This window comes from Hordeum vulgare, chromosome 2H (genome assembly GCF_904849725.1).
Source record: "Hordeum vulgare subsp. vulgare chromosome 2H, MorexV3_pseudomolecules_assembly, whole genome shotgun sequence".
NCBI lineage: Eukaryota > Viridiplantae > Streptophyta > Magnoliopsida > Poales > Poaceae > Hordeum > Hordeum vulgare.
Genome location: NC_058519.1, coordinates 68,832,609 through 68,904,697, shown reverse-complemented (window position 1 = coordinate 68,904,697; position 72,089 = coordinate 68,832,609). Strand labels below are relative to the sequence as shown.

Sequence of the window (72,089 nt, the reverse complement as noted above, 5' to 3'; positions counted from 1 at the left end):
TTCTCGTCGGATCTATTTTTGTCTACTTGTTTTACCATGTGCCTTCTATTTGCTTGCATCTTTGCTTGCTAAAATTCCATTGATATGGATCCTCATCCACTTGCTAATCTTTTCAAGAGATCCAATTATGATGAACCAATTGCTAGTGAGTTGAGTGTACTTGATTATCACCATGAAGCTTTGCTTGAGATTCGTGAATCTGAAAATTGTGATGAAGTGATTCACGATGTTTCCTTGAAAGAAAAGCATGATTGCAATGATATTGTTATAAATTCTATTAATATCAATTGTGCTAATGATATGCAATCCCACAAGCTTGGGGGTGCTATATTTGATGAGTTTGCCATGACCACTACTTATTGCAATGATCATGATTGGGGTGATAATGCTTCTTATGATCTTGATAATTAATTTAATACTCTTGATGAATATGATATCGTAACTGGGTTTGGAAGAGTGTAAACTTTAGGTAAAAAGAATCCCACATATTTGGAGAGTGTTCAATATTATGATTTTGTTTATAAAAGTGGGTTTGGAGAGGTCATGACTTTAGTTAATGTTAATCCCACTACCTTGGAAGATTGTAAGACTTTTATGCATGTGGATCATGAAAATAATGCTTTATGTGATACTATACTGTTGAATTTATTCATGATGCTACTGAAAATTACTATGAGAGAGAAACATATGCTTTTACATATTGCAATAATATCAAGTTTCTTCTCTATGTGTTGGAAATTTTGAAGTTATACTTGTTTTCCCTTCCTATGCTAATTGATTCATGTTCCCATAATTTTTTTGCTCACAAAATACCTATGAATAGGAAGTGGGTTAGATTTAAATATGTTTTCCATGTGATTCATGATGCTCTGTTTATGTTTCAGTTCTTTATCTTTATGCGAGTATCATTGAAATCGTTATGCCTAGCTAGGGGCGTTAAATAATAGCGCTTGTTGGGAGGCAACCCAATTTATTTTTATTATTTTTGCTTCTGTTTGTGAGTGCTACACACATTATTACCTCTATAATAATTGTGTTTTCTTGTATTAATTAGTGTTTGAGTCAAGTAAGACCTTTGGGATGGTCTACAGTGTTTGCAAGTTGATTTTGCTGAAAATTGGAAACTTTTGCTCTGAGTCCAGGAATTTTGTAAATTCACTGGAACGAGATTTTGATCTGAATTTTTTACACAAGCATGATTTACAAATTTCGAAGATTTTTCTAATTTTTTAGAAGTTTTGGAGTTACATAAGTACTCTAAGTAAACAGATTGCTACAGATTGTTCTGTTTTTGACATATTCTGTTTTCTTTGTGTTGTTTGCTTATTTTGATGAATCTATGGGTTGTATCGGGGGTATAAACCATGGATAAGTTGGAATACAGTTAATATTACATCATTATAAATAAATAATGAGTTCACAACAGTACCTAAAGTGGTGATTGCTACTGCAACAAAAGACCTTCCAACGGCGCGAGAAACACGTGCTGACGGGAGACTGTTCTTGTCTTGATTCTCCTCAGCAACGGCACCAGGAATCCTTCTGCTACAGCTACGCATTTAGGGACTTCCTAGGAAAATATGCAAAGGATTTCCCCGTGGCCTTGGAGCCTTGCGTTGGTGTTCCCTCGAAGCGGAAAGGGTGATGTAGCGCAGCGGTTGTAAGTATTTCCCTCAGTTTTGAGAACCAAGGTATCGATCCAGTGAAGGAGTATCACAAGTGCCTGCACAAACACAAAGAACCTGCTCCCAACACTATGAAGGGGTTGTCAATCCCTTATAGATTGTTTGCCAAGTGAGAACTGAAAGCAACAAAGTAACAAAGCAAAGTAAAAGCGGAGGTGTAAACGATGGATGTGAATAGACCCGGGGGGCGTAGTGTTTACTAGTGGCTTCTCTCATGAAAGCAAGTAGACGGTGGGTGAACAAATTACTGTCGAGCAATTGATAGAACCGCGCAAAGTCGTGACATCATCTATGGCAATGATTATATCTATATGCATCACGTCCAAAACAAGTAGACCGATACTTTCTGCATCTACTACTATTACTCCACACGTCGACCGCTATCCAGCATGCATCTAGTGTATTAAGTCCAAAAGAACAGAGTAACGTCTTAAGCAAGATGGCATGATGTAGATGGACAATCTCATATCAACGACAAGGACCATCTTGTTACCCTTGATGGCAACTACACAATGTGTGCCTTGCTGCCCCTGCTGTCACTAGGAAAGGTCACCACACGGTAAGAACCCAAAACCAAGCACTTCTCCCATTGCAAGAATCAAAGATCTAGTTGGCCAGACAAAACCCAAGACTCGGAGAGACTTACAAGGATATCAAATCATGCATACAAGAAATCAACAAAGACTCAAATATATATCATAGATAATCTGATCAGGAATCCACAATTCATCGGATCTCGACAAACACACCGCCAAAGAGGATTACATCGGATAGATCTCCATGAAGATCATGGAGAACTTTGTATTGAAGATCCAAGAGAGAGAAGAAGTCATCTAGCTACTAACTATGGACCCGTAGGTCTGAAGTGAACTACTCACAAGTCATTGGAGGGGCGATGATGATGATGAAGAAGCCCTCCAACTCCAAAGTACCCTCCGGCAGGGCACCGGGAAGGGTCTCCAGATGAGATCTCGCCGAAATGGAAGCTTGCGGCGGCTGAAAAGTATTTTCGTGGATCCCTTGATTTTTTTCTATATTTTAGGGAATATATAGGCGAAGGAGTTAGGTCATGGGGGCGCCAGGGAGGCCACAAGCCTGCTGGCCGCCGCCCCCCTGGTGGCGGATAGGGGGCTTGTGGGCCCCCTGTAGCCCTCCTCGCTTGGCCCTCAAGCCCCCTAATCTTCTTCCGTTCGGGAAAAATCATTTCGGGGATTTTATTCCGTTTGGACTCCGTTACAAAATCAGATGTGAAAAGAGCCAAAACATAGAAAAAACAGGAACTGGCACTTGGCACTGAATTAATAAGTTAGTCCCAAAAAAGATATAAAAGGTACATAAAACATCCAAAGATGACAAGATAACAACATGAAACCATCAAAAATTATAGATACGTTTGAGACGTATCAGTGATTTATTTTTCTTATACTAACGGATCTCTTGAGTTTTGTGTTGTGAAGTTTTCAAGTTTTGGATAAAGATTTGATGGACTATGGAATAAGGAGTGACAAGATCCTAAGATTGGGGATGCCCAAGGCGCCCCAAGCCATATTAAAGGATACCAAAGAGCCTAAGTTTGGGGATGCCCCGGAAGGCATCCCCTCTTTCCTCTTCAATCCATCGGTAAATTTACTTGAGGCTATATTTTTATTCACCACATGATATGTGTTTTGCATGGAGCGTCTTGTATGATATGAGTCTTTACTTTTTAGTTTGCCACAATCATCCTTGCTGCACACATCTTTTGAGAGAGATATGATGATTCGTGAATTTATTAGAATACTCTTTGTGCTTCACTTATATCTTTTGAGCTAGGCAATGTTGCTCTAGTGTTTCACTTATATCTTTTAGGTTATGAATTTAGTCCTAATATAATGGGCATCCAAGAGGGATATAATAAAAACTTTCATATTAAGTGCATTGAATATGAGGAGAAGTTTGATTCCTTGCATATAGTTTTCAGATATGAAGATGGTAATATGAGAGTCATGCTAGTAAGTAATTGTGAATTAGAAGAAATACTTGTGTTAAAGCTTGTGATTCCCGTAGCATGCACGTATGGTGAACCGTTATGTGATGAAGTTAGAGCATGATTTGTTTAAGGATTGTCAACCTTTGTGTGGAGGTCGGGATCACGTGATGGTTAACTCCTACCAACCCTTCCCCTAGGAGCATGCGTCTAATACTTTGATTCGATAACTAATAGGCTTTTTCAATAAGTATGTGAGTTCTTTATGACTAATGTTGAGTTCATGGATTATAGGCACTCTCACCCTTCCAACTTTGCTTGTTCCTCCTACTGGATTGATACCTTGGTTCTCAACAAACTGAGGGAAATACTTATCTACTTTGTTGCATCACCCTTTCCTTTTCAAGGAAAAACTAACGCCCAAGCTCAAGAAGTGGCAACTGTACTTGTGTAACTGCACGGTCCGTCATGGTATTAAAATTACTAGCAAATGTGTTTGTGTGTTGCAATGAGAGACAAACCCTCACACACCTTTTTGATTAAAAAAGATGTTTCAGCTCATTATCTCATTAATCTCTATTGTCCAATGTCCCACATGTAACTTGCTACTCTATCTATTGCACAAGAATGAAGCTCTCTGTAGATATCACCCATCATCTCTTTCCTAGTCCATGATCAATGGTCGATCCAATGACCCTGCAAACCGCGAGCTCATATGCATGTTGTGCATAAACCCTCTCAAATGCACTCTCATGCCCATCTATTGCTCTAGTGAGAAAACCGGTATGTTGTCGGGAGTTGCTCGGATGCCGACTCCTCGCTGATTGTGTTGGTTTCTCTTCAAGCTTAAAAGGTGATGTAGCACAGCGACGACAAGTATTTCCCTCAGTTATGAAACCAAGGTATCAATCCAGTAGGAAGATCCACAAGACTATGTAAGCGATACCCGCACACAAATAACAAATCCTCGCAACCCAACGCGTGTAGGGGTTGTCAATCCCTCATGGGTAAAGTAAAAGGATAGATTGATATATGCAAGTAAAGTGTTAGTAAATAAAACGCAGCAAGGTATTTTTGGTGTTAGTAAATAAAATGTAGCAAGGTATTTTTGGTTTTTTGATAATATAGATCTGAAAATAAAAGAGCAAATAAAATGGAAATGCGAATAGCAAAGTAGAGATTGCAAATAGATGATGTGAAATAGACCCGGTGGACGTAGGTTTCACAAGTGGCTTCTCTCGAGAAAATAGAAAACAGTGGGTAGACAAATTATTGTTGGGAAACTCATGGAAAAGCAAATAATTATGAAAATATCCAAGACAATGACCATGTATATAGGCCACGTCCAAGACAAATAGACCAACTTCTGCCTGCATCTATTTCTTACTCCACGCATCGACCGCTATCCAGCATGCATCTAGTGCATTGAGTTCATGGAGAAACGGAGTAATGCTTTAAGAATGATGACATGATGTAGACAAGATCTATTCATGTACGAATAGACCCCATCGTTTTATCCTTAACAACAACGATACGTGCGTGTCATGTCTCCTTCTGTCACTAAGATTGAGCACCGCAAGATGGAACCCATCGCAAAGCACCTCTTTGATACATCCATTTTGCATCATGTTTTCCTACTATTATTTATGTTTTCCATTGTATGACAATGCATTTTGGAGTAATTCTAATGTCTGTTCTATCATAATATGCAAGGTATACACAAAGGGGGAGAATTCTGGCGGCTGGAAATTTGGACCTGAAAAAGCTACGCAAGCTACCTATTCTTCACAACTCCAAATGAGCTGAAACTTTACAAGGATTTTTTATGGAATATTTGAGGAATATTGAAGCAAATAAGTACCAGAGGGGGCCCACCAGGTGGGCACAACCCACCTGGTGAGCCAGGGAGCCCAAGCGCGCCCCGGTGGATTGTGCTCACCCAGGCCCACCTCCAGTGCCCCTCTTCTGGTATATAAGTCATTTTGACCCGAAAAAACCAGGAGAGGACTTTCGGGACGAAACGCCACCGTCTCGAGGCGGAACTTGGGCAGGAGTGATACGTCTCCAACGTATCTATAACTTTTGTTGGTTCCATGCTATTATCTTGTCAAACTTTGGATGTTTTGTATGCCTTTTATATCTTTTTTGGGACTAACTTATTAACTTAGTGCCAAGTGCGAGTTCCTGTTTTTTCCGTGTTTTTAACCCTTTTCAGAGGAGGATTTTAAAAGGTGTCCAAACGGAATAAAACATCTGAAAAGATTTTTTTTCCGGAACAGAAGATACGCACGAGACTTGAGAACCAAGGCAGGAGCCACCAGGGGACCCCACAAGCCTCCTAGGCGCGGCCAAGGGGGCCCGTGCCTAGTAGGCTTGTGGGCCCCCCTGTGGCTCATCTGCCCTACTTCTTCCACCCATAAATTCAGAAAAATTCCAAAACTGACGAGGAGATCCACGAAAACACTTTTCCGCCGCCGCAAGCTTATGTCTCCGCAAGATCCCATGTGGGGCATGTTCTGATGCCCTACCGGAGCGGGGATTCGAATACGGAGGGCTTATTCATCAACACCATGACCTCTCCGATGATGCGTGAGTAGTTCACCATAGACCTTCGGGTCCATAGCTAGTAGCTAGATGGCTTCTTCTCTCTCTTGGATCTTCAATACAAAGTTCTCCATGATCTTCATGGAGATCTATCCGATGTAATCTTCTTTTGCGGTGTGTTTGTCGAGATCCGATGAATTGTGGATTTACGATCAGATTATCTATGAATATTATTTGAGTTTCTTCTGATCTCTTATATGCATGATTTCATATCCTTGTAATTCTCTTCGAGTTGTGGGTTTTGTTTGGCCAACTTGATCTATGATTCTTGCAATGGGAGAAGTTCTTGGTTTTGGGTTCATACCGTGCGGTGACCTCACCCAGTGACAGAAGAGGTAGCGAGGCACGCATCGTGTTGTTGCCATCAAGGGTACAAAGATGGGGTTTTAATCATTGGTTTGAGTTTATCCCTCTACATCATGTCATCTTGCTTAAAGCGTTACTTAGTTCGTCATGAACTCAATACACTAGATGCATGCTGGATAGCGGTCGATGTGTGGAGTAATAGTACTAGATGCAGAAAGTATCGGTCTACTTGTCTCGGACGTGATGCCTATATGTATGATCATTGCCTTAGATATCATCATGACTTTGCGCAGTTCTATCAATTGCTCGACAATAATTTGTTCGCCCACTGTATTATTTGCTATTTAGAGAGAAGCCTCTAGTGAACACTATGCCCCCGGGTCTACTTCACACCATATTTTCAGCCTTATAATTTTACTTCGTTGCACTTTCCACCTTCAGATCTCACTTTGCAATCAATCTTGCAGGGATTGACAACCCCTTTATAGCGTTGGGTGCAAGCTCTTTTGTGTTTGCACAGGTACTCTGGACTTGGCGCGATTCTCCTACTAGATTGATACCTTGGTTCTCAAACTGAGGGAAATACTTACTGCTCCTGTGCTGCATCGCCCTTTCCTCTTCATGGGAAAAACCAACGCAAGCTCAAGAGGGAGTAGAAGGATTTCTGTTGTCGTAGCAGAAGAATTTCTGGTGTCGTTGCCGGGGAGGAGGATCAAGTCAAGAATAGTCTCCCGTCAACGTGCCAATTTTTGCCGCCGTTGCCGGGGAGGATGAAGTCAAGAACTCATCCAATTAAGTGTCGCAAACTCATCTCTTGCATTTATTTTTTATGCCTCTCATTTTTCTCTCCCCCACTTCTGAAAAACAAAAATTTACAAAAATATTTGCCCTTTTCTTCGTTTGCTTTTTTCGTTCGCCCTTTTCTCTCGCTTGCTTTCTATTCGCTTGTGTGCTTGCTTGCTTGTTGAAGTCACCATGACTGAAAACACCAAACTTTGTGACTTCTCGAATACTAATAATAATGATTTTGTTAGTACTCCGATTGCTCCCGCCACTAGTGCGAATCATACGAAATCAATGCTGCTTTGTTGAATCATGTTATGAAAGAGCAATTCTCCGACCTTCCTAGTGAAGATGACGCATCCCATCTTAATACCTTCATTGAGCTTTGCGATATGCAAAGGAAGAAAGGTGTGGATAATGATGTGATTAAATTGAAGCTTTTTCCGTTCTCGTTGCGAGATCGAGCAAAAACTTGGTTTTCGTCTTTGCCCAAAAATAGTATTGATTCTTGGAACAAGTGCAAAGATGCTTATATATCCAAGTATTTTCCGCCGTCTAAGATAATCTCTCTCCGTAATGATATCATGAATTTTAAGCAACTTGATCATGAACATGTTGCACAATCTTGGGAGAGAATGAAGTTGATGATTAGAAATTGTCCTACTCATCGCTTGAGTCTTTGGATGATTACACAAATCTTCTAAGCTGGCTTGAATTTCGCTTCTAGAAATATCTTGGACTCCTCCTCAGGTGGAACGTTCATGGAAATCATGTTAGGAGAAGCCACAAAACTCCTAGACAATATCATGACGAACTACTCTTAGTGGCACACTGAAAGGTCACCTACTAGTAAGAAGGTACACGCTATAGAAGAAATTAACTTGTTGAGTGCTAAGATGGATGAGTTAATGAATTTGGTTGCTAGTAGAAGTGTTCCTTTCGATGCTAATGACATGCCCTTGTCTTCCTTGATTGAGAGTAGCAAAGCTAGCTTGGACGTTAATTTTGTTGGTAGGAATAATTTTGGCAACAACAATGCTTTTAGAGAAAACTATGTTCCTAGGCCTTTTCCTAGTAACCCCTCTAATAACTTTGGCAACTCCTACAACAATACTCATGGAAATTACAATAGATTACCCTCTGATCTAGAGAGTAATATCAAAGAGTTTATCAACTCACAAAAGATTTTCAATGCGTCCATAGAGGAAAAGCTACTCAAAATTAACGATTTGGCTAGGAGCGTTGATAGAATGTCTAGTGATATTGATGCTTTGAAAATTAGATGTGCTCCTCCCAAGATCAATATGGATGAAACTTTGAAAGCTATGCGTGTTTCCATGAGTGAGAGCAAAGAAAGAACCGCCCAAATTCGTGCTAGACATGAATGGCTTAAAAAGGCGTGTTCTCGTGATAAGAATCATGAAGATATTAAAGTGCTTGGTGTGACACCCATTGAATCTTTTTTTTCTTGTGTCAAATCTAATGATGACGGGGCTGGATATGAATCCACTTTGGTTGAAACCCCCCCCCCCCAATGATTCGGAGTCCATCTATCTTGATGCTAAAAGCATTGAAAGTGAAGTACAAGATATTAAAACCTTGAGTACTAATGAAACTACTACTTTGGATTTCAAGGAATTCAATTATGATAGTTGCTCCTTGATTGAATGCATTTCCTTGATGCAATCCATGCTAAACTCTCCACACGCTTATAGCCAAAAGAAGGCCTTTACCGATCATATCGTCGATGCTATGATAAAATCTCTTGAAGAGAAACTTGAATTGGAAGTTTCTATCCCTAGAAAGCTTCATGATGAGTGGGAACCTACTATCAAAATCAAAATAAAAAACTATGAATGCAATGCTTTTTGTGATTTGTGTGCTAGTGTTTCCGCAATTCCAAAGTCTTTATGTGATGTTCTGGGTTTTAATGAGATTGAGGAGTGTTCTCTTAATTTGCATCTTGCGGATTCTACTGTCAAGAAACCCATGGGAAGAATCAGTGATGTACTTATTATTGAAAATAGGAACTACGTACCCGTGGATTTCATTGTGCTTGACATTGATTGCAATCCTACATGCCCTATCATTCTTGGTAGACCTTTCCTAAGGACTATCGGTTCTATCATCGATATGAAGGAAGGGAATATTAGATTTCAATTTCCTTTAAAGAAGGGCATGGAGCATTTTCCTAAAAAGAAAATAAGATTGCCTTATGAATCTATGATGAGGGCTACTTATGGTTTGAGCACCAAAGACGACGATACGTGATTCTATCGCCTTATGCCTAGCTACGGGCATTAAACAATAGCGCTTGTTGGGAGGCAACCCAATGAATTTATCTTTTTCTTTCTATTTTGTTGCGTCGACACCATCATAATTCTGCTATGATTGTGTCTTTTGTGTTTCTTTTTGTGTTTGAGCCAAGCAAAACCTTTATGACTAGTCTTGGTGATGGTTGTTTGATCCTGCTGGAAAAAGACAGAAACTTTCTGCTCACGAGATTATTTTTCATTTTTATTCAGAATGAGATTTTGAGTTGATTATTTTTTGTGCTGGTTGATATGCCTTTTTCCCAGGCATTCGTAATTTTTCAGAATTTTTCAGGTAACAGAAGTATATGAAGTATACAGATTGCTACAGACTGGTCTGTTTTTGACAGATTCTGTTTTTGTTGAGTTGGTTGCTTGTTCTGATGAAACTATGGATAGTATCGGGGGTACTAGCCATGGAAAAGTGAGAATACAGTAATCTAACACCAATATGAATAGAAATCAAGATTGCTAGAGTACCTAAAGAGGTGGTAGTTTGTTTTCTTGTGCTAATGATATCACGAGTTTCTGTTTAAGTTTTGTGTTGTGAAGTTTTCAAGTTTTGGGTGATGTTCTCATGGACAAAGGGATAAAGAGTGGAAAGATCTCAAGCTTGGGGATGCCCAAGGCATCCCAAGCCAAATTCAAGGACACCAAAAAGCCTAAGCTTGGGATGCCCCGGGAAGGCATCCCCTCTTTCGTCTTCAATCCATCGGTAACATTACTTGGAGCTATATTTTTATTAACCACATGATATGTGTTTTTCTTGGAACGTCTTGTATCGTAGGAGTATTTTCTTTTTGTTGTGTCACAATCATCCTTGCTGAACAACTATTGAGAGAGACATGCACTCATCGTGAATTTGCTAGAATGCTCATTGTGCTCCACTTATATCTTTTGAGCTAGACCATTTTGCTCTATGTGCTTCACTTAGATCTTTTAGAGCACGGTGGTGCGTGACTTGGTAGTTGGTTTGTGCTATGAAAGTATTCCCAAAGGTGATAGGCACCCAAAGAGGATACAAAAACTTCCATCTGCATGTGCATTGAGTAGAAAGAAATGTTTGGTTCCTCTCAATTAGTTTTGAGACGTGGATTTGGTAATATTAAGAGTTATGTTAGTAGGGTGTTGTGAATCTAGAAATACTTGTGTTGAAGTTAGTGATTCCCGTAACATGCACGTATGGTGAACCACTATGTTAGGAAGTCGAAGCATAATTGATCTATTGATTGTCATCCTTTGTGTTGCGGTCGGGATCGCGCGATGGTTTACACCTACCAACCCTTCCCATAGGAGTATGCGTTTAGCACTTTGTTTTGATTACTAATAAAAACTTTCGCAACAAGTATGTGAGTTCTTCATGACTAATGTGAGTCCATGGTATAGATGCACTTTCACCTTCCACTATTGCTAGCCTCTCTAGTACCGCGCAACTTTCACCGGTGCACAAACCCACCATATATCTTCCTCAAAACAGCCACCATACCTACCTATTATGGCATTTTCATAGCCATTCCGAGATATATTGCCATGTAACTCCCACCGTTCTGTCTCATGACATGTCTCGTCACTCTCATATTGCCATTGCATGATCATAAGCTAGATCGTTGCACATCCCGGTACACTACCGGAGGCATTTCCTATAGAGTCATCATCGTTCTAAGCTTTGAGTTGTGAGTAAATAAAAGTGTGATGATCATCATTATTAGAGCATTGTCCCATGTGAGTAAATAAAAAAAAGAGGCCAAAGTTGCCCACATAAAAAAACAGAGGCCAAAGAGCCTAAATAAAAAAAGGAGAGAAAAAGAGAGAAGGGACAATGCTACTATCTTTTTCCACACTTGTGTTTCATAATAACACCATCTTCTTCATGATTGAGAGACTCTTGTTTTGTCACCAACATATGCTAGTGGGAATTTTCATTATATAACTTGGCTTGTATATTCCAATGATGGGCTTCCTCAAGTTTCCCTAGGTCTTCGTGAGCAAGCAAGTTGGATGCACACCCACTAGTTCTCCTTTTTGAGCTTTCACATACTTATAGCTCTTAGTGCATCCATTGCATGGTAATCCCTACTCATTCACATTGATATATGTTAATGGGCATCTCCATAGCCCTTTGATACGCCGAGTCATTGTGACCATCTCCTCCTTTTTGTCTCACAACCACCACCACACTCTATTCCACCTATAGTGCTATATACATGGCTCACGCTCATGTATTGCGTGAGAGTTGAAAAAGGTTTGAGAAAGTAAGAGTGCGAAATAATTACTTGGCCAATACCGGGGTTGTGCATGATTTAAATTAGTTGTGTGGGGATGATGGAGCATAGCCAGACTATATGATTTTGTAGGGATAACTTTCTTTGGCCTTGTTATTTCGAAAGTTCATGATTACCTGGCTAGTTTGCTTGAAGTATTATTTTTTTCATGTCAATAGGAAACTATTGTTTTGAATCTTATGGACCTGAACATTCATGTCACATGAAAGAAGTTACAAAGGACAACTATGCTAGGTAGCATTCTGCATCAAAAATTCAGTCTTTATCACTTCCCTACTCGAGGACGAGCAGGAGTTAAGCTTGGGGATGGTTGATACCTCTCCAACGTATCTATAATTTTTGTTGGTTCCATGCTATTATCTTGTCAAACTTTGGATGTTTTGTATGCCTTTTATATATTTTTTGGGACTAACTTATTAACTCAGTGCCAAGTGTTAGTTCCTGTTTTTTCCGTGTTTTTGACCCTTTTCACAGGGGAATTTTAAACGGTGTCTTAACGGAATAAAACTTCCGAAAAGATTTTTTCCAGAACAGACGATACGCACGAGACTTGAGAACCAAGGCACGGGCCACCAGGGGACCCCACAAGCCCCCAAGGTGCGGCCAAGGGGGCCTGTGCCTAGCAGGCTTGTGGGCCCCCTGTGGCTCGTCTGCCCTACCTCTTCCGCCTATAAATTCAGAAAAAATCCAAAACTGACGAGGAGATCCACGAAAATACTTTTCCGCCGCAGCAAGCTTCTGTCTCCGCAAGATCCCATTTGGGGCACGTTCTGGTGCCCTGCCGGAGGGGGGATTCGGATACGGAGGGCTTCTTTATCAACACCATGACCTCTCCGATGATGCGTGAGTAGTTCACCATAGACCTTCGGGTCCATAGCTAGTAGCTAGATGGCTTCTTCTCTATCTTGGATCTTCAATACAAAGTTCTCCATGATCTTCATGGAGATCTATCCGATGTAATCTTCTTTTGCGGTGTATTTGTCGAGATCCGATGAATTGTGGATTTATGATCAGATTATCTATGAATCTTATTTGAGTTTCTTCTGATCTCTTGTATGCATGATTTCATATCCTTGTAATTCTTTTCGAGTTGTGCGTTTTGTTTGGCCAACTTGATCTATGATTCTTGCAATGGGAGAAGTGCTTGGTTCTGGGTCCACACCGTGCGGTGATCTTACCCAGTGACAGAAGGGGTAGCGAGGCACGCATCGTGTTGTTGCCATCAAGGGTAAAACGATGGGGTTTTCATCATTGGTTTGAGTTTATCCTTCTACATCATGTCATCTTGCTTAAAGTGTTACTCTGTTCGTCATGAACTCAATACACTAGATGTGTGCTGGATAGCGGTCGATGTGTGGAGTAATAGTAGTAGATGCAGAAAGTATCGGTCTACTTGTCTCAGACGTGCTGCTTATATGTATGATCATTGCCTTAGATATTATCATGACTTTGCGCGGTTCTATCAATTGCTCGACAGTAATTTGTTCACCCACCGTATTATTTGCTCTTTTGAGAGAAGACTCTAGTGAACACTATGGCCCCCGGGTCTACTTCACACCATATTTTCAGCCTTACAATTTTACTTCGTTGCACTTTCCGCCTTCAGATCTCACTTTGCAATCAATCTTGAAGGGATTGATAACCCCTTTATAGCGTTGGGTGCAAGCTCTTTTGTGTTTGCGCAGGTACTCTGGACTTGGCGCGATTCTCCTACTCGATTGATACCTTGGTTCTCAAACTGAGGGAAATACTTACTTCTCCTCTGCTATATCGCCCTTTCCTCTTCAAGGGAAAAACCAACACAAGCTCAAGAGGCAGCAGCTAGATTTCTGTTGCCGTAGCAGTCTTCAACGTATCTATAATTTTTGATGGTTACATGCTATTGTCTTGACAAACTTTGGATGTTTTGTATGCCTTTTATATCTTTTTTGGGACTATCTTATTAACTCAGTGCCAAGTGCCAGTTCCTTTTTTTCGTGTTTTTGACCCTTTTGAGAGGAGAATATTAAACGGAGTCCAAACGGAATAAAACTTCCAAAAAGATTTTTTCCGAAACAGAAGATACGCACGGGGCATGAGAACCAAGGCAGAGTCCACCAGGGGAGGCCACAAGCCCCCTAGGCGCAACCAGGGGGCGTGCGCCTAGCAGGCTTGTGGGCCCCGTGTGGCTCGTCTGCCCTACTTCTTCCGCCTATAAATCCCCGAAAAATCCAAAACCATGGGAGAGATCCACGAAAATACATTTCCGCCGCCGCAAGCTTCTGTCTCCGCAAGATCCCATCCGGGGCACGTTCTGGTGCCATGCCGGAGGGGGGGTTTGGATACAGAGGGTTTCTTCATCAACACCATTGCCTCTCCGATAATGCGTGAGTAGTTCACCATAGACCTTCGGGTCCATAGCTAGTAGCTAGATGGCTTCTTCTCTCTCTTGGATCTTCAATACAAAGTTCTCCATGATCTTCATGGAGATCTATCCGACGTAATCTTATTTTGCGGTGTGTTTGTTGAGATCCGATGAATTGTGGATTTATGATCAGATTATCTATGAATCTTATTTGACTTTCTTCTGGTCTCTTATATGCATGATTTCATATCCTTGTAATTCTCTTCGAGTTGTGCGTTTTGTTTGGCCAACTTGATTTATTATTCTTGCAACGAGAGAAATGCTTGGTTTTGGGTTCATACTGTGCGGTGACCTCACCCAGTGACAGAAGGGTAGCGAGGCACGCATCATGTTGTTGCCATCAAGGGTAAAAAGATGGGGTTTTCATCATTGGTTTGAGTTTATCCCTCTACATCATGTCATCTTGCTTAAAGCGTTACTCTGTTGGTCATGAACTCAATACACTAGATTCATGCTGGATAGCGGTCGATGTGTGGAGTAATAGTAGTAGATGCAGAAAGTATCGGTCTACTTGTCTCGGACGTGATGCCTATATGTATGATCATTGCCTTAGATATCGTCATGACTTTGCGCGGTTCTGTCAATTGCTCGACAGTAATTTGTTCACCCACCGTATTATTTGCTATTTTGAGAGAAGCCTCTAGTGAACACTATGGCCCCCGGGTCTACTTCACACCATATTTTCAGCCTTACAATTTTACTTCATTGCACTTTCCGCCTTCAGTTCTCACTTTGCAATCAATTTTCAAGGGATTGACAACCCCTTTATAGCGTTGGGTGCAAGCTCTTTTGTGTTAGCGCAAGTACTCTGGACTTGGCGCGATTCTCCTACTAGATTGATACCTTGGTTCTCAAACTGAGGGAAATACTTATTGCTCCTGTGATGCATCGCCCTTTCCTCTTCAAGGGAAAAACCAAAGCAAGCTCAAGAGGCAGCAGAAGGATTTCTGTTGCCGTAGCAGTCTCCAACGTATCTATAATTTTTGATGGTTCCATACTATTATCTTGTCAAACTTTGTATGTTTTGTATGCCTTTTATATCTTTTTTGGGACTAACTTATTAACTCAGTGCCAAGTGCCAGATCCTGTTTTTTTCGTGTTTTTGACCCTTTCCAGAGGAGAATATTAAACGGAGTCCAAATGGAATAAAACTTTCGAAAAGATTTTTTTCCAGAACACAAGATACGCACGGGGCGTGAGAACCAAGGCAGAGGCCACCAGGGGAGCCACAAGCCCCCTAGGCGCGGCCAGGGGCCCCGCGCCTAGCAGGTTTGTGGGCCCCCAGTGGCTCGTCTACCCTACTTCTTCCGCCTATAAATCCCGAAAAATCCAAAACCACGGGAGAGATCCATGAAAATACTTTTCCGCCGCCGCAAGCTTCTGTCTCCGCAAGATCCCATCTGGGGCACGTTCTGGTGCCCTGCCGGAGGGGGGATTCGGATACGAAGGGCTTCCTCATCAACACCATTGCCTCTCCGATGATGCGTGAGTAGTTCACCATAGACCTTTGGGTCCATAGCTAGTAGCTAGATGGCTTCTTCTCTCTCTTGGATCTTCAGTACAAAGTTCTCCATGATCTTCATGGAGATCTATCCGACGTAATCTTCTTTTGTGGTGTGTTTGTCGAGATCCGATGAATTGTGGATTTATGATCGGATTATCTACGAATCTTATTTGAGTTTCTTCTCATCTCTTATATGCATGATTTCATATCCTTGTAATTCTCTTCGAGTTGTGGGTTCTGTTTGGCCAACTTGATCTATGATTCTTGCAATGGGAGAAGTGCTTGGTTTTGGGTTCATACCGTGCGGTGACCTCACCCAGTGACAGAAGGGGTAGCGAGGCATGCATCGTGTTGTTGCCATCAAGGGTAAAAAGATGGGGTTTATATCTATTGCATGAATTTATCCCTCGAAATCGTGTCATCTTGCTTAAGGCATTACTCTGTTCGTCATGAACTCAATATACTAGATGCATGCTGGATAGTGGTTGATGTGTGGAGTAATAGTAGTAGATGCAGAAAGTATCGGTCTACTTGTCTCGGACGTGATACCTATATGTATGATCATTTCCTTAGATATAGTCATGACTTTGCGCGGTTCTATCAATTGCTCGACAGTAATTCGTTCACCCACCGTAATATTTGCTATTTTGAGAGAAGCCTCTAGTTTACACTATGGCCCCCGGGTCTACTTCGCATCATATTTTCAGCCTTACACTTTTACTTAGTTGCACTTTCCGCCTTCATATCTCACTTTGCAATCAATGTTGAAGGGATTGACAACCCCTTTATAGCGTGGGTGCAAGCTCGTTTCTGTTTGCGCACGTACATTGGTGCTTCGTCCTTGATACTCCCACTAGATTGATACCTTGGTTCTCAAACTAAGGGAAATACTTACTGCTACTGTGCTGCATCATCCTTTCCTCTTCAAGGGAAAAATCTAACGCAAGCTCAAGAGGTAGCAAGAAGAATTTCTGGCGTCGTTGTCAGGGAGGATCAAGGCAAGAATAGTCTCCCGTCAACGTGCCAATTTCTGGCGCCGTTGCCGGGGAGCATCAAGTGAAGCTTATCCAAGTAAGTGTCGCAAACTCATATCTTGCATTTACTTTTTTGCCTCTCGTTTTCCTCTCCCCCACTTCTGAAAAACAAAAATTTACAAAAATATTTGCCTTTTCCATTTGCCCTTTTCTTTCGCTTGCTTTTTGTTCGCTTGTGTGCTTGTCTGCTTGCTGAAGTCACCATGACTGAAAACACCAAACTTTGTGACTTCGCGAGTACTAATATTAATGATTTTATTAGTACTCTGATTGCTCCCGCCACTAGTGCGGAATCATATGAAATCAATGTTGCTTTGCTGAATCTTGTTATGAAAGAGCAATTCTCCGGCCTTCCTAGTGAAGATGCCGCATCCCATCTTAATACCTTCATTGAGCTTTGCGATATGCAAAAGAAGAAAGATGTGGACAATCATGTGATTAAATTGAAGCTATTTCCGTTCTCATTGCGAGGTCGAGCAAAAACTTGGTTTTCATCTTTGCCCAAAAATAGTATTGATTCTTGGAACAAGTGCAAAGATGCTTATATATCCAAGTATTTTCCGCCGGCTAAGATTATCTCTCTCCATAATGATATCATGAATTTTAAGCAGCTTGATCATGAACGTGTTGCACAATCTTGGGAGAGAATGAAATTGATGATTAGAAATTGTCCCGCTCATGGCTTGAGTCTATGGATGATTATACAAATCTTCTACGCTGGTTTGAATTTTGCTTCTAGAAATATCTTGGACTCCGCCTCCGGTGGAACGTTCATGGAAATCACATTAGGAGAAGCCACAAAACTCCTAGACAATATCATGACAAACTATTCTCAGTGGCACATTGAAAGGTCACCTACTAGTAAAAAGGTACACGCTATTGAAGAAATTAACTCGTTGAGTGCTAAGATGGATGAGTTAATGAAATTGTTTGCTAGTAAAGGTGCTCCTTTAGATCCAAATGATATGCCCTTGTTTTCCTTGATTGAGATTAGCAATGAGAGCCTGGACGTTAATTTTGTTGGTAGGAATAATTTTGGCCACAACAATGCTTTTAGAGGAAACTATGTTCCTCGGCCTTTTCCTAGTAATCCCTCTAATAACTTTGGCAACTCCTACAACAATATTACAATAAATTACCCTCTGATCTAGAGAGTAATATTAAAGAGTTTATCAACTCGCAAAAGATTTTCAATGCGTCCATAGAGGAAAAACTACTCAAAATTGATGATTTGGCTAGGAGCGTTGATAGAATGTCTCTTGATATTGATGCTTTAAATCTTGATGTGCTCCTCCCAAGATCAATATGGATGAAACTTTGAAAGCTATGCGTGTTTCCATGAATGAGAGTAAAGAAAGAACTGCCCAAATTCATGCTAGACATGAATGGCTTAAAAAGGCGTGTTCTCGTGATGAGAATCATGAAGATCTTAAAGTGCTTGGTGTGACTCCCATTGAATCCTTGTTTTCTAGTGTCAAACCTAATGATGATGGGGCTGGATATGAATCCACTTTGGTTGAAAAATGCCCCAATGATTCGGAGTCTATCTATCTTGATGCTAAAAGCATTGAAAGTGGAGTAGAAGATATCAAAACTTTGAGTAGTAATGAAACTACTACTTTGGATTTCAAGGAATTTAATTATGATAGTTGCTCTTTGATTGAATGCATTTAGTTGATGCAATCCATGCTAAACTCTCCACACGCTTATAGCCAAAACAAGGCCTTTACCGATCATATCGTCGATGCTATGATGAAACCTCTTGAAGAGAACTTGAATTGGAAGTTTCTATTCCTAGAAAATTTCATGATGAGTGGGAACCTACTATCAAAATCAAGATCAAAATCTATGAATGCAATACTTTGTGTGATTTGGGTGCTAGCGTTTCCGTGATTCCAAAGTCTTTATGTGATGTTCTAGGCTTTAATGAGATTGAGGAGTGCTCTCCCAATTTGCATCTTGCGGATTCTACTGTTAAGAAACCCATGGGAAGGATCAATGATGTTCTTATTGTTGCAAATAGGAACTATGTACCCGTGGATTTCATTGTGCTTGATATTGATTGCAATCCTACATGCCCTATCATTCTTGGTAGACCTTTCCTAAGGACTATTGGTGCTGTCATCGATATGAAGGAAGGGAATATTAGATTTCAATTTCCTTTAAAGAAGGGCATGGAACATTTTCCTAGAAAGAAAATAAGATTGCCTTATGAATCCATGATGAGGGCTACTTATGGTTTGAGTACCAAAGACGACGATACGTGATTCTGTCACCTTATGGCTAGCTAAGGGCGTTAAACAATAGCGCTTGTTGGGAGGCAACCCAATGAATTTATCTTTACTTTTTTGCTTCATGTTTTATTGCGTCCACACCATCATAATTCTGTCATGATTGTGTATTTTGTGTTTATTTTTGTGTTGGATCCAAGTAAAACCTTTATGACTAGTTTGGTGATTCTTGTTTGATCCTGCTGGAAAAAGACATAAACTTTTCGCTCACGAAATTATTTTTCATTTTTATCGAGAAAGAGATTTTGAGTTGATTCTTTTTCCTGCTGGTTGATATGCCAATTTCCCAAACTGTCGTAAGTTTTTCAGAATTGTTGAGATACCAGATGTATACGAAGTATACATATTGCTACAGACTGGTCTGTTTTTGACAGATTCTGTTTTTGTTGTGTTGATTGCTTATTTTGATGAAACTATGGATAGTATTGGGGAGTACTAGCCATGGAAAAGTGAGGATACAGTAATCTAACACCAATATGAATAGAAATCACGTTTTCTACAGTACCTAAAGAGGTGGTAGTTTGTTTTCTTGTGCTAATGTTATCACGAGTTTTTGTTTAAGTTTTGTGTTGTGAAGTTTTCAAGTTTTGGGTGATGTTCTCATGGACGATGAGATGAAGAGTGGAAAGAGATAAAGCTTGGGGATTCCCAAGGCAAGCCAAGCCAAATTCAAGGACACCAAAAAGCCTAAGCTTGGGGATGCCCCGGGAAGGCATCCCCTCTTTCGTCTTCAATCCATTGGTAACATTACTTGGAGCCATATTTTTATTCACCACATGATATGTGTTTTGCTTGGAGCGTCTTGCATCGTAGGAGTCTTTTCTTTTTTGTTGTGTCACAATCATCCTTGCTGCACATGTTTTGAGAGAGACATGCACTCATCGTGAATTTGCTAGAATACTCTTTGAGCTTCGCTTATATCTTTTGAGTTAGGCAATTTAGCTCACATGTGCTTCACTTAGATCTTTGAGAGCATGACACTGACATATTTTGGAGAAATAAGAACTCTCGATCTTTACTTATATCTATTTGAGAGTGATCTCTCTTAGTAAGTTGGTAGTTGGCTTGTGCTATGAAAGTAGTCCCAGAGGTGATAGGCACCCAAAGAGGATACAATAAAACTTCCAACTTCATGTGCATTGATTAGAAAGATAAGTTTGATTCCTCTCAAATAGTTTTGAGACATGGATTTGGTAATATTAAGAGTTATGTTAGTAGGGTGTTGTGAATCTAGAAATACTTGTGTTGAAGTTAGTGATTCCCGTAACATGCATGTATGGTGAATCGCTATGTTTGGAAGTCGGAGCATAATTGATTTATTGATTGTCATCCTTTGTGTTGTGGTCGGGACGCGCGATGGTTAACACCTACCAACCCTTCCCCTAGGAGTATGCATTTAGCACTTTGTTTCGATTACTAATAAAAACTTTCGCAATAAGTATGTGAGTTCTTCATGACTAATGTGAGTCCATGGTATATATGCACTTTCACCTTCCACCTTTGCTAGCCTCTCTAGTGCCGCGTAACTTTCACCGGTCAACAAACCCACCATATGCCTTCCTCAAAATAGCCACCATACCTACCTACTATGGCATTTTCATAGCCATTCCGAGATATATTGCCATGCAACTCCCACCGTACCGTCTCATGACTTGTGCCATCACTTTCATATTGCCATTGCATGATCGTAAGATAGCTAGCGAGTCATATGCCAAGCTAGATCGTTGCACATCCCGGTACACTACCGGAGGCATTTCCTATAAGAGTCATCATTGTTCTAAGCATTGAGCTTTGAGTAAATTAAAGTTGTGATGATCATCATTATTAGAGCATTGTCCCATGTGAGGAAATAAAAAAAGAGAGGCCAAAGTTGCCCACAAAAAAAATAGATATGGAAAGAGGCCAAAGAGCCCAAACAAAAGAAAAAAAGGAAAAAAAGAGAGAAGGGACAATGCTACTATCTTTTCCACACTTGTGCTTCATAATAGCACCATGTTCTTCATGATTGAGAGTCTCTTGATTTGTCACCACCATATGCTAGTGGGAATCTTCATTATATAACTTGGCTTGTATATTCCAATGATGGGCTTCCTCAAAATTGCCCTAGGTCTTCGTGAGCAAGCAAGTTGGATGCACACCCACTAGTTCTCCTTTTGAGCTTTCACATACTTATAGCTCTTAGTGCATCCATTGCATGGTAATCCCTACTCTTTCACATTGATATCTATTAATGGGCATCTCCATAGCCCTTTGATACGCCGAGTCAATGTGGCCATCTACTCCTTTTTGTATCACAACCTCCACCACTCTCTATTCCACCTATAGTGTTATATCCATGGCTCACGCTCATGTATTGTGTGAGAGTTTAAAAAGGTTTGAGAAAGTAAGAGTGCGATAACAATCACTTGGCCAATACCGGGGTTGTGCATGATTTAAATTAGTTGTATGGGGATGATGGAGCATAGCCAGACTATATGATTTTGTAGGGATAACTTTCTTTGGCCTTGTTATTTCGAAAGTTCATGATTACCTTGCTAGTTTGCTTGAAGTATTATTATTTTCATGTCAATAGCAAACTATTGTTTTGAATCTTACGGATCTGCACATTCATGTCACATGAAAGAATTTACAAAGGACAAATATGCTAGGTAGCATTCCACATCAAAAATTCAGTCTTTATCACTTCCCTACTCGAGGACGAGCAGGAGTTAAGCTTGGGGATGCTTGATACGTCTCCAACGTATCTATAATTTTTTATGGTTCCATGCTATTATCTTGTCAAACTTTGGATGTTTTGTATGCCTTTTATATCTTTTTTGGGACTAACTTATTAACTCAGTGCCAAGTGCCAGTTTCTGTTTTTTCCGTGTTTTTGACCCTTTTCACAGGAGAATATTAAACGGAGTCCAAACGGAATAAAACTTCTGAAAAGATTTTTTCCGGAACAGAAGATACGCAGGGGGCGTGAGAACCAAGACAGAGGCCACAAGGGGAGGCCACAAGCCCCCTAGGCGCGACCAGGGGCCCCGCGCCTAGCAGGCTTGTGGGGCCCGTGTGGCTCGTCCGCCCTACTTCTTTCGCCTATAAATCCCCGAAAAATCCAAAACCATGGGAGAGATCCACGAAAATACTTTTCCGCCGCCGCAATCTTCTGTCTCCGCAGGATCCCATCTGGGGCACGTTCTGGTGCCCTGTCGGAGGGGGGATTCGTATACGGAGGGCTTCTTCATCAACACCATTGCCTCTCCGATGATGCGTGAGTAGTTCACGATAGACCGTCGGGTCCATAGCTAGTAGCTAGATGGCTTCTTCTCTCTCTTGGATCTTCAATACAAAGTTCTCCATGATCTTCATGGAGATCTATCCGATGTAATCTTATTTTGCGGTGTGTTTGTCGAGATCCGATGAATTGTGGATTTATGGTCAGATTATCTATGAATCTTATTTGAGTTTCTTCTAATCTCGTATATGCATGATTTCATATCCTTGTAATTCTCTTCGAGTTGTGGGTTTTGTTTGGCCAACTTGATCTATGATTCTTGCAATGGGAGAAGTGCTTGGTTTTGGGTTCATACCATGCAATGACCTCACCCAGTGACAGAAGGGGTAGCGAGGCACGCATCGTGTTGTTGCCATCAAGGGTAAAAAGATGGGTTTTATATCTATTGCATGAATTTATCCCTCTACATCATGTCATCTTGCTTAAGGCGTTACTCTATTCGTCATGAACTCAATACACTAGATGCATGCTGGATAGCGGTCGATGTGTGGAGTAATAGTAGTAGATGCAGAAAGTATCGGTCTACTTGTCTCGGACGTGATGCCTATATGTATGATCATTGCCTTAGATATCGTCATGACTTTGCGCGGTTCTATCGATTGCTCGACGGTAATTCGTTCACCCACCGTAATATTTTGTATTTTGAGAGAAGCCTCTAGTGAACACTATGGCCCCCGGGTCTACTTCACATCATATTTTCAGCCTTACACTTTTACTTTGTTCCAATTTCCGCCTTCAGATCTCACTTTGCAATCAATCTTGAAGGGATTGACAACCCCTTTATAGTGTTGGGTGCAAGCTCGTTTGTGTTTGCGCAGATACATTGGTGCTTCGTCCTTGATACTCCTACTGGATTGATACCTCGGTTCTCAAACTAAGGGAAATAGTTACTGCTACTGTGCTGCATCACCCTTTCCTCTTCAAGGGAAAAATCCAACGCAAGCTCAAGAGGTAGCAAGGGGCACTTTTGCCCTTCGGCGGAGCGATTCCGCTGGGGGAACTTCCCTCCCGGAGGGGGAAATCATCATCATCATCATGACCAACAACTCTCCCATCTTGGGGAGGGCTATCTTCATCAACATCTTCAACAACACCAACTCCTCTGAAACCCTAGTTCATCCCTTGTGTTCAATCTTTGTACCAGAACTATAGATTTGTGCTTGTGGATGACTAGTAGTGTTGATTACATCTTGTAGTTGATTACTATATGGTTTATTTGGTGGAAGATTATATGTTCAGATACATTATGCTATTTAATACACCTTTGATCTTGAGCATGATTATCATTTGTGAGTAGTTATGTTTGTTCTTGAGGTCACGGGAGAAATCATGTTGCAAGTAATCATGTGAACTTGATATGTGTTTGATATTTTGATGATATGTATGTTGTGATTCCCATAATGGTGTCATGTGAACGTCGACTACATGACACTTCACCATATTTGGTCCTAAGGGAATGCATTGTGGAGTAGTTATTAGATGATGGGTTGCGAGAGTGACAGAAGCTTAAACCCTAGTTTATGCTCTATTCCGTAAGGGACCAATTGGATCCAAAAGTTTAATGATATGGTTAGAATTTATTCTTAATAATTTTCTTGTAGTTGTGGATGCTTGCGAGAGGGTTAATCATAAGTAGGAGGTTTGTTCAAGTGAGAATAACACCTAAGCACCGGTCCACGAATAACACCAAATTATCAAAGTAGCGAACACGAATTAAGCCAACATGATGAAAGTGACTAGATGAAATCCCCGTGTACTGATACGTCTCCAACGTATCTATAATTTTTGATGGTTTCATGCTATTATCTTGTCAACTTTGGATGTTTTGTATGCTTGAATATGCTATTTTTGGGACTAACCTATTAACTCAGTGCCAAGTGCGAGTTTCTGTTTTTTCCGTGTTTTTGACCTTTTTCAGAGAAGAATATTAAACGGAGTCCAAACGGAATAAAACCTACGGGATGATTTTTTCCATAACAGAAGATACGCAGGGGACTTGAGAACCAAGGAAAAGGACCTCTGGGGAGGTCACAAGCCCCCTAGCCGTGGCCTGGGGGCGCGCCTGGCAGGCTTGTGGGCCCCCCGTGGCTCCTTTGCCCTACCTCTTTCGCCTATAAATTCTCTAAAAATCCAAAACCACCGGAGAGAGCCACGAAAATACTTTTCCGCCGCCGCAAGCTTCTGTCTCCGCAAGATCCCATCTGGGGACCGTTATGGTGCCCTGCCGGAGGGGGATTTAGACATGGAGGGCTTCTTCATCAACACCATTGCCTCTCCGATGATGCGTGAGTAGTTCACCACAGACCTTCGGGTCCATAACTAGTAGCTAGATGGCTTCTTCTCTCTCTTGGATCTTCAATACAAAGTTCTCCATGATCTCCATGGAGATCTATCTGATGTAATCTTATTTTGCGGTGTGTTTGTCGAGATCCGATGAATTGTGGATTTATGATCAGATTATCTATGAATATTATTTGAGTCTCATCTGATCTCTTATATGCATGATTTTGTATCCTTGTAATTCTCTTCGAGTTATGGGTTTTGTTTGGCCAACTTGATCTATAATTCTTGCAATGGGAGAAGTGCTTGGTTTTGGGTTCATACTGTGCGGTGTCCTCACCTAGTGACAGAAGGGGTAGCGAGGGACGCATCGTGTTGTTGCCATCAAGGGTAAAAAGATGGGGTGTATGTCTACATCATGTCATCTTGCTTAAGGCGTTACTCTGTTTGTTATGAACTCAATACACTAGATGCATGCTGGATAGCGGTCGATGTGTGGAGTAATAGTAGTAGATGCAGAAAGTATCGGTCTACTTGTCTCGGACGTGATGCTTATATGTATGATCATTGCCTTAGATATCATCATGACTTTGCACGATTCTATCAATTGCTTGACAGTAATTCGGTCACCCACCATAATATTTGCTATCTTAAGAGAAGCCTCTAGTGGACACTATGGCCCCCGGGTCTACTTCACATCATATATTCAGATCTACAAAATTACTTTGTTGCACTTTTCACCTTCAGTTCTCACTTTGCAAATAATCGTGAAGGGATTGACAACCCCTTTATACCGTTGGGTGCAAGTTTGTTTGTTTTTGCACAGGTACATTGGTGCCTCATATTGATACTCCTACTGGATTGATACCTTGGTTCTCAAACTGAGGGAAATACTTTTCGCTACTGTCCTGCATCACCCTTTCCTCTTCAGGGGAAAAACCAATGCAAGCTCAAGAGGTAGCATGTACCCTCAAGAACACTTTTCTTGTCATAAGAGACCGTCTTGGCCTGTCCTTTGCCTCAAAAGGATTGGGCTACCTTGCTGCACTTTTTTTACTACTATCATTACTTGCTCGTTACAAATTTTCTTGCTATCAAACTATTCTGCTACTTACAATTTTAGCACTTGTAGATATTACCTTGCTGAAAACCACTTGTCATTTCCTTCTCCTCCTCGTTGGGTTCGACACTGTTACTTATCGAAAAGGCTACAATTGACCCCATATACTTGTGGGTCATCAAGGCTGTTTTCTCGCGCCGTTTCCGGGGAGTGAAGCACTCTTGGTAAGTGTAAATTGTAAGGAAACATTATGACTACGTGCTGAAATTTATTGTCACTTGCTACTATGGAAAACAATCCTTTGAGGGGTTTATTTGGGGTATCTTCACCTTGACCGGAACCACAATTAGTTTCCCCTCAACCTACTGCACCTACTGAAATTATTGAATATGAAATTCCTTCGGGTATGGTAGAACAACTGCTAGCTAATCCTTATGCAGTAGATGGAACTGAACATCCTGATATGCACTTGATATATATGGATGAAAATTATGGATTGTTTAAGCTTGCAGGTTTACCCGGAGATGAAGCTAAGAAGAAGTTTTTCCCTTTATCTTTGAAGGTAAAAGCATTGACATGGTATAGGCTATGCGATGAAATTGGATCTTGGAACTGGAATCGGTTGAAATTGGAATTCCATAAAAAAATATCCTATGCATCTAGTTCATCATGATCGGCATTATATATATAATTTTTGGCCTCGTGAAGGAGAAAGTGTCTCTCTAGCTTGGGGGAGGCTTAAGTCAATATTATATTCATGCCCCAATCATGAGCTCTCAAGAGAAATTATTATTCAGAATTTTTATGCTCGGCTTTCTCGTAATGATCAATCCATGCTCGATACTTCTTGTACTGGTTCTTTTATGAAGAAGACTATTGAATTCCGGTGGGATCTTTTAGAAAGAATTAAACACAACTCTGAAGATTGGGAACTCGGCGGTAAAGAGTTAGGTATTGAACCTAAGTTTGATTGTGTTAAATCTTTTATGAATACCGATGCTTTTCAAAAGTTTACACTAAATATGGACTTGACTCTGAGATAGTAGCTTTCTTTTTTGAATATTTTGCCACTCGTGTTGATCTCCCTAAGGAGAACTGGTTTAAATATCACCCACCTATTAAAGAAGAAACTAAAGAACTGGTAAAAGCTATAGAAGAAACTATCATTTACAATGTTGATCCAGTTGTTCCCACTGCTTATATTCAAAAACCACCTTTCCATGTTAGGATCAAGGAACATACTAAAGCTTCCACTATGGTTAACAAAAGTTATGTTAGAACACCCAAACCAGCTGAACAAATCAGAGTTGAACCTAGTGTTGCTATGATTACAGATCTCTTGGTTGATAATATCGATGGGCATGTTATTTACTTTTGTGATGAAGCTTCTAGAATTGCCAAACCGGATAAAAAATATAAACATAGACCAGTTATTGGCATGCATGTTGTCTCAGTTAGGATAGGAGATCACTGTTATCATGGCTTATGTGACCTAGGTGCTAATGCGAGTGCTATTCCTTTTTCCTTATATGAATAAATAATAATGAAATAGCACCTGCTGAAATAGAAGACATAGATGTTACTATTAAACTTGCCAATAGAGATACTATATCACCAATTGGGATTCTTAGAGATGTTGAAGTCTTGTGTGGGAAGATAAAATACCCTACTGATTTTCTTGTTCTTATCTCCCCACAAGATGACTATTGTCCCATTATCTTTGATAGACCTTTCTTGAACACCGTCAATGCCAAAATAGATTGTAAGAAACAAAATGTCGGTGTTAGCTTTGATGATGAAGCTCATGAATTTAACTTTTCCAAGTTTAGTAGACAACCGCATAAGAAAGATTTGCCTAGTAAGGATGAAATTATTGGTCTTACTTCTATTGTTGTACCTCCTACTGATCCTTTAGAACAATATTTGCTAGACCATGAAAATGATTTGTGTATGCGTGAAATAAATGAAATAGATATAATATTTTTCGAACAACAACCTGTGCTTAAACACAATTTCCCTATTGAAACTCTAGGAGGTCCCCATCCACCGAAAGGTGATCCTGTGTTTGAATTAAAGCAATTGCGAGACACTTTCAAATATGCTTATCTTGATGATAAAAAGATATATCATGTTATTATTAGTGCTAACCTTTCAGAACATGAAGAAGAAAGATTGTTGAAAGTTCTAAGGAAGCACCGAGCTGCTATTGGATATACCCTTTATGATCTTAAGGGCATTAGTCCCACTCTATGTCAGCACAAGATTAATATGGAACCTGATGCTAAACCATTGTTGATTACCAACCTCGGTTAAATCGGAAGATGAAAGAAGTGGTAAGAACGGAAATATTGAAACTTCTAGAAGCACCTATAATCTATCCTATAGCTGATAGTAGATGGGTAAGTCCTGCTCATTGTGTCCCTAAGAAGGGAGGTATTACTGTTGTTCCTAATGATAAGAATGAACTTATTCCACAAAGAATTGACACATGCTATAGAATGGTAATTGATTTTAGAAAATTAAACAAAGCAACTAGAAAAGATCATTACCCTCTGCCTTTTATTGATCAAATGTTAGAAAGACTATCTAAGCAAACACATTTTTGCTTTCTTGATGGATATTCTGGTTTTTCACAAATACATGTTTCACAGCCTGATCAAGAAAAGACCACTTTTACTTGTCCTTTTGGAAATTATGCTTATAGACGTATGCCTTTTGGTTTATGTAATGCACCTGCTACCTTTCAAAGATTTATCAATGGTATATTCTCTGATTTCTGTGAAAAGATTGTTGAGGTTTTCATGGATGACTTTTCTATTTATGGGAAGTCTTTTGATGATTGTTTAAGCAATCTTGGTCGAGTTTTGCAGAGATGTGAACAAACAAATCTTGTCTTGAATCGGTAGAAGTGCCACTTTATGGTTAACGAAGGTATTGTTTTGGGCCATAAAATTTCCGTAAGAGGCATTGAGGTGGACAAAGCCAAGGTTGATGCAATTGAGAAAATGCCATGTCCTAAAGATATCAAAGGTATTTGTAGTTTCCTTGGTCATGCTAGTTTCTATAGGACGTTTATCAAAGACTTTTCTAAAATTTCTAGGCCTCTTACAAATCTTTTGCAAAAGGATATTCCTTTTGTGTTTGATGATGATTGTTTGGAAGCCTTCGAAACACTAAAGAAAGCCTTAATTACTGCACCTGTTGTTCAACCACCTGATTGGAACTTGCCTTTTGAGATTATGTGTGATGCTAGTGATTATGCTGTTGGTGTTGTTCTAGGATAAAGAGTTGATAAGAAATTGAATTTTATCCATTATGCTAGTAAAACTCTGAACAGTTCTCAATGAAATTATGCTACTACTGAAAAAGAATTCTTAGCAGTAGTGTTCGCTTGTGATAAATTCAGATCTTAGATTGTTCATTCTAAAGTTATTGTTCACACCGATCATGATGCTATTAAATATCTTATGGGAAATAAAGATGCTAAACCTAGACTCATTAGGTGGGTTCTTCTGTTACAAGAATTTGATTTGCATATCACTGATAGGAAAGGAGCAGAGAACCCCGTAGCTGATAACCTGTCTAGGCTTCAAAATATTATTGATGACCCGCAACCTATTAATGATAGCTTTCCTGATGAACAATTAGATGCAATAAATGTTTCTAATAGTACACATTGGTATGCTGATTATGCTAATTATATTGTTGCTAAATACATACCACCTAGCTTCACATACCAACAAAAGAAAAAATTCTTCTATGATTTAAGACATTACTTTTGGGATGACCCACATCTTTATAAAGAAGGAGTAGATGGTATTATTAGATGTTGTGTACCTCAGCATGAACAAGAAAAAATCCTATGGAAATGTCACTCTCAAGCTTATGGAGGGCATCACGCGGGAGACAGAACCGCTCATAAGGTATTGCAATCTGGTTTTTACTGGCATACTCTCTTCAAGGATGCCCGTAAGTTTGTCTCATCTTGTGATGAATGTCAAAGAATAGGTAATCTCGGTAAGCGTCAAGAAATGCCTATGAATTATTCACTTGTTGTTGAACCATTTGATATTTGGGGATTTGATTTCATGGGACCTTTTCCTTCCTCTAATGGGTATACACATATTTTGGTTGCTGTTGATTATGTTACTAAGTGGGTAGAAGCTATTCCAACTAGTAGTGTTGATCACAACACCTCTATTAAAATGCTTAAGGAAGTTATTTCCCCAAGTTTTGGAGTCCCTAGATATTTAATGATTGATGGTGGTTCACACTTTATTCATGGTGCTTTCCGTAAAATGCTTGCTAAGTATGATCTTAACCATATAATTGCATCACCTTATCATCCTCAGTCTAGTGGTCAAGTTGAACTTAACAATAGAGAAATAAAACTAATCTTACAAAAGACTGTCAATAGGTCCCGGAAGAATTGGTCTAAGAAATTAGATGATGCCCTTTGGGCTTATAGTACAACATATAAAAATCCTATGGGTTTGTCTCCTTATAAAATGGTTTATGGAAAAGCTTGTCGTTTGCCTCTTGAGTTAGAACATAAAGAATATGGGGCAATCAAAGAACTCAACTATGATTTCAAACTTGCTAGTGAAAAGAGGTTATTTGAAATTAGCTCATTAGATGAATGGAGAACCCAAGCTTATGAAAATGCAAAGTTATTTAAAGAAAAAGTTAAAATATGTCATGACAAAAGAATCCAAAAGCGTGAGTTCAAAGTTGGAGAATATGTTCTTTTGTACAACTCTCGTTTCAGATTCTTTGCAGGAAAACTCCTCTCCAAATGGGAAGGACCCTATGTTATCAAGGAGGTCTATCGATCCGGAGCTATCAAAATAAATAATGCTGAAGTTACTAACCCAGAGGTTGCCAATGGGCAACGAATAAAACATTATATCTTAGGTACGCCCATTAATGTTGAAAGCAATATTATCCAAACTATGACACCGGAAGAACACATAAAAGAAACCTTCCGGAACACTCCAGAATCATGAAAAAGGGAGGTACGTGATACAGTAAGTAAACGGACTCCAAAAAATCCACAATTTTTTTGACAGTTTTGGAATATTTAAAAAATTAGGAAAATAAGAAACTTCCACGAAAGTGACCCTAGTGGGCACGATACACCAGGGCACGCCTGGCTTGCCACGCGCGCCCCGGTGGGTTGTGCCCACCTCGGGTACTTTCCGGACTCTGTTTTTCTTTTGTTCTGCTAGTTCCCCAAGATAAAAAATCTTTATATACACCCCCCTAACCTGTTGACCTCCATATCACGGAGAAATCTCCTATTTTCTTTTCTTGTTGTTTTTTGTCAGATCCAATCTACCATGGCTGCTTCAAGCTCCTCCAAGGACAAGTTCTTCGACAACGTCATCAACCCATATCTACGGGAAGTGATGCAGCACCCTCAAGCTATCCAGATGTGCGATGGGGTGTTGCACATCCGCGATGTGGAAGGACCCAAGGGGACTAGATCCATGGAGGCTACGCTTGAAACTATGGAGAAGGAAGTCTTCCGGTGCAAGGGGATGGTGGAACGTGGGCTCAACACCAATCACCTCATGATTGCAGACTACACCCGTGATGTCAAGGTGGATTGCAAGTCCATGAAGGACATTGTCTTCTCCCTCAACGAGCAAATCAACTTCCTCCATAGCCAGATCCACGACCTTCAAAGCCAAGTCTTTGAATATGAGCCAAGGTTTAAAGGTATGAGTTTGGCTGCGAGTTGCAGGATCCGAGAGACTCACTCTTCCTCTTATGATGGTGAGGCTCTGCCATGGAAACCGGAGGACAAGATTGCTTCTACTTCATCACCACCTCCTCCTTCTTCATCACCAAAGAAAATTGAGTATCGGGTATGGGCACTCCCCTTGGCTTTCGCCAAGCTTGGGGGAGGTGCCCCGGTATCGTATCATCTCCACTATCTTTTGCCTTTACTTTTCTTAGTTCGATCCATGGTTATCTTTTGCTTTAGATGAATAAAAGTTTAGTTCGATCCTTTCTTTCCAAGAGTTTGCTTAGTGATCAATCTATGCAATCATGTGCGAGACATATAATAAAGTTTAGTTTGAGTTTTGCCTTATTTACCTTCTTGTTTCAATAAAAAGAAAGGAAATAAATGAAAAAGAGCATATGCTAATCTTATGGCAAGTGATGAAATTACACAAGGAAAAGTATAAGTAGAAATTTTTATTGTAGATTGACAAACATAGCATTGATCAATGATGCAACTCATGAAAGAATTAATAAGGGAAGAGAAGATCCACATGCAAATACACTATCCTGGAAATATTTTGTGATTGTGAGCACCCATCAAAATATTATATGCGAAAATTGTTGATGTTGGAAAAGGAAGACAACGTAATGAATTATGTTTGTTCATATTCACATAGAAGTTATATTTTCATGGATCCTTCAACATGTGGTGCTTGCCCCTATCTTTGCTAGCCAAAAACTCCGCACTAAGTAGAGATACTACTTGTGCATCGAAAACCATTAAACCCAAATCTTGTTTGAGAGTCCACCATACCTACCTATGGATTTGTGACGCCCTCGGCTTAATCGTACGCTAATCATACACGCAAATGCGTACGATCAAACCCAAGGACTCACGGGAAGATATCACAACACAACTCTAGACACAAATAAAATAACATGAGCTTCATATTACAAGCCAGGGGCCTCGAGGGCTAGAATACGAAAGCTCGAAAAACACACGAGTCAGCGGAAGCAACAAATATCTGAGTACAGACATAAAACATGGGGTGCCTTAGAGAAGGCTAGCACAAAAGATACAACGATCGAACGAGGCGAGGCCTCCTGCCTGGGAACCTCCTAACTACTCCTGATCATCAGCGGCCTCCACGTAGTAGTAGGCATCGTCGGGGTAGCAGTCGTCGGCGGCGGGGGCCTCCATCTCCTGGGCTCCATCATCTGGTCGCAGCAAACGGATCAAGGGAACAAGGGGGGAGCAAAGCAGCGGTGAGTACTCATCCAAAGTACTCGCAAGTCTTACATCAGAACTATTCTAAATATGCATCAGTATCAAAGAAGGGGGTGTATATATGGACTGACTGCAGCAATGCGAGAATAGAGAGAGAAGGCCTAGTCCTATCAAAGACTAGCATCTTCAGGGTCTTGCAGCAATAGACGAGAGTAGAACAGGAGTAACACATTAATAGTCATATTGTTGCAGCAAATATTAAAGTGAGGTCACGCCTAAAGATCCTCCCTCGACTCCCTACGAGGAAGCAATCCCGAGGCAAACTAAAGATCCAGTTAAGTAACGATTGTAGTTGTATAAGATCGGGGCACAACTCCAAGTCGTCCTGTAACCGTGGACACGGCTATCCGAATAGTTAATTTTCATCCCTGCAGGGGTGCACCACATGTCCCGTCACGCTCGATAACACTCTGGCCGGACATACTTTTCTGGGTCCTGCCCGGCCTCGGAATATCGACACGTCGCAGCCCCACCTAAGACTAATCAGAGAGGCCAGCCCGCCGGTCTAAATCCTAAGCACAAAGGGTTCGTGGGCCCAGTTCCCCTTCACGCTCCTGCACATGGCGTGGGCGGCCGACGTCAGTCCTAGCATCCCTTAATCACAAGCGCGATGCATCTCGGGACCACTCGGGCGCGCGCCGCTACATTGCTCGCATCTGAAAAGCTTCGGCTGATACCGCGACGCCGAGTACCCATAATTCTTCCCGCGTAGCCGGTTAGTGCGAAAAGGTCTCCGACCAACCTAGATCAAATACCCAAATCCATTAGCATTTTAATTAGGCCAGCAACACAGTCTCACGGGAATCCACCCGTCTTACAACTAATCACCAATGATCCCAGTAACATGGTCGAGTAACTGTGTGGTTGTAACATCGGGGGAATCCGAGGTATCACCCTCGTTGGATTCCAAACGATGTACCCGTCAAGGTGGGCTTAGAGGAATCACCCTCGGGGCTCCCACACTCGCGGGGTTGCACGACAGAGGCGTCATCGGGAATGGTGAAAGAGGAATCACCCTCGATAACCACGACCGACTAGCTATACTACAGAGATATCATCAGGAGTACTTAGTGAGGTGTCACCCTCGGTACCCGATAGTATCTCTGTAGCGTCGTACAATGAAGGGGGGTGAATGTGCTGTGTCGGGTCTGGCTCGTCGATCAAAGATCGAGATTTGAATACAAGCGGGGCAACTGAACTACGGGATCAGAGGGGATGACTGCTCCACCTATACTAAGCATATTTAAAGTACAGGACTGAAAGTAGCAGTTCATCAAAAACAGACTATGCATCAGATATAGGAGCTAACTACAACAGTAGCAAAATACTAATGCAAGCAGTAGGAAGAAAGACATAGGCGATATAGGAATGATCAAGGGGAGTTTGCTTGCCTTGCTGCTCTGCGGCAAAGGACTGATCGGCAGGGTCGTAGATGTACCCGGCAGCAGCGTCAGTCTCGGGGTCTACCGAGAAGAAGAGGGGGGAGAAACAATAAATAAAAGCACCGATGCAACACAAAGTATGACATGGCAAGATGCAGGCTAGACATGAGCTAACGCAGCAACATCCGTCATAGACGGGTCGGAAGAATATCTGACGATATTTTCCGGGTCTCGGGCTACTACCGGTTACACTGGAAACGGAGGAAAAGTTCCAAGTTTGCTATGCTAGGGACGCGTGACAGACGAATGGACCGTGTATCCGGGTTCGTCTCGTTCTGCTGATCAACTTTCATGTTGAAATTATTTTGATCTGACTTACGGATTATTTTATATTAATTTTCAAAGTTTTATTAATTATTTAGGAATTAAAAATAGATTTAGCTATTTTAATAAAATCCCATTATGACATCATCACGATGTCATGCTGACATTAACATTTGACTGGTCAACTGACCAGTGGGTCCCGAACGTCATAGGCACAAGTTTTATTTAAGATTAAATATTATTTAATCAGATTAATTTAGTGGGGACCCGCGTGTCATACTCTAATTATTCTAATTAATTAATTTAACTAATATATCTACTTATTTATTTAATAAAAACATTATTTTTATTATTTATATTAACTACCGCGTGGGGCCTCCCTGTCATAGACAGCGGGTGCTTTGGCCTCACCGGTAAGTGACCTAAGGCCATTTACTCGTTGCATTAATCACAAATACATAACCATACACATGTCGTATTCCTCTAAATATTCATATACGCAAATACATACATCGCATCTCATACATACATACATACATACGCGTCTAATACATCATTTATTTTTATTTTTTCTCTCAAAACTCTCATCTCCCTCTGTGCTAACAAAGAGACAGAGAACTCTCTCCTAACTAACATAGAAGAACCTAAACTTCAATCCCTCCTACCGGTGTCTACCGTTGACGGATCGAGGTCCCGTTTGCCGGAACGGAACCGGGGCGGTGAGGAGATCGACATGGTGGGAGGAGCCCGAGGAGGGGCTCACCGACGTTGACGCGAGGGGCCGGTGAAGCCGGAGTTCGCGGGAAGGGGGCGAAGGAGACGGCGTGGTTCCGGTGGTGAAGGGGACGGTGACGATGGTGGTGACGCGCCGGCGAGGGGGAGCCGGCCGGATCCGGCGAGGTGATGATGTCTCCCTGCCCGGTCCCTCCCGGACCGAGCGGGAGAAGGCCGACGGGGGCGGGGTGGGCTGGCCAGCTGGGCCTTTTGGCCCAGCACGGCCAGGGGGGTAGGGGTTGTTTTTTTTCCTTTTTTTTTGTTGTTGTTTTATTTTGCCTTTTTTTTATTATTTCTTTCTTTCCTATTTATTTTACTAACTGATTTTTCTTTTTAAATACTTTCTTTTATTATACTTTCTTTTACAATTTATTATACATACTTCTAATTCTCTCTTTCATATACATATTCTTTTAATATTTGTAATGAACTTATAAAGTACTTTTTCTTTTGTTTTCAAATTATTGGATCCGGACAGACTCGAATCAACGCGGGTCTGAGATGGAATTCGATGACGTGGCATCATTAGCGGTTGATCACTGTAGCTTAATTACAATCATTACTGTAGCAAAAGTCGAGGATGTCACAGGATTGAGTAAGATCCTTCAAGTAAGTTGTCATCGGTGCAAAAAGGGCAATAAAAATTGCTTCTAAAAGTGTAAGATCATTTAGTGTAAGGGAAAATTGAGTGTTGTACAAACTTGTGATGGTGAAGAATAAAAGCGACAGACTGCATAATAAAGGTTGCCATCACAAGGGGCAATATAACGTGACGTTCTCTTGCACTAAGGGGTTGATCATACAAACAAAAAGTGCATGGCAACCTCTGCTCCCCTCTGCGAAGGGCCTATCTTTTACTTTTATGTATTTACTTTTATGCAAGAGTCAAAGTTTTTCTCTCTATTCCTTTTTATTTTCTCCTTTTGGCAAGCATCATGTGGTGAGGAAATATCTAGGCACATAAACCCAATTGAATATGGGTAGCATGAGTTATTATTGTTGACATCACCCTTGAGGTGAATTTGTTGGGAGGCGAAACTATAAGCCCTTATATTTCTATGTGTTCGGTTGAAATGTTTTGCTCATGTGTACGCGGTGAGTGTTAGCAATCATAGAAGACTAAATGATGGTTGAGTACGTGGACTTGCCTAAAGCTCCGATATGTGACCCTTCCTGAAAAGATGACGAATTGTAGTTGCAAAGTTGACACAGAACATAGTTTGTTGGTTTCCAATAGAGTTTATGCTTTATACTTTAATGTTGTGATGAATTGTCACTTGTTCATGAGAAGCCTATGATAAAAGTTCTATGGAATATTTGAGGAATATTGGAGCAAATAAGCTACGTCAGGCTATCTATATTGCACAACTCCAAATGAGCTGAAACTTTACGAGGAATTTTTATGGAATATTTGAGGAATATTGGAGAAAATAAGTACCAGAGGGGGCCCACCAGGTGGGCACAACCTCGCCCAGGCGCGCACCGGTGGGTTGTCTCACCCAGGCCCACCTCCGGTGCCCCTGTTCTGGTATATAAGTCATTTTGACCTAGAAAAACCAAGAGAGGACTTTCGGGATGAAGCACCGCCGTCTCGAGGCGGAACTTGGGTAGGAGCACTTTTGCCCTCCAGCGGAGCAATTCCACCGGGGGAACTTTCCTCCGAGAGGAGGAAATCATCGTCATCATCATCACCAACAATTCTCCCATCTTGGGGAGGGCTATCTTCATCAACATCTTCAACATCACCAACTCCTCTCAAACCCTAGTTCATCTCCTGTGTTCAATCTTTGTATCGGAACTATAGATTGGTGCTTGTGGGTGACTAGTAGTGTTGATTACATCTTGTAGTTGATTACTATATGGTATATTTGGTGGAAGATTATATGTTCAGATCCATTATGCTATTTAATACCCCTTGTTACGTCTCCAACGTACCTATAATTTTTTATGGTTCCATGCTATTATCTTGTCAAACTTTGGATGTTTTGTATGCCTTTTATATCTTTTTTGGGACTAACTTATTAACTCAATGCAAAGAGCCAATTCCTGTTTTTTTCGTGTTTTTGACCCTTTTCAGAGGAGGATTTTAAACGGTGTCCAAACGGAATAAAACTTCCGAAAATATTTTTTCCGAAACAGAAGATACGCACGAGACTTGAGAACCAAGGCAAGGGCCACAAGGGGACCCCACAAACCCCCTAGGCGCGGCCAGGGGGGCCCGCTCTTAGCAGGCTTGTGGGCCCCCTGTGGTTCGTATGCCCTACCTCTTCCGCCTATAAATTCAAAAAAATTCCAAAACTGACGAGAGATCCACGAAAATACTTTTCTGCCGCCGCAAGCTTCTGTCTCCGCAAGATCCCATCTGGGGCACGTTCTGGTGCCTATCGGAGGGGGATTCGGATATGGAGGGCTTCTTCATCAACACCATGACCTCTCCGATGATGCGTGAGTAGTTCACCATAGACCTTCGGGTCCATAGCTAGTAGCTAGATGGCTTCTTCTCTCTCTTGGGTCTTCAATACAAAGTTCTCCATGATTTTCATGGAGATCTATAAGATGTAATCTTCTTTTGCGTTGTGTTTGTCGAGATCTGATGAATTGTGGATTTATGATCAGATTATCTATGAATCTTATTTGAGTTTCTTCTGATCTCTTATATGCATGATTTCATATCCTTGTAATTCTCTTCGAGCTGTGGGTTCTGTTTGGCCAACTTGATCTATGATTCTTGCAATGGGAGAAGTGCTTGGTTTTGGGTTCATACCGTGCGGTGACCTCACCCAGTGATAGAAGGGGTAGTAGGGCACGCATCATGTTGTTGCCATCAAGGGTAAAAAGATGGGGTTTTCATCATTGATTTGAGTTTATCCCTCTACATCATGTCATCTTGCTTAAAGTGTTACTCTGTTCGTCGTGAACTCAATACACTAGATGCATGCTGGATAGCGGTCGATGTGTGGAGTAATAGTAGTAGATGCAGAAAGTATCGGTCTACTTGTCTCGGACGTGATGCCTATATGTATGATGATTGCCTTAGATATCGTCATGACTTTGTGCAGTTCTATCAATTGCTCGACAGTAATTCTTTCACCCACCATATTATTTGCTATTTTGAGAGAAGCCTCTAGTGAACACTATGGCCCCCGGGTCTACTTCACACCATATTTTCAGCCTTACAATTTTACTTCGTTGCACTTTCCGCCTTCAGATCTCACTTTGCAATCAATCTTGAAGGGATTGACAACCCCTTTATAGCGTTGGGTGCGATATCGTTTGTGTTTGCGCAGGTACTCTGGACTTGGCGCGATTCTCCTACTAGATTGATACCTTGGTTCTCAAACTGAGGGAAATACTTACTACTCCTGTGCTGCATCGCCCTTTCCTCTTCAAGGGAAAAACCAACGCAAGTTCAAGAGGCAGCAGAAGGATTTTTGTTGCCGTAGCACCCCTCTGATCTTGAGCATGACTAGAATTTGTGAGTAGTTACTTTTGTTCTTGAGGTCACGGGAGAAATCATGTTGCAAGTAATCACGTGAACTTGATATGTGTTCGATATTTTGATGATATGTATGTTGTGATTCCCTTAGTGGTGTCATGTGAATGTCGACAACATGACACTTCACCATATTTGGGCTGAAGGGAATGCATTGTGGAGTAGTTATTAGATGATGGGTTGCGAGAGTGACAGAAGCTTAAACCCTAGTTTATGCGCTATTCCGTAAGGGACCGATTGGATCCAAAAGTTTAATGATATGGTTAGAATTTATTCTTAATACTTTTCTTATAGTTGCGGATGCTTGTGAGAGGGTTAATCATAATTAGGAGGTTTGTTCATGTAAGAACAACACCTAAGCACCGGTCCACCCACATACCAAATTATCAAAGTAGCGAACATGAATTAAGCTAACATGATGAAAGCGACTAGATGAAATTCCCGTGTGCCCTCAAGAACACTTTGCTTATCATAAGAGACCGTTTTGGCCTATCATTTGCCTCAAAAGGATTGGGCTACCTTGCTGCACTTTTGTTACTACTATCGTTACTTGCTCGTTACAAATTATCTTGCTATCAAACTACTCCGTTGCTTACAATTTTAGCACTTGCAGACATTACCTTGGTGAAAACCACTTGTCATTTCCTTCTGCTCCTCGTTGGGTTCGACACTCTTACTTATTGAATAGGCTACGATTGACCCCATATACTTGTGGGTCATCACTCTTACCATTGCAAGATAAAAGATCAAGTTGGCTAGACAAAAACCAAATATCGGAGAAGAAATACAAGGCTATAAGAATCAAGAATGGATATAATTTCAGAGATCTGATCATAAACTCACAATTCATCGGATCCCAACAAACACACCGCAAAATATAGAGTTACATCAAATGGACCTCCAAGAGACCATTGTATTGAAGAACAAAACGAGAGAGAAAGCCATCTAGCTACTGCCTACGGACTCGTAGGTCTGATATGAACTACTCACGTATCATCAGAGGAGCACCAATGAGGATGATGAACCCCTCCGTGATAGTGTTCCTCTTCGGAACGGGCTCTAGATTGGATTTCGTGGCTTCTGGAACTTGCGGCGGCTGAAACAATTTTTCATCGACTCCTCTAGGGTTTTTGGAATATTGGGGTATTTATAGAGCTCAAAGACAGTGGAGGAGGTGATCGAGGCCCCACTAGCCACAAGGTCGCGCCAGGGGCCCTCGGCGTGCCCTGGTGCCTAGTGGGCCAAGTGGGCTTCCTGTGGTGATCATGCTTGATCCTCAAGTTTCCTTCTGGTCCAAAAGAATCTCCAAAAAGTTTTGTAGCATTTGGACTTCATCTCGTATTGATTTTCTACAAAGGAAAAAACAACAAAAATCAACAACTCGCACTGGGCACTATGTCAATAGGTTAGTCCCAAAAAATGATATAAAGTTGCTATAAAATGATCATAAAACATCCAAGAATGATAATATGACAACATGGAATAATCAAAAATTATAGATACATTGGAGACGTATGACATGCCCAACAAGAAACTTCCCATGCCGCTATCGTGGCTTGTCGCTCAGTTTCCGCAAGGCCATGATGACCCAGTTCCAACAATTGGTGGATGAGATTGCCAATATGCGTCCCCCTTGGAGGGCTTCTTTGCTGGATAGCGCGGGTAGATTAACGCTAATCCTCTGTGTACTCTCCACGATGTCGGTCCATACAATGATGGTGCTAGATCTCCCTCCTACGGTACTCGCGAGCATCACCAAGATATGTAGGCGCTTTCTTTGGGTTCGCAACATCGACGCGCAAGGTGGGAAGTCCGCCATGGCCTGGGACGCTGTGTGCTCACCAAAGTGGTGTGATGTCCTTGGAATTTCAAATCTGAATTCTGAAGTGGATGAATGTTGCACTAAGGGCATGTTGGGCATGGCTAAAGCGTGTGGATGGAGAATGGCCATGGGCAGAATTCAACATCCTGATACCTTCAGAATATCTCATGGGTGTACCGTGCCATAATTTTTGTAGATGTTGGCGATGGAAAAATATTTTTCTTATGGGAGGATAGATGGCTCAACAGTTGGCACGTTCAATAAATCGCCCATGGGATCTATGACCAAAGCAGGCCGAGAATCAAGAGTATGTGAATGGTCGAGGAGGCTTTCGTTGGGCCTTGGCTGCGAGATGTTGGTCCAGATCTCAATATCCAACTCCTAATAGAATACATGCGACTTTTGGATCTCATGGTGATAGTTCAAATGTTGGGTGGAATCGAAGACATTGTGAGCTAGGCTTGGGAGCCGTCAGGAGAGTCCTCCACGAGATTGGCTTATGCAGCCATATTTGTGGGACGCCAACATGATCATGGGGATTTATTCACCTAGCAATCATGCACCCCCTCAACTGGAAAGTCGTTTGGCTCGTCGTGGACAATGGCATCAACCCTCGTTCCCATTTTGTGATCAAGATCCAGAAACCATGAATCACGTCTTGGTATCTTGCATCTTTGCATGCTCCATTTGGCAAGGGGTTAACCATGGCGTGGGGCAATGGATTACACCTCCAGGTCCTAAGTACGAGCTTGTGGAGTGGTACAATTCATGTGAGCTCGGAATCATGAACATGCAGGTTCTGTTGGGCATGGTATGCCTCACGACGTGGATGTTATGGAAGCACCATAACACTATCGTCTTCGACAATGCAACACCCAATGTGGAACTTCACGTTTACAAGATCATCGAGAAGGGTAAAGCTTGGGTCAAGCCAGGGCTTCTCAAAGGGAACCTATAGCCTTTCTTTCAAGAACTATTTAGGTGAATTAGGCAGGATATGATTGAGTAATCATCTTATTTTTTAACCATAGACGACCGTAGGATCATTTTGTACTCTTGGTAGTTGGGTTTCTTCAACCCTTTCTTCTATAAAAGATGATACAAATGCGTATTGATATGTCTCCAATGTATCGATAATTTATGAAGTATTCATGCCATGTTTGCCTATGTTTAAAATACTTTTATATGGTTTTGATGCACTTATTATGATTTATTTATAACTAACCGGACTGACATTGTTTTCAGCAAAATTACCATGGCGTTGTTTTTGTGTAGAAAATGAAAAATCTCGGAATCTCTCGAAACTTTCTTATAATTTTCTCTGGAGGAAATAAGAAATATTGGAGTGAAGCGCCATCGTAGGGGAGCCACCTGTGGGCCACAAGACAACAAGGCGCCCCCTAGGTCGCGCCCTGGTGGCTTGTGGAGCCCACGTGGCTCTGTTTGGCATGATTCTAACGCTGAAAAATCCTATATATACCAGAAACCCCAAAAATAAAAAGAGAACTTCCGCTCCGCCACCGCAACTCTCTGTACCAATGAAAACCCCATTTGGAGCCTTCCCGGTACCCACCCAGAGAGGGGGAATCATCTCCGGCGGACATCTCCATCATCCCGGTGGAGGCCATGACGAGGAGGGAGTAGTTCATCCTCAGGGCTGAGGGTATGTACCAGTAGATATGTGTTCAGTCTTTCTCTCTCATGTTCTAGAGATGGCACAATCTTGATGTATCACGGGCCTTGTTAATCTAGTTGGATCATATGATGTTATTCCCTTGCTACCTTGTTGTGATGAATTAAATATTTCCCTTTAAAATCTTGTTATGTTGGATTGAGTATTTTGGTTTTAGAACACTTGATGTATGTCTTGCATGCGCATACCCATAGTGACATTGGGGAAGTCACGTGATTCACTTGATATATCTTATGGCACCAACTTGCGGATTCCGATGACCTTGGGGATCTATGCACAGGGGTTGATTGCATGTTTTCATACTATGTTCTCCGATAGAAATCTTGGGGTGCTCCTTGAAGTTATTTGTGTTGGATTGAATATGATAGATCTGAAACTGTTTGATACATGTCGGATAATTTACCGACAAATACTTGAGGTGACATTGGAGTATGTAGGTGACATTAGGGTTGATTGATATGTATCATGGTTGTTATTCTAGTACAAACTCTAGGGTTGTTTGTGACACTTATAGGAATAGCTCAAAAGATTGATCAGGAAGAATAACTTTGCGGTGGTTCTACTACCTACACCAAATTCATCTTATTGTTCTCTGCTAGATAGGAACTTTGGAGTGATTCTTTATTGCATGTTGAGGGATGATCATATGATTCTACTATGTTAGCATTGTTAAGAGATTGCACTCGTGTAATTATGAACCCTAGGCCTTATTACCAAGCATTTATACAACGTTTTTCTCGTTGTTTTACACTTGCTACCTTGCTGTTTTTAGATTTTCAAATTACAAAAACATATATCTACTATCCATACCGCACTCGTATCACCATCTCTTCACCGAACTAGTACACCTATACAATTTGCCATTGTATTAGGTATGTTGGGGACAAAAGAGATTTTTTGTATTTGATTGCAGAGTTGTTTGAGAGAGACCATCTTCACTCTAAACCTCCCACAGATTGATAAACCTTAGGTCATCCACTTGAGGATAAATTGCTACTATCCTACAAAACTCTGTGCTTGGAGGCCCAACATAGTCTACAAGAATAAAGTTATGTAGTAGACATCACATAGGCGTATTCCGGGAAACAAACTATCCATTAATCAACATGGTTTTGCTTGCAATTACAAAGCTACACTTATGTTTGGGTGGGGATTTCTTTTAAAATCTTGTGTTACATATAGTTTAAATGAAGAAATAGCTGAGCTACATGTGTGACCATGTAGAAAAGAATGTAACCGAGGGATGGGTAGACTAGAGTGGAAAAAAATCGGGTTTGCTCAAACTCGGCTAGCCGAGTTTTTACTTGTAGCCATTCACCGGGCTGAGGTGCATGCATGTAACAGATCGATTTTAATTGCATGCAGACTTGTACTAATGTCTAGCTATTAACGGTTGTCCCAACAATGTGGGAACGAATTGTTCATCTTTTTTTAGCTGCTTATTGCTGGACTAGTTCTGACTGATTTGAATTGTATGGAGGCAACCCTTGGTTTTGGCGGCCTTTTTCTTTTCCCTTTTCTATTCATGCTAGAATTGTTATTTCCTATTTTTTCTCTTGTTGTTAGGCTAGCCTTGTTATTATTGTTTGATGCACTAGGTATTATTTTAGCTTTTTTGCCTCCTTTTCTTGGGTAGTTATTTTTCGTGAGGTGCTTTCTCAATGTTTGAATTTTGTAGTTTTTTTCTCGGGCAAAACAATGTTTGTGGATTTTTATGTCCGCAGTTTACATTTTCATGTTTTTCATCGTGCGGAATTAAACAATTAAGTAGAGACCTTAAAATTACACACATCATAATTTTAAAAGGGGTCACGACTATAAGTTGTAAAAGGAAAAAGGGGTTGCAGCTGCACATTTTCAAAGTGGCCGTAACCCTAAGTTTATTAAATGGATTCACAACTGCATGCTTTCAAAGGGATCATAACCACAAGTTTTCAAATTGGTCGCAACTGCATGTCTTCAAGGACCACTGGCCATTATATGTTTTTAATGTTGAGTCTCAACTACATGTCTTCAAGGACCTCTCACACTGCATGTTTTCAAGGCCGGGTCAAAACTGCAAGTTTTTAAATGTTGTTGCAATTGCATGTTTTTATGGACAGGGTCGCAACTACATGTTTTCAAGGCTGGGTCGCGGGTGCAAGTTCTTCAAATGATGTTGGAACTACATGTTTTCAAGGTGTGTAGCAACTGCATGTTTTCAAGGTTGGGTCACAACTCCAAGTTTTTCAAATGTCGATGTAACTCCATGTTTTCAAGGCTGGGTCGCAATTGCAAGTTCTTCAAATGATGTTGGAACTACATGTTTTCATGGCCTGTCGGAATTGCATGTTTTTGAGACTGGATCACAACTGCAAGTTTTTCAAATGTTGTCGCAACATGTTTTTAAGGTTGGATCGCAACTACAAGTTTTTCACATGTTGTCGCAATTGCATATTTTCAAAGCCGGGTCGTAACTGCAACTTTACATGGGCAGAGCGGTTTGCGCGAGCATGCAATATCTCCGAATGGCATTTGTAGCATAGTAGATATCATTTTTGAGCCAATGTAGTATAGTAGATGTGTTTCCTTTTTTGTTATTTTCTAGTAACAACCAACAACGACACAACTTGAACGGGCCGACCCAGAAAAACAAGGAGCAACTCTAGACGTAGCCCTTCAAAGAAGACAGGTTTTAACAAGAAAATATGTTACCTCATGTTAGGTAAATGAGACCAAACTATATCTCAACTAGATGGGTTCTATGCACTTTCATAAAAAATTACTTTGGCGCACGGCTTCCCGGCAGTGGTGACGACACTGCTTTGGTCGGGCTGCCTCTTTAGATTCCCAACTATGTTTGTCGTCGTCACCCCTCCTTCGTTGCCATCACGACGGCCGCCAGCTTGATCCTCATAAATGTTTGTTTCATGTGGTGATTTTCTACCAAATGGGCATGGGACATGTGGTTTCGTGAAATTTACAAAGTACATTGCAACCAGGCTATGTATGATCATTAGCTACACCGGTTTACAAAAGTGCTACTCTTCGTGGATGAAGTGATTTAGCGCTGAATAAAATGCACACATATATGAATGATATATGCTTTGTAACTGCCTGGATGATGTTGACGAGGTGAGCTAAGGTTGTGATTTTTCTACGAATCTGTTGCTACTGTTCAATCCCCTCTCTTCATGAACAGAACACACGATTTAACACTCTGGTATGTAATGTTTGTTGGGAAATGCAAATATACCATTCAATTGTTATCTGTGCGCGTGTGCGTGCGTGTGAACAAACTTGGCTTAAAATCAATTACTTGCGATGTTTAACTTATTTGATTAGACGTGATGTTCTAAATCGTTTACAATTAGTGACTTGCTATGTGATGCTACATTTCTTCATTGTTACAACTAATATGGATCTCTTCATGAATGAGTTATTCTAGACATTTAATAAAAATACTTTGCTTCAATGCTTTGAAGGTCTCCCTAGAATATTATTGCTTCGAGTGCCAAACGGAAGACGTCTATATAACTGGTATTGAGTTATAATTTATCATTGAACCATGTCACAAGAATGCAGAATGACAATGCCAGTGTCACATGCTTCAACTTGGAGTGGTAGGCATAATTAGAGAACACATGGAAAAACTCACAAGTGATCTCTAGGCAAGATGATACTATCATAGTAATCAAACGAACAAAAAAAGGAGATGGTGACAATGTTGATGTTAAATTGGCTGGTAGTCCCTATGATGCTCCTTTTAGTGGCAAAGCCTACGTGGCGCCGACGACAACATGGCTTCCTTCTGTGGCGTAAAAGTGGTCGTGGGTGTGGATGTGGGGGATTTTGCGCCATGGTCGTTTCATGCTGTTGCGGCTCCTTCCCCAGTGAGACGACGATTGGGATCCAAGGAGAGTTGAATGGGGGTGGCACGGAGGTGTTTGTTGCAACAAGTGTTGCACTTGAGCTACACTGGGTCCGTGTTGTGTGCGTATAGGTGGCGAGGAAGACCATTGATATGAGGTGTGAGCTTTGTCGTGGTTAGTGGGGCAGTCCGGAGTGTAGGCTCATCGTGGCTCCTTCGGATGTGCATGGCGTGCTGGTTGGGCGCCAGATCTGGCTAGTTGCAAGGTTCTCACGGCGATGGATCCGGCATGTGCTGACGGGTGGTGGTGCAGATCCGGTGTCAGGAGGGTTGCCGCTAAACAAAAAAAATTAATCGACTAGATGTGATGAATAGAAGACTACAAATTTGAACTTAATTGCCAATTGCGAATCAATCCAATGAAGGAGCCGAGAAAGTCGGCGAAATTCGTTCTTCTCGGGTCATGGTTTGGGCACTTAGGCGGTAAAGGGGTCGAGAAAGTCGGAGAAATTCATTCTTCCCGACGTCTCACGCAACGGTTTGAGTACTTCTTCACCTAAATGTGTTATCCTTCTCTTTCGTTCTCTTGATGGTATGGTGGCATAGTCTGCATCTCGTACTGTTAGAATGGGGGAGTCTGCGACGCAAAGATTCATCGGAACTAGCGACAACAATCGACAACTGTGTTTTTCCCGCATGTACATGTTGTTCTGCTCGTGGCTAAATGGACAACCTTGTATGGACGGCACTTTTCACGGGAATGAACGAAAGAAGAAGATGAGAAGACAAAGAGAAATCTTGTCGGATTCCCATTGAAGGGCTGTCGTGGTGCATGGGGTGCCATGATCATGGACGGCGAAGGCGGGGAGCAGCACGACCTTCGTGTGAGTGAAGGAGAAAGAACCGTTGTAGGAGAAAGAACCGTTGTAGGAGAAAGAATTTGATGAGAATGCATGTTTCCTAATCAAACTTAAACGGGAAGGGAACGGTTTAAGGAGCAACTTCTAAATTTTTTTAAAAAAAATCAATGGTTTAAATTAAACTTTTAAAGAATTAACAAGTTTGATGAAATGGCCTAACTCTTGAAACTGTTTCAATTTAGGAAGTTAAAAGAATTCAAGTGGAGTAGAGACGCTCTTTTGCTCGATTACCCATTCATACTAGCAGCACTTTCTGAAAGAGAGACAGAAAGCAACATGTTTGACTCGAGCCTGAATCCTACGGACAGGATTGGCGATGTCCGTAATCGAGCAGCTACACCATCGCCCGAAACGGCGGAGCTACCATGTAACCAAGTCATCGCGTTGACGTCACTTGACCGATCCGTGGCGGCACGCCCGTTCCCGCACCTCTCAAGTCTCAACGCACGCACGGTTGGTGAGCACTGACTTGGCTGACCAAATGTTTGGTCCTGCTGCTCCAGTCAAACTCACAACAACCATCTTCTCTAAAAAGGACTGTCACCAACCATCTCCAATAGGACGGGTCCGTTGTGCGTTAGGCCCACGCGGCAGTGCCGCAGCAGGTAAAACAAAGGGTTGCTTAAGTTACCATGACTTTAGGTGTAGCTTGGTGGTATTGCAATGCCTTTTTTAACCCTGGCATATATGCCATGCTTACATATGTTAGTTTCGATGGTACTCTCTCCGTTCCTAAATATAAGTCTTTGTAAAGATTTCATTAGTGAACTACATACGGATGTATGTAGACATACTTTAGAGTGTATATTCAATCATTTTGCTCCGTATGTAGACACATAGTGAAATCGCTTAAAAGACTTATATTTAGGAACGGAGGGAGTAGATAATCTTTCCTACGTTGACGGCAAGCATTTTCCTAGCACTTGCTACATATGTAAATGCTTGATTCAAGAAAGCGATGAGCTCGTTTGGGCTACATATGTAAATGCTTGATTCAAGAAAGCGATGAGCTCGTTTGGGCTAATTAGTTACCGAGAATGCACAAAGCCATAATAATGCAAATTCACTAGAAAGAACAGAAGAAAAGTTCGGTTTTCGACTAGTTTTTCGTATTAACTAGTTTTTTTTTAATGACTGACAGAGCTCCTACCAGTTGCTCCAAATAAAAGGGAAGAAAAGTGACTCTTACACCAAGAGTAAGGCTCGAAGTTCCAGCCTTTAGTGAGTTCATCAAATGATGTTTCTCTAGCTGTATTTTTTTCCAAAACAGAAAGAACTTAAGAGACAATGGATGGTACATGGATTGACTATCATCATAGTATTTAAGAAACAACTTACTCTTTCTCTGCACATGCCCTGAAGATAGGGATAAAGCTAGAGTGTGATATTAATCAAGTTTTTGCTTAATTTTTATCTATAGTTTATATTATAGGATTGGAGGGAGTAGTACTCACTTTGACTTTAACATATAAGATTTCACTGAAGTCAAAATTTAGAAAGCTTGGCTAAGTTTACAGAAAACAACATGATACAAACATTTACGATAACAAACTTCAATCTTGGTAAAAAAAAAAATCTACAGGCTTGATCAAAATAGAAATGGAAGGAGCGCCTTATATATGTATATATATATATATATCCCACATTCCCACTCAAGTAGGGGAAAAACCCCTTTTATGTCGATCATACGGGCAGTTCGTTCATGTGCCGACGTACGTACGTTGGAGGTGTGGTTCCTTCGCACGTGTGAAATGCATGTCTTATGTCGCACCGAGCTTTCTTCCACGAAACTGGACCAGGTCCAGCTGCGAGCTCCCCACCAAACACCACCGACTCCCTCCGCTATCTATCTATAACTATAAGTACCACTCCGCGAGCTCCTTCCACTCGACTCCTCAGGACAACTCCATCTTGCAACCAGCCGTCCGTGCTTCCACTGATCCCACAGCTCCACCAACCAATCCATTCAGCTCAAAACGATCCAAGCCAGACGCCAAGAAATGGGCTCGTTGCCGGAGCAGCAGCAGCAGCAGGTCGTCTTCCGCTCCACGCTGCCGGACATCGCCATCCCGGACCACCTCCCGCTCCACGACTACGTCTTCGAGCGCCTGGCCGAGCGCCGCGACCGCGCCTGCCTCATCGACGGCGCCACGGGCGAGACGCTCACTGTCGGCGACGTGCACCGCCTCTCCCGGCGCGTGGCCGCCGGGTTGCATGCCCTCGGCGTCCGCCACGGCAGCACCGTGATGCTGCTCCTCCCCAACTGCGTCGAGTTCGCGCTGGCCTTCCTCGCCGCGTCCCGCCTCGGCGCCGCCACCACCACGGCGAACCCGCTCCACACCCCGCCCGAGATCGCCAAGCAGGCCGCGGCGTCCCGCGCCACCGTCGTGGTGACCGAGCCGGCGTTCGTCGCCAAGGCGCGGGGCCTCGCGGGCGTCACCGTCATCGTCGCCACGGGCGACGGCGCCGAGGGCTGCGCCTCGTTCGCCGACCTGGCCGCCGCCGATGACTCGGCGCTGCACGAGGCGCCCATCGACGTGGCCGGCGACGTGGTGGCGCTGCCCTACTCGTCGGGCACCACGGGGCTCCCCAAGGGCGTCATGCTGTCGCACCGCGGGCTGGTCACCAGCGTCGCGCAGCTCGTCGACGGCGACAACCCCAACCTCCACCTCCGGGAGGACGACGTGGTGCTCTGCGTGCTCCCCATGTTCCACGTCTACTCGCTGCACTCCATCCTGCTCTGCGGGCTGCGCGCCGGCGCCGCCCTCGTCGTCATGAAGCGCTTCGACACGGTCAAGATGATGGAGCTGGTGGAGCGCCACGGCATCACCATCGCGCCGCTCGTGCCGCCCATCGTCGTCGAGATGGCCAAGGGCGACGCCATGGACCGCCACGACCTCTCCTCCGTCCGCATGGTCATCTCCGGCGCCGCGCCCATGGGCAAGGAGCTGCAGGACATCATCCACGCCAAGCTCCCCAATGCCGTGCTCGGACAGGTACATACATATACCTACCCTTTCCTTCCTCGTGCTTTGAGCTTTGACCATGACTTGACGATGTCCATACTTATTTGTTTGACATTTCGTTTGGGCAGGGCTATGGGATGACAGAGGCAGGTCCGGTGCTGTCGATGTGCATGGCGTTCGCCAAGGAGCCGTCGCCGGTGAAGTCAGGCGCATGCGGCACGGTGGTAAGGAACGCGGAGCTCAAGATCGTCGACCCGGAGACCGGGCTGTGCCTCGGGCGCAACCAGCCCGGGGAGATCTGCATCAGGGGAAGGCAGATCATGAAGGGGTACCTCGACAACCCGGAGGCTACGGCGGAGACCGTGGACAAGGACGGGTGGCTGCACACCGGCGACGTCGGGTTCGTGGACGACGACGACGAGATCTTCATCGTGGACCGGCTCAAGGAGCTCATCAAGTACAAGGGGTTCCAGGTCGCCCCCGCCGAGCTCGAGGCCATGCTCATCGCCCACCCCGGCATCGCCGACGCCGCCGTCGTCCCGTAAGCACCAACTTCTTACTCCGGCACGAACTTGAATTCATATGATGCATGGGTCCTTATTGAGCTGTAAGAAGGGTTCAGATTTCTTAACGACGGCCGCTATCTTGATCAGGATGAAGGATGATGCCAGCGGCGAGGTGCCAGTGGCGTTCGTAGTGCCGTCGTCTTCGGAGGGTGCCGACATGACCGAGGACGAGATCAAGCAGTACGTGGCGAAGCAGGTGGTGTTCTACAAGAGGCTGCAGAAGGTCTTCTTCGTGAGCTCCATCCCCAAGGCGCCGTCCGGGAAGATCCTGAGGAAGGACCTGCGAGCAAAGCTGGCCGCCGGAGCGTGCTGATGGTGGTTGATTATTTGTGCATGCGAAATACTACTATATACTCGGTTCGTTTTTTTTGTTTTGTTCTCGTGATGCTAATTAAAATACCACGAAAAGAGTGTGAGATCAATCAGTCGCCAATGTACAAGGCATACTGAGTGTGGGCAAGGAGTTCTGGATACACTCCAGATAATGTATTCGCACTTCTGCACTTGTATATCAGTGAACTGGAAGAGACAATATACTTACTTTTTTGGAATTACCATTGCGACGTCGTGGCAAGTTCGGTAAAATTTTGTTCCAAAATGCTGTACATCCGTATATGCTGGCATGGGGTATGTTCATCATTATCCGTGGTTAAAATCATAGAAAAGCGTAGTGTGCCTGAATTATAAATGAGAAAAAAAGACGATCTGGAAAAATCCCATCTGCAGAGTCGTGGATTTTTATTTTTTTTGCCGGTTCAGACCTTTTGTAACTGGAAACAGCAGAAACATGCTAGTTCTATCTCTGGAGAACAGGGCGAATTTATCAGAGCTGGAAGAAAAATACATTTTCTTCTTTGGTCTATGTTAAGGATAACACAGTACATCAGATTCTGAATAATGTAGCTGATTGACCAGGGCTGTCTACATGGATTCGCAGAAGATGAGAACCACAAAGGAAATATCAGAAATCTTAATGTCATCACACCTTCAGCAGTTTCAGATGAATAAAAATCAAATCTTTTAGGCATCTAGCAACAGTTCATCATCAACTCTTGTAGGCACTCAGGAACCTTTGAGCAGCATCCAGATCCAATTCTTTGTAAACCTGGCCAAGCAGAACAATCCCATAAGATCGCCAGGAAGAAAGATGGTAGAGACGTTATTAGGAAGGACTAAATTCCGGGAAAAGAGAAGTCAATACAAGTCTCTCATGAGCTTCTTCGAATGTCTTGCAGAATAGTTCTGCCTTTGTTGCTCCAACCTGAGACCCAATGAAGAAAGTAAGCACTAGAATAACCGAATCAGCCATACACCCCCTTGTCCTAATATTTATTCCATCCAGTGCCGCAGCAAAACGATAACTGTATTTTATATATTCTAGATAGCTGCAGTAGGTCTATTACTAAATTGAAAAGGTAATCTAGGATATATCCAACAAAGGCCAAGCATGCTAACGAAGCTCACAAGCATTTTGCCTGATTATCATCTACTACCAATTTCCCAGTCAGAGAGTGACATGTTTATGATATCTTTGTTTCCATCCGTAAGTATATACTTCATGTATTCAAACAATCTGTTAATAAATATAAAGGGCACAAGATACCACGTAATGCTTTTTAAATATTTCAACTTTATGCTGAGTTGCTAGCTTCCTGATATAAAAGCAAAAGAAAGGTTACCTTTTTCTCAGCAGCCATCTTCAATTTCCGCAGGAATAGATCTGTCGAACATGCCACAGAATTCATAATTAATATACTGGTGTGTTACGTCATGTTAGCAGAGATAGTTGAGTCTATTTTCTGCCATTTCTTGTTAGTTGGCAAGCACACCCTCTGTTATTCGTTGTTTGGTTTGAGCCCAGGGTTGCCTCACCAAACATTACCCTGGCTAGCCAAAATTTTGGTCAAGCACACTCTCTGCTATCCTTGCCCTGGCTTCCCTAAATCTCGGTTAACCTCTATGACCACGTGTGGAAGTGTCATAAGCTTGAAAATTAGGGGAAAATCAACTAATTTAGTACGGTATATAAAGGACTGTGTATCCATAACATAGTTTGGCTGGTAGTTTAGGAAAATACAGATCTTTGCATGCCGCTTTAAGTAAAAATAGTTTTTTAGAAGTAATTAAACATAGTTTCGATTTTATTGGAAATGAAGTTGAATTCTTAAAGTTTGAAAACCTGAATGGACATTACATTGCTCGCGAACAAGGGTTTTTGAGTCGACGAGTCGCTCGGGGGGGGGGGGGGGGGGGACTCATGGTCGACTCGGAGCAGACCAGCAGCAGCAGCAATCAGGAGAGGAGCAGACCAGCATCAGCAGCAACCAGGGGAGGAGGGGACAAGCATCAGCAGCAACCAGGGGAGGGGACGAGCAGCAGCAGTAGCAAACCAGGGGAGGTGGGGACGAGCAGCACCAGCAACCAGGGGAGGGGACGAGCAGCACCAGCACCAAGCAGGGGAGGAGGGGACGAGCAGCACCAGCACCAAGCAGGGGAGGAGGGGACGAGCAGCACCAGCAGCAATCAGGGGAGGAGGGGACGAGCAGCAAACCAGGGGTGGTGGCGGCTGCCAAGGAAATACAGTAAAAAATATATGACAGGTGGGGCTCAAAAAAATGAGTCGTTCGACCCAGAAACCATGACTAGTCGTGACTAGTCGCTCGAGTCGTTCAACTCATCCGAAGAGTTGAGTCGAGAGGTTGAGTCGACCTTGGAAGTGCGACTCATCGACTAGTCGAGCGACTCGAAAACAGACTCGAGAACACAACTCATTAACAACTCAGATGAGTTGACCATTAAGTGGAAAAGTTGATAGGATTGAGAGGTTCCTGCAGGCAGCAGTCATCCCACCCAGTTCGAATCCCGCATGAAACTACCCAACGGCAGGTGCAATATGGGGTGAAAATGTTGTCAAAACTTGCAAACAGCCACATGTGAGAAGTTTTGTCCTAAAATATTTAAAAATAGAAGAAAATAAGAGAAATTGATATAGATGAAGAGTTATTAATCCTAGAAGGAACAAAATTCCACGGTAGACTAATGAGAGGAAGAATTGAGACTAAAGACAAAAGCCAACAGCAACAGGGCGCAGGCTTAAGACCTAGGACCAATTAGAGATTAGGGATGTGTAGTCACGAATAACTTCCCAAGGGTTCGGGGATGCATGCTAGAGATCTAAGGCTAATTAGGGACAGGGATATGGGGTCATGAATAACTGTCCACGGAATTCACATGAGCAAAGTGCAAGGCTGCTATAATGATAATGGCAGATGATGTGGTTCCGGAATAGTTATGAGATGTAACTCTGGTAAAAATAATATCAGAGAAACATAAAATTGCTGATCCATATACCTTCTGCAGCCTTCTTTTTGGTTCCTTTTATCTCCTGCAAGCAATAGCCCCGTCAGAATTGTTTTCAAGTATAATCGAGCAGCACACAGCTGGTCACATCAAACATACCTGAGCTTGCTCTTGCTGTGTGGTGCCTTTGCTTGATGATTCCAATTCATCCTTCTACATTGGGGAAGAAAAATTCGCATCAGTTTGCAATCACAAGGTCTTCTAACAGGAAATCAAGTACTTACCATGTTTCCTATGGTTACTTTTACAATGACCATGAATGTTTAGGATTACATGCCAAGTTACAAACTACTGCAATTGCTGTCACCATGTAGGCACGTCTATATTTGTATATGCTTTCTATTTATATACATGAGCAGACCCCCATTTAATCGGCTTTTAGCCACAACACTATAACTCGACTAACATCAAATATTCATGGCAAACATGCTATTAAAATGAGATGCGACACTTTGACAATACTGTACTGCAATTCTTAACTAATATTAGCCAGATGCTAATATTACGATGTTTACTTAAATGACACAGGAGACATGATCACATGTATCACATGCTTTGAGGGACTAGAACTGGGAGTAACTGGTCGAACCTGGGAAATTCAGAAGCATCAGAAGTACAGATAAATAGGCTGGAGAAGAGTTGCCATTTTTGTTAAGCTAGGACACAGATACATATACGTTTTTATCGCATTCACAAATGCTCTCATTGTTACCAAGGACTTGATATTCTAAAATAATTAAAGTTCTTTAACGGGAGATGGATGGATTTTTCCTTCTTTTATTTGCTTTATTATTTCAGAAATATCAGTCTGATAATTACTCGTGGATCTGATGTTCGCCTTGTTGATGTAAGATTTTACATCGTATAAGCTCCAGGGTTGCTACAAGACTACCACTTCCAAGATCAGCTCAGTGATACCAAAAGTTTCCCGTCATCTAACAGATCGCCAGAACCAAACCCTATGATTATCCAAATCCAGAGCCATATTCCAAACGCACAAACCTAAGATTAGCCCAATCAACAGCCACCCGCACCAAATCGCCCAGCCCAGCAAAGCCGCGATTCCTCTAACCTCCGATTCACAACCCGCAAGGGCAAGGTCCGCCACTACAGCGCCGCAAACGCACTAATTTGCTCAGGAAACAGGAGAGGATTCGGAGAGGGCAGGAGGTGGAGTAGATGGATTACGCAGTAGTCGCGGGACCGAACGACGGGGTAGAGATCGAGCATGCGCCGAAACTCCTGCTCGTCCATGGTGGCGAGCACGCTGCCGCTGCCGCTGCCGCCGCCTCTCGCCGGCGTTGGGCCCCGCCCTCGTGCAGCCGCTCCGACGCCGGTGCGTTTTGGTCTCGGGGTCAGAGAAGACGGCGAGTCCACAGGAGACGACTACGCGGCGCTTGCGATCTTAATTTAAGGCCCAAATAAATTTTAGGCTTTTGCCTTTCAGCCGCGCACTGGGCTTTATGCAGATTTGGGCCTATCACGGCCCAAAGCAGATAACCGAGAAAAAAAGGAAAGAAAAAAGAAGGTAAAAAGGAGAATGTGTGCTAGTAATTGCCAACGTGTCAGCGTACAAGAGAGAAATGGCAACTTGTGCGAGGCCACAAGTCACAGCCGCCGCAGTGATTCTCCGGTGAGATGGCGGCGTCCACAGTTCCGAAGACGCGGCGTACGTCCTCGTCGACAAGCCGTGGGCCCAAACAAAATTATTGATGATCATGAAGTGCACCTGCGAGCCCAAACACCACTCTCGAGAAGAGATGCATTTTGTTGGTGAGTATCTCGTCTTGCGCATTTTTTTGCTGCTCTACGGAAAGATGAAAGTGTTGCGATGGCAACAGTAGATATTTCTTTCACACACACATAAATTGAAGATGTCACCGCCATGGAAACTTAGGATGTTCAGTTTTTTATTTAAGTTGTGTTTGCCATGGCATTTTATACATCTGTTGCATGGCAGAACACATCTACTGGTATGAATGTGTAGCCATTTTTGTGTTCATCTTCCCTGCCATTTATGTAGCCACAAGGTAAATTTAGGGAGGAAAAGTTAGATAAAGTTATTTCAAACGTAATGAGAAATTACCACGTGACACATGTGGTAAGAAATTTAAACAAGTCAAAAAAAACAATGACAAATTTATAAGATTTATAACATTCACATGGGAAATATTTTTACAGAGTATGGAAAGTTTTGTGATAACAAATTGGTTGTTACCATCACATGGCAGTTTTGTAGAGGAAGTTTGTTCACTGGAACTTCTTAAAATTTTCAACAATTGTACTACTGTTATATAACTCTCCATACCAATTCATACCATTATTTATGTCTTGATAGTTTTAGTGTAGGTAGCATGGCATTTATATTACTTCTTTAGACGATGATTTTTTTACTATTTGAATTAATTAGACAACGGTAGTTTTATTGTACTCCATTCATTCCATAATGTAGTTTGCCTGTGCTTCCTTAAATTTAGGTTTGACCATAAATTTAACCAACGAGACCGATTACGGCGGGAGTAAAAATTATATCATTGAAATGTATCAAAAATAAGAATTCAGTGGTATAATTATTGCTTCCACTGCAATCGGTCTCGTTGATTAAATTTGTGTTCAAACTTATATGTCGGAAAGCGCAAGCGCGTGAAATAGAGGGAGTAGATAGGATTACATTTTTGGTATCCACATCTATGGAATTTTTATTATTTTGCAAATAATGGTGATTTTTTTTTAAACCATGGCATTTTATTTACTAAGAGCAAGGAAATTTTATTAATTAGAGCATGGTAGTTTTACTATTTACATAAGAAAATAAATTTTGTATAGCATGTCATTTTTATTGTTAAGAGCATTTTTATTTTTATTTTTGTACGACGTGGCATTTTTCATTGGTGAAGAGCACGTCATTTTTATTTTTAATAGCATGAAATTTGTATTTTTTTAAGTGCATGGATTTTGTTTTTGTTTTTAATAGCATGTAATTTTTATTTGTTAAGATTATGTCATTTTTATTTGTTAAGAGTATGCCATTTTTTGGGTGCAACATGACATTTTTATCATACAAAGTACGTCATTGTGTTTAAAGAGCATGCCATTTTTATTTTTAAAGAGTATGCCATTTTTATCATAAAGAGCATGGCATTTTTGTTTTTTGAATAGCATGGGATCATTTAGTGTACCATGGCACATTTATGTACCATTTTTTTTAAATCTGCCATGTATGATATTTTTACTGGCATGTTTCTCTTTAGTGTTTTACTCGTGCGTTACATTTAGAACTCTAGAGATGCCAAATTTGGAACTTGTCTGCATTTTCATTTTGCATATCATGGTATTTTTTGTACTGTTTTTAACTTAAAAAAGGTTGAAAGTTAGATTTGAAGTTAACAGTGCCAAAGTAAAAAATAGGTTTTTATTTATCCCAAAGAGGCTTTCGTGGAGGTGGGTGGGGGACGGGTTCACTAGGGGCGACAACCCTCCTAGCGAAACTTTATTTTCGGTGGCTCATCCGTCCCCAGGAAACAAATCATAAAAAGCATGTCTTTTAATTTTGCGAATTTCATGTCATTTTCTGTTTAACGAACATGTCACTTCTATTTTTAAAGAGTGTGCCATTTTATCATAAGGAGCATGGCATTTTTTATCTTTAAAGAACACGGGATTTTTCAGTGTACCATGGCAAATTTATGTAGCACTTTTTTTAAATCCATGTATGATATTTTTAATGGCATTTTTTCTTTAGTGTTTTAGTCGTGTTTTATATTTAAAATCCTAGAGATGTCAAATTTGAAACTTGTCAGCATTTTTATTTTGCGTATCATGCCGTTTTGTGTTGTTTTTAACTTCAGAGAATAGAAATAAGCTAAAAGAAAGTAGATTTAAAGTTTGCAGTGTCAAAGTATAAAAAATTGTCTTCGAAATTTTATGGGTGGGGCCACATGTCATCTTGAGGAGAAATAATTATGTCTCATTAACTCCTACACTATTGGATTTTACGAGGAGATTTTTTTCTTTGGTTAACCAAATAGAAAAGGATTTAGATAAAACTTTGTTAATTTCATCAAGGTGAGAATTAGCAAATACAAAAATTTATTAGGTGCAAAATTAAACAAAAATCTAAAGGTCCATTGGTTAGAACTCTGGACGAAGAGCCTGCAAGGATAGTGACCTACTCCTGTGCAACTCGTCAAATCTTTGAACCGACAAAAAAATTGTACATTCTATCACTGAGTGCTAAAAAGTACTTTCCTATTTTCATCCTAATGCAATATTAGCTTGCTGGACATGAATGAGGAGGAACCAGAACAAAGATAAATATTGATGTTGTCTAATAAATAGAAAACACCTAGATTAAAAATTATCCCATCTTTATATTTTTGCACAACGGACAGTGCTAATTTCCGGTCAACTCGTAGTTAGTGACAAATCTACACGATTTGTTTCTAAGTGATCGTTATCATCCCATTCTCTTTTGTACTGATTTTTTTTCCTTTTAAAAAAACCCGTAGTGAATCGCTAGTGCTTTTTTCTGGTTTTTTGCTGTATAATATGAAAAGAAAATAAAAGTGCTTGAAAGAGGATTCGAACCAGGTCTATGCAATAGTTATTGAGCCTAATAACCAACTAAGTCATCTTTTGTTGTCTATTATAGATAAGCAATGCTATTTGAACCTTTCTTATATCTGTCATATCAGAAAAATAATGAAAAAATGGCTTGATAACTTTGGCATAATCAACGTGATCAATATAGTATGAGTAACATGATAATTATACCACGATATGGCTGATAACTACAGTACAAGAAGGTTAAAGCATGGGGCAATATGGTAATTTAACACAGAAATTACAGGTGAAACATTTCAAAAACTTTTTCCCTTTGGATGAAAGATACATTGATGTTTAAACATAAGATATTAGGTCCGTGACGAATAAAATTGTCATAAATTTACATGAAAGTTATTGGAGGAGTTATGTTTCAATGTTTTTTCCTCGAAGTCAAAGTTAACATGGTGGTTGAACGCAAGTTATGAGGTCCTCGGTGCATAAATGATCATGTTATTTATACAGAAGTTACCGGAGCATGTTTCAGTAACGTTTTTTCCATGGGTAAAAAGTTATCAATGTGTTGTATGTAAGTTATAGGATGTGTGGTGCCTAAATTACCATGCTATTTGCACTAGGTTATTAGGGAATAATTCTAGAACTTTTTGCCCAAGGTGAATAGTTATCAGTGTGTTTATATGTAAGTTATCAGGTTAGTTATACATAAGTTATCATCTTATTTACACAGAAGTTATCGGGGTATATTTCAACTACTTTTTCACCTCGGATGGTAAAAAAATGGTATTTTATTAGAACTTGTGAGGAGCCAAGTAGTGGGTAAGTTAGCTAGTGTGTTAAGATCTCAATATTGAAGTCTTGAGTTCAATTCTTAGCTTTAGCATGATTTTTTAGGATATAAAACTACAAGTATGGAAACTGCTAGCATCAATATTTGTTTTCAGCATCTTTTCTCCTAAAAATTACCAAGTGTGTGATGTATGAGTTATCAAGCTATCCAAAAAAAATAACCGAGGGTATTTCATCAACGTGCTTTATCAAGCCCGGTAGCCAAATTAACCGAGGGTATTTCATCAACGTGCTTGATCAACCTTTGAATCATATCTCATTTCCAATTCCTGTTGAAATTCAAAATTCAAATAATAAATGGAATTAATATTTTGTCAAACATGAAAACTAAAATCTTGTTTGGATTGCAAATATTCACATGAAAATTATCAAATATGAAACCCTATTTTATCAAGTCTTCTCGTGCCTCAAAATTCAAAAGCCCCCCAAACTTTTTGTGAAGAGCTAAATATTGCATATTATTTGTGGAGCAAGTCATACAATTTACAGAAGTGCATTTGTGCTAAAAATACATAAAACATACATAAATAAAATAAAAGGAAAAGGAAAAGGACCCCCCCGCCTAGCTGGGCCTTGGCCCAACCAGGGCGGCCCAGTCCCCCCAACCGGCCCATCTAGTCCCCCTCCCCCCACGCGTGCCTATAAAAGGGCAGGGCACCCATGCCCTAACCCTATCCCACCCCTCTCCCCTCCTCACCCTCCAGACCCAGAGGCGCCCCTACAGCCCCCTACACCCCGATCCACGACCGCATCGTCGGCACCCCGTTGGACCTCCTCATCCCCCCTAGTGGCTTCACCAAGCCTCGCCGCCCTCTTCTCACGACTGGAGCGAGACGCCTCCCATCCCTCCTCTGCTCCACACACCCCCCCCCCCCCCCGTCCGGACACCGTTATGCCATGCTCACCCTTCTGGCGAACTCCCGGTCACGCCGTACCTCGATGGCCGTTGCCGCCACCCCGTGCGCGGTCGTGTTGTCGCATCGCCCCACCCCTCCGACGAGCTCCCGTCAGTTGCCCCCTACTCAATAACCAAATTTTAAAATTAATTAAACTCTGTTTAACCCACATTCTATGAGAGATGGGTCCTAGAGGTCAGTTTAACCAGTCAAAGAGGCCGTCGAGTGCCGGCGTCAGCATGATGTCATGTTGGTGTCATGTTTGTGTTTTTGAATTAAAACAAATCTGTTTAATTTCAGAATAATAATATTTTTTTTAAAAAATAATATAAAATAATCCATAGCTCAGATGAAAATAATGTGTACATGAAAATTGCTCACAAAGATGAGACAAATTCGAATACGTTGTCCGTTCATTTGTCTCACCCCCCTAGCATAATGAACATGAACATTTTGGTGTTAGCATCACCTATCCGGTAGTAGCGAGCGACCCAGGAAATATCGTCAGATATTTTCCCACTCCGTCCATGATGTGTAGTACTGCGTTATTTCATGCCTAGCACTACATATTGCCATGTCATGCATCATGATGCATGTGTCTGCTTTTATTTATGTTTCTTCCCCTTATACCCTTCAATAGACGTCGAAGCTGCGCTGCTGCCGGTACGACTACCCTCCCGACGACCAGCCTTTTGCAGCTGAGCAACAAGGCAAGCAACCCCCTTGATCATCTCTATATCGTCCATTTTTTCTCCGTCATGCTTGAATTAGATTTTTCTACTGTTGTAGATAGCTCCTATTCTGATGCATAACCTGTTTTTGATAAACTGCTATTATACTCTACTCACATTAAATGCTTAGTATAGGTGGATCAGCAATCCCCATTGACCCCTTATCCCCAGTTGCCCTGCTTTATCATCGAAGACTTGATCAACTGATCGACAAGCCATGACCCGTCACATCACTTCACCCCCTAGTTGTATGACTCTGCAGAGCTACTATCGAGTACTGAGGATGACACCTCGTTATGTACTCATGATGTTAGCTCTGTATTATAGTTAACCGTTGGTGATTGATGGAGGGTGATTTCTCCTTCACCACTTCCGATAATGACTCTGTCGTGCAACCCTCAAGCGTGGATCATCGAGGGTGATTACTTCATGGTCACCTTGATGGTTACATCGATCGAAATCCATCGAGGGTGATACCTCAAATTCCTCTGATGTTACAGCCACATGGTTACTTTAACTTTACTACTGGGAACATGATGAAAAGTGTGTTGCGGGTGGATTCCCGCGTGATTGTGATGAGGTGTGGCCGGGCGTTTTTAGCCCTTGTCACACATCCTTGAGACGGGGCGACGGGACCACATATCATGGATTGCTGATCATCATTGCAAGTTAATTAAAATGCTAATGGGATTTGGGTATTTGATTTGAGTTGGTCGATTGACCTTTTTTCATTAACCTTCATGTAGGGACAATTATGGGCACTCAACGTTGTAGTATCAGCCGAAGCTCTTCGGACGTTGGCAATGGAGCGGCGCGTGCCCGAGTGGTGTGCGTAAGCATTGATCTTGTATTGGAGGTGCAAGGACTAACCTCGGCTTCCCACACATCGTGCATGAGTGCAAAGGGTGATGGGCCCATGAGCCCTACGTGCTTCGGATTTAGACCCGCGGGCTGGCCTCTCTGTTGAGCCTAGGGTAGGGCTACAACATGTTGATCTTGCGAGGACGGGCATGACCCAGGACAGTGTGTCCGGCCAGAGTTGATTGAGTGTGTTGGGAAATGTGGTGCACCCCTGCAGGGATGAAATTAACTATTCGAATAGCCATGTCCACGGTAACAAGACGACTTGGAGTTTTATCCCGATCTAATACAACTACAACTGTGACTTAATTGGAATGCCTAGCTCCAAGATTGCTTTCTCGCAGGGTGTCGAGGAAGAATCTCTGGGCGTGACTTAATTAAATTTGCTGCAACAATATGACTATAATTGTGTTATTGATATACACTCTTCTAATTATGCAACACACTGAAGATGCTAGTCTTTGATAGGACTAGTCCCTTCTCTCTATTCTCGCATTGCTGCAGTGAGTCCAGATATAACCCGATTCCTTTGATACTGATGCATACTTAGCATAGTTCTGATGTCAGCCTTGCGAGTACTTTGGATGAGTACTCATCGTTGCTTTGCTCCCTCTTTTACCTTTGATACGATTGTCGTGACTAGATGAGGGAGCCTAGGAGATGGCGTATCCCGCCGCCGACGACTACTACACCAACAGAGCCTACTACTACGTGGAGGTCGCTGATGACCAGGAGTAGTTCAGGAGGTTCCCAGGTAGGAGGCCTCGCCTCTTACGGTCGATGTATATTTTGTGCTAGCCTTGTCTAAGGCACAAACTTGTTTCATATGTATGTACTCAGATATTATTTTGCTTCCGCTGACTCGTTTGTTCCCGAACTTATGTATTCGAGCCCTTGAGGCCCCTGGCTTGTAATATGAAGTTTGTATGACTTTAATTTGTGTTTAGAGTTGTGTTGTGATATTGATTAGTGATTCCTTGAGCTTGGTCATACGTATTTGCATGCACGATTAGCGTACAATCAAATCGAGGACGTCACAGCAGAAGAAGCAGATCGAGCGATCACCGCGTCATGCGGATCTGTCGCTAACGTCCGGTTGACTGGATGTTAGCTTTCTCATTTATCTTATTATTTGTCGTGTGCATCATCGATAATTTCATGGGATATGTTATTTTTGTTGCAACGCACGAGCATGTTTCACTACAGGAATTGGGTATTTTGCCGTGAGGCTGCCACAGACGGCAAAAACAGTATTAGTGTCGGTAAAGATTTTGCTGTCAGTCCATGATGGCAAAGCATGTTGGCTTACACTAGGCGGGCAAACGACAATTTTGCCATCAGCATTTTCTTGGGAAGGCGATAAAGATTTTGCCGTCATTAAATTGTATTTGCCGTTAGTGAAACAAGCTAGACGGCAAAAAAAGTGACTAACAGAACAAAGTTTCTAACGGACGTAGTCAATGGCTTTGTCGTCAATGGAATGGACCCATGACAGCATAGAACAGTGGCTTTGCCGTCAAGCTACTGAACCCATGACGACAAAGAAGGGGTGATAATTAAAAAAAATCCGCTCGCTCACGGAGACAGTAGCACAGAAGCCAAGCCACCGTTTGTTCTTCATGTTCGTCCGTTCATCGTTCATATCCCGCTCATGTCCGCCTATTCATTGTTCATGGCTACAATAGAAAGCGGAGGCAGGGGGACGAGGAACGCAAGGCCATGGCATCAAGACCCGCTGGAGGAGAGGCGACTCTCGGGCAGTGGAGCCTCGAGGAGCAAGGGCATGCACGGGGACCACGGAGGAAGGAACAGGCCCGCAGCGGCAGTGCCCTTCTCGCCCACCACGTACCGTACCGCATTAGCCATGCCGTGCTTGCACCGCCTGGCCGTACGTGCCCTGCTCGCCCCGCTCGGGCAGTGGCGTTGGAGCAGTGGCGAGGTGGAGCTTGAAGTCGGCGAGGTGGGAGAGGAGGAACTTGATGTCGGCGTGGTGGGGGAGGAGCCAGCGAGGTGGGAGGAGAAGATGGCCGGGTGGTGACCATGTCCCTCTGCATCCGACACTGCTCCCTGCGATGTTTGTTGGGGCGAGCAGCGATGGCAACCGGTGGCGCTCGAGCCGGTGAAGTCAGATATCCGTGGCCCTTCGGTGGGGCAACCGGTGGCGGCGACCAGTGGCGCTGGAGGTGTGGCGAGGTGGGTGGAGGAGCCAAGCGTGCGGCCAGCCTGCCTGCACCGGCCTCCGGGCCCGCAGCGGCCTGCCAGTCGCTCAGCTCGCTCGCTCGCGCGTCGCTGGAGTGCAGCGGCACACCCATCGCTCGCTCCGCTCAGAGGAGCCGTGGAAGGGGGGATGTCGGAGGTCTACGGCGGTGGCGGAGGGTTCGCCGGCCAGAGGAGCCGCGACTGGTGGTGCCGGCGAGTGCATCGGGATGCAGGCGAGGTGGTGGGAGTGGGATGGTGTTCGCATGGGGAGAGAGACCGTGCGAGAGGACAAGGGAGAGAGATCATGAGAGGGAGAGAACGTGGTGGGGTCGGGATAGGAAGAGAGAAGAGACACGGTGGTGGGTGTGGGGCTGCGATCGTGCCACCTCATTGATCCGTAGGATCAATCCGTGGGACTGTGTTTTATCTTTGCCGTGTGCAATCTTTTTTACAGACGGCAAAGAGCTTTCTTTACCGCGTGCAGTTTGTTTTACGAACGACAAAATATATCTTTGTCATCATCTATTTTTTTTTATAAATGGCAAAATATATCTTTGCTATCATCCTCTTTTTACAAACGGTAAAATAGATCTTTGTCGTCATCAGTTTTTTCGTCCAGAAGGCAACATATTTTTGCCATCATCCTTTTTTTACAAATGGAAAACTCTGTCTACGCCGTCAGCCATTCTATGTCGTGAGCAGCTGACGGAAAAAATGATCTTTGTCGTCATCCACAACGAAAAGCTGACGGCAAAGATCTGCACAGACGACAAATTACATGATTCCTGTAGTGTTTGCTATTTTAACATAAATCCCAACTGGGACAATCTCCTTTCCATGCAACTTACTCCCTCCGTTTCGAAATATAAGACATTGTAGAGATATTATCATGGACTACTGATACGTCTCCAACGTATCTATAATTTTTGATGGTTCCATGCTATTATCTTGTCAACTTTGGATGTTTTATATGCATGAATATGCTATTTTATATCTTTTTTGGGACTAACCTATTAACTCAGTGCCAAGTGCCAGTTTCTGTTTTTTTTCCGTGTTTTTGACCTTTTTTAGAGAAGAATATTAAACGGAGTCCAAACGAAATAAAACCTGCGGGATGATTTTTTCCATAACAGAAGATACGCAGGGGACTTGAGAACCAAGGCAAGAGACCTCGGGGGAGGTCACAAGCCCCCTAGCCGCGGCCTGGGGGGCGCCTGGAAGGCTTGTGGGCCCCCCGTGGCTCCTTTGCCCTACCTCTTTCGCCTATAAATTCTCTAAAATCCCGAAACCAAAGAACAGAGCCACGAAAATACTTTTCCGCCGCCGCAAGCTTCTGTCTCCGTAAGATGCCATCTGGGAACCGTTCTGGTGCCCTGCCGGAGGAGGATTCGGACACGGAGGGTTTCTTCATCAACACCATTGCCTCTCCGATGATGCATGAGTAGTTCACCACAGACTTTCGGGTCCATAGCTAGTAGCTAGATGCCTTCTTCTCTCTCTTGGATCTTCAATACAAAGTTCTCCATGATCTTCATGGAGATCTATCCGATGTAACTTTCTTTTGCGGTGTGTTTGTCGAGATCCGATGAATTGTGGATTTATGATCAGATTATCTATGAATATTATTTGAGTCTCCTGTGATCTCTTATATGCATGATTTTGTATCCTTGTAATTCTCTTGGAGTTATGGGTTTCGTTTGGCCAACTTGATATATAATTATTGCAATGGGAGAAGTGCTTGGTTTTGGGTTCATACCGTGCGGTGTCCTCACCTAGTGACAGAAGGGGTAGCGAGGCACGCATCGTGTTGTTGCCATCAAGGGTAAAAAGATGGGGTTTATATTATATTGCATGAATTCATCCCTCTACATCATGTCATCTTGCTTAAGGCGTTACTCTGTTTGTTATGAACTCAATACACTAGATGCATGCTGGATAGCGGTCGATGTGTGGAGTAATAGTAGTAGATGCAGAAAGTATCGGTCTACTTGTCTCAGACGTGATGCCTATATGTATGATCATTGCCTTATATATCATCATGACTTTGCGCGATTCTATCAATTGCTCGACAGTAATTCGTTCACCCACCGTAATACTTGCTATCATGAGAGAAGCCTCTAGTGAACACTATGGCCCCCGGGTCTACTTCACATCCTATATTCAGATCTACCAAAAAATACTTTGTTGCACTTTTCACCTTCAGATCTCACCTTGCAAATAATCGTGAAGGGATTGACAACCCCTTTTTCGCGTTGTGTGCAAGTTTGTTTGTTTTTACGCAGGAACATTGGTGCCTCATTTTGATACTCCTACTGGATTGATACCTTGGTTCTCAAAGTGAGGGAAATACTTATCGCTACTTTGCTGCATCACCCTTTCCTCTTCAAGGGAAAAACCAACACAAGCTCGAGAAGTAGCAAGAAGAACTTCTGGCGCCGTTGCCAGGGATTATTCAAGTGAAGCATAGCCAAGTAACTATCGCAAACTCATCTCTTGCATTTACATTATTTTCCTTTTGCCTCTCGTTTTCCTCTCCCCCACTTCTGAAAAAAATACAAAAATATTTGCCTTTTTCGTTCGCCCTTTCTTTCGCTTGCTTTCTGTTCGCTTGTGTGCTTGTGTGCTTGCTAAGTCACCATGTCTGAAAACATTAAATTGCATGACTTCTCGAATACTAATAATAATGATTTTATTAGTACTCCGATTGCTCCCGCCACTAGTGCGGAATCATATGAAATCAATGCGGCCTTGTGGAATCTTGTTATGAAAGAGCAATTTTCCGGCCTTCCTAGTGAAGATGTTGCATCCCATCTTAATACCTTCATTGAGTTATGCGATATGCAAAAGAAGAAATATGTGGATAATGATATGATTAAATTGAAGCTATTTCCGTTCTCATTACGAGATCGAGCAAAAACTTGGTTTTCATCTTTACCCAAATATAGTATTGATTCTTGGAACAAGTGTAAAGATGCTTATATTTCCAAGTATTTTCCACCGGCTAAGATTATCTCTCTCCGTAATGAGATCATGAATTTTAAGCAACTAGATCATGAACATGTTGCACAATCTTGCGAGAGAATGAAATTGATGATTAGAAATTGTCCGGCTCATGGCCTGAGTCTTTGGATGATTATATAAATCTTCTATGCTGGTTTGAATTTCGCTTCTAGAAATATCTTGGATTCCACCTGCGGTGGAACTTTCATGGAAATCACACTAGGAGAAGCCACAAAACTCCTAGATAATATCATGACAAACTATTTTCAATGGCACACTGAAAGGTCACCTACTAGTAAAAAAGTGCATGCTATAGCAGAAATTAACTCTTTGATTGCTAAGATGGATGAGTTAATGAAATTGTTTGCTAGTAAAATTGCTCCTTTAGATCCAAATGATATGCCTTTGTCTTCCTTGATTGAGAATAGCAATGAGAGCTTGGATGTTAATTTTGTTGGTAGGAATAATTTTGGCAACAACAATGCTTATAGAGGTAGCTTTAATCCTAGGCATTTTCCTAGTAATCCCTCTAATAACTTTGGAAATTCCTACAACAATGCTCATGGAAATTACAATAAATTACCCTCTGATCTTGAGAGTAATATTAAAGAGTTTATCAACTCGCAAAAGATTTTCAATGCGTCTACAGAAGAAAAACTGCTCAAAATTGATGACTTGGCTAGGACCGTTGATAGAATGTCTCTTGATATTGATGCTTTGAAATTGAGATGCGCTCCTCCCAAGATTAATATGGATGAAACTTTGAAATCTATGCGTGTTTCCATGAATGAGAGTAAAGAAAGAACCACCCAAATTCGTGCTAGACATGAATGGCTTAAAAAGGCGTGTTCTTGTGATGAGAATCACGAAGATCTTAAAGTGCTTGGTGTGACTCCTATTGAATCCTTGTTTTCTAATGTCAATCGTAATGATGATGGGGCTGGATATGAATCCACTTTGGTTGAGAAACACCCCAATGATTCGGAGTCTATTTATCTTGATGCTAAAAGCACTGAAAGTGGAGTAGAGGATATCAAAACTTTGAGTAGTGATGAAATTACCACTTTGGATTTCAAGGAATTCAATTATGATAGTTTCTCTTCGATTGAATGTATTTTCTTGATGCAATCCATGCTAAACTCTCCACATGCTTATAGCCAAAATAAGGCTTTTACCGATCATATCGTTGATGCTACGATGAAATCTCTTGAAGAGAAACTTGAGTTGGAGATATCTATTCCTAGAAAACTTCATGATGAGTGGGAACCTACTATCAAAATCAAGATTAAAAACTATGAATGCAATGCTTTGTGTGATTTGGGTGCTAGTGTTTCTGCTATTCCAAAGTCTTTATGTGATGTTCTAGGCTTCAGTGAGATTGATGAGTGCTCTCTTAATTTGCATCTTGCGGATTCTACTATTAAGAAACCTATTGGAAGGATCAATGATGTTCTTATTATTGCAAATAGGAACTATGTGCCCGTAGATTTCATTGTGCTTGATATTGATTGCAATCCGACATGTCCCACCATTCTTGGTAGACCTTTCCTTAGGACTATTGGTGCTGTTATCGATATGAAGGAAGGGAATATTAGATTTCAATTTCCATTAAAGAAGGGCATGGAACACTTTCCTAGAAATAAAATAACATTGCCTTATGAATCCACGATGAGGGCTATGTAACGACCAAGATGCGGTCCTTTCCGATCTGGGGGTCGAGACCCCCGAATAGGAAAGGGGCGCATCTAAGTGTTTTGCAAGCAAGTAAACATAGCACATAATAATAAATAAAGTAGACAATCTGGGATTCAACTGTCTTCTTATTAAAATACAGAGTACAACGCAGATACAATCAATGTAGTTCCGATACGGACTACAAACAAGGAAAATGCTATGCTACCCGCTGCAGGCCCACGATCACGACCACGGTTCAGTCTTCTGGATAGTTCACGTAAAGGCGATCGGTCTCCTCGTCGTACTGCCACGCCAGCTGGGTGCCGTCGGGATCCTCTGCCTCTGGGGTACCTGTACCTGCTGGAAGTTTCGGAGGAATCCGTGAGCCACGGGGACTCAGCAATCTAAGGCCTTGGTGCCAGATCTAGTCATGTAATGGGTAAGGAAGGGGTGAAGTGTTTCAGGCTGCTGCATTCTAAGGTTGAATAAGTGGCTAGCTTACGCATAGGAGAAGTGACAGTGTTCTATACTAACGATCGTGAATACTTGATCAGAAAGTGATCCTGAACACCTACCTACGGCAATCATAACCCCGTCGTGTTCCCGATCGAAGAGAGATCTTCGAAGGGACAGTCACGGTTACGCACACAGTTGGCATGTTTATTAGTTTATGTTTAAGTTTTCTAATACCGGATGTTAACAAAATATTCCAAGTTGCCACATAACCGCGGGCACGGCTTTCCGAAAGATTAAACCCTGCAGGGGGTGCTCCAACTAGTCCATCACAAACGAATACAGGCCGCAAAGGCATCCTCTATCACGAATCTCGTGATCTCGTCGGATTCCTTAGAGGAAAACCTCAACTCTGGGGAAAACCAAAGCTTCACCGGGATTCCGTACGCAAGATATACCGCTAAGGCAAGACAAGACTAGCAGGACCTCCCGACGTGTCGACGACCCTGATAAGAGCCGCGTATCTCAGTCTCAGGACACGCCGGATGAGTCACACTACAGGTATACCAAACCTCAGGTTGCCCTGTGGTGGCCCCATAGTCTGCCCAGTTTGGACCAACACTCATGAGGAGCACTGGCCCGGGTTGTTGATTAAGAAACCTCGGGGTAGCTATTCCCTATGCAGCTTATTATTAAGTGATTAGCAAATAGTACCAATGTTGGGTCCTGCCGGACAAGCCTTAACACTACGCGATTTATCAAGGGGGTCCCCATAACAACCCCGAACGTGTTAGGAGCGATCATTATGGAATCAAACACCGGTAACCGGTAACTAAGGCGGCAATAACGGAACAAGACACCCGGCAAAAGGCTAGGCCTCCCGTCATTTACCAAATATATAGATACATTAATTAAATAACAGAAATTAATATAATGATATCAAGCTCATGGCAACTCATGAGTTATAAACACCTGCAACTAACAATGCTAACATTAGTAGCTGAGCAAGCCTACCTAGCCATGCAAATTTGCTAGGAAAGAGTAAGGTGTTTGGGCCCGTGGCATATGAAGAGGCAATATATTTTCAGTGGTAGGCAGCGAGCAATATGACGTGGAATCGAAACTAACATAACAAGTCTAGATATGGGATCAAGGTCATGTCATCTTGCCTGTGATATCCTCAGCTTGGAATGGTTCTGGATCGTCCTGCACGTACTCTCCTGACTCACGTAATCGGTCTCCGCTCCCGGTGCTACCCAACACAAGAATGACAGCCAATGAACAGCAGCACCACAGAATTCACAATCACATGATGCATGAGATGAAAGTTGAGCATGCACCACTATTTCTAACACTAGCACAAGCAAGAGTAACTACAACAAGTTCCTGGACAGAACTTTGCAATAAACTATTTGGACATGCATGGGAATGAAATGAAAAGATGCATCTCGTGAAAACGGTGCAAAACCATATAAAGAACTTTGCAAACGGAGCTACGGATCAACGGGAATCAACGAAACACGATATGAAGCCCTACGTGAAAGATTCATCACCACACACACAATTGGCACAAATCTGGTGTTCCCAGGTTGCCAAGACATATATTAACCCAACATGAATGAAATGGAGCAAGGTAGAACACCCCAACAACAATTGAACACAAACTTTGAACAAAATGTCAAAACTACGCAATCTGTCAGTTTCTGCATCTTAGCTGTTTGTGAGCAACATGCAACATAGCTACAGGTCTTCAAATACGACAAATAATATATGTGGCTGTTGCCAACCAAGGACACTACAATCTCCAGCAAGAATCACAACAAAAGGAATTAAACTCTAGAAGATACAAGGCCACAAACTTTCCCAAAACCATCAGTTCTCAGGGACTTAGTGAAAATTCCTGCACCTGAGTTTCTGTTTCTGTTCTGAAGCCTTTTGACAGCAATCAAAACACAAGCTACTGGACTCCCAATGACTTGAAAATTGACATGAAGCTCCAAAAACATACCAGGTTCAAAACACTAGCACTGAACTAAGTCCAGTTCTCAACATAATGACCAGCACAACCTTATCTACAGGGGAAGAAAATGTTTTCAGCATTCCAGACTTGGTGAAATTTTCAGAGTTCAAAAATCTGGAATTTTTCCAGCCACATGCCCACTTTGTCTAGGCATAGTTTGCACACACAAGTTCCCAAGAGGTGTTTGACACCACTATGGTATTGAGCACGAACCCCTACAACTAGCACACCAAGACCCATGCCTTTGGGCTCCATCTATATCATGGAAACAAAGCCCACACTTTCAACAATAACGAAAATGCAAAACCACAAGGTATGCTTTTTAAGATGACAATCACCTAGGAGACTTTCATGTGCACAATGAAAAAGTGACATGGGGGCTCGAACCCCATGTTTGTGTCATGCACATCAACAATTCCCACACCACAATTCCTCTCAAGCTCTAGCATCAAGCTCACACATAAGAAATCTTTATCCAACAAGAGAGTATGCACACCCCCCACATATGGGCATGTGATGGTGCCACTCTCACAAGCATCACTAGGATTTTCCTAGTATTCATGTCACCATCATTATGCAAACTACCACAACAAACCACACCCTCACATGCTAACACAATAGCTATCTAGTGCTACTCCTCACCTCAAGACATGTGATGAGGGGGAGGCACCCACACCCCACTATATCAAGGCAAGAAAATAAAACTACAAGATCCCTTATACCACCTAAAACTCCCAAAGATGGGCTCCACAAGAGTAGCTAGTGCATCTTCTCCTTAAGGCACAACACACACAATTACAACACATCACAAGAACCACTCCCACCAAGTGTTTACCAAGTTAGCAATACCACCTCTACTTTCTTGTAGGTGCACAACACACACACAT

The 72,089-nt window shown here is 42.1% G+C and overlaps 2 protein-coding genes across 2 annotated transcripts; one reads left to right on the top strand and one right to left on the bottom strand.

Annotated features, from left to right (window-relative positions):
* Positions 1 to 48,960: 48,960 nt before the first annotated feature.
* Positions 48,961 to 51,670, top strand: LOC123425062 (4-coumarate--CoA ligase 5). Its single transcript, XM_045108730.1, has 3 exons — positions 48,961 to 50,063; positions 50,162 to 50,574; positions 50,687 to 51,670. Exons 1-3 carry the CDS (start codon positions 49,068 to 49,070, stop codon positions 50,910 to 50,912), a joined length of 1,635 nt encoding a protein of 544 aa, XP_044964665.1. The 5' UTR covers positions 48,961 to 49,067; the 3' UTR covers positions 50,913 to 51,670.
* LOC123425063 lies at positions 51,419 to 55,331 on the bottom strand. The gene is made up of 6 exons (XM_045108731.1): positions 55,148 to 55,331; positions 54,059 to 54,112; positions 53,951 to 53,984; positions 52,279 to 52,319; positions 51,801 to 51,860; positions 51,419 to 51,704 (listed from the first exon to the last, which is right to left on the bottom strand). Exons 1-6 carry the CDS (start codon positions 55,211 to 55,213, stop codon positions 51,645 to 51,647), a joined length of 315 nt encoding a protein of 104 aa, XP_044964666.1. The 5' UTR covers positions 55,214 to 55,331; the 3' UTR covers positions 51,419 to 51,644.
* Positions 55,332 to 72,089: the final 16,758 nt, after the last annotated feature.

Coding starts and splice junctions, on each gene's coding strand:
- LOC123425062 (XM_045108730.1), top strand. CDS start 49,068: ATGGGCTCGTTGCCGGAGCAGCAGCAGCAGCAGGTCGTCTTCCGCTCC. Junction 50,064..50,161: donor CCAATGCCGTGCTCGGACAG/GTACATACATAT, acceptor TCGTTTGGGCAG/GGCTATGGGATGACAGAGGC. Junction 50,575..50,686: donor GCCGACGCCGCCGTCGTCCC/GTAAGCACCAAC, acceptor TATCTTGATCAG/GATGAAGGATGATGCCAGCG.
- LOC123425063 (XM_045108731.1), bottom strand. CDS start 55,213: ATGGACGAGCAGGAGTTTCGGCGCATGCTCGATCTCTACCCCGTCGTT. Junction 54,113..55,147: donor TTCGGTCCCGCGACTACTGC/GTAATCCATCTA, acceptor TCCCCAATGTAG/AAGGATGAATTGGAATCATC. Junction 51,705..51,800: donor AAGAAGCTCATGAGAGACTT/GTATTGACTTCT, acceptor CTGCTTGGCCAG/GTTTACAAAGAATTGGATCT.